Source organism: Aptenodytes patagonicus, chromosome 4 (assembly GCF_965638725.1).
Source record: "Aptenodytes patagonicus chromosome 4, bAptPat1.pri.cur, whole genome shotgun sequence".
Taxonomy (NCBI): Eukaryota; Metazoa; Chordata; class Aves; order Sphenisciformes; family Spheniscidae; genus Aptenodytes; species Aptenodytes patagonicus.
Window position 1 is genome coordinate 66,973,292 of NC_134952.1, and position 71,923 is coordinate 67,045,214.

At 42.6% G+C, this 71,923-nt stretch overlaps 1 protein-coding gene across 1 annotated transcript; it reads left to right on the top strand.

The window, feature by feature from the left end:
- Positions 1 to 9,507: 9,507 nt before the first annotated feature.
- LOC143159751 (glycerol-3-phosphate acyltransferase 3) lies at positions 9,508 to 33,322 on the top strand. Its single transcript, XM_076337068.1, has 12 exons — positions 9,508 to 9,683; positions 20,363 to 20,435; positions 25,711 to 25,981; positions 26,484 to 26,558; positions 27,057 to 27,146; positions 27,322 to 27,415; positions 27,815 to 27,930; positions 29,428 to 29,483; positions 29,963 to 30,048; positions 30,595 to 30,723; positions 31,206 to 31,285; positions 32,154 to 33,322. The coding sequence occupies exons 1-12, from the start codon at positions 9,540 to 9,542 to the stop codon at positions 32,278 to 32,280; spliced, it is 1,341 nt and encodes a 446-aa protein (XP_076193183.1). The 5' UTR covers positions 9,508 to 9,539; the 3' UTR covers positions 32,281 to 33,322.
- The last annotated feature ends 38,601 nt before the right edge of the window (positions 33,323 to 71,923 follow it).

Genomic DNA, 71,923 nt, shown 5'->3' on the forward strand with positions numbered 1-71,923 from the left:
CTTGCACCACCTTCTCAATGTTTCATTTAACGCAGTTGCCCTAAATTCCGGTAAATGAGCCTGTTATTTCTCCTACATTTCCAGGAGACCATGAAAACGTAGAAATAGCTCTGCATACCCCAAACACCAGATATTCGATTATCGGTCATGGTGTACTCCCAGCAAAGCTTGTGCTTGTTCCAAGTTTCAGCAGCCTGGGTTGTGTGGGGTTTCCCCAGGCTGTCTCTTCCCTGTGACAAACCAAAATCAGGAATACTTCTGTCCTTTAGTTGCTTCAAAATCAGGTATAGGTCTAACCTCTGAGCTTTTATTTGTGTTTTCAAATTCAGTAGAGGCGGCAAGCCTGGGATGTTCCTGAAGGCAGTACAACACTTGCATTTGCTGTGATGAGTTTCTTCAGTACCTTGATGCTGTTTGCTCCTGATCTGGGACCGGGGACACTTTCAGAAGCAAACATGTTTTCAGGATAATAAGGGAGATGTTCTGAACTTGTTTACTACCAGCACGTGTTTCCTTGAGCTGTAGTGAGAACAGCGAGCAGTCAGTGCCGAATTCAACGACCCAGCATTTTATTCAAACTCTTCCTTGTGCAGCCTGCCCTGAATGAAAGCGAGGAAAGCAGCCTGGGCAGCTCTTCACCTGGTGTTTGTTTTTAGCCTCAAGGCACTCTAAGGAACACATTTTGGTTATGTGTGCAGTTTGAGGCCTGATTTCAAGTAGGCCAATGGAGATAGGTCACAGATGCGTTACAGATGGGACCTCCGGGTTTTCTAGCCTCTCTGCGGGATTTGCTTTCGGAAATGTTTGTGCTGAGGTGACATACCTGTTGCTCAGGCTCTTTTGAGCATGTTTCCCAGGTGTGGTGCAGATTGTGGAGATGACCTGCAAGGGGTTCACAGGTTCATTTCATTTTGGAAAAGTAGGCTTAGAAGTTAGTGGACGTACAGTAGAGACAGAGGCCTTCCTGGCTCTTTGCTTTCTTATTGTTGTTGTACAGGCAGGAAGGACCTTAGCTTTGTAGCCATTTCTCCTCTCCCCTCCTCCTCCTCCTCCTCCTCTATTTATTATTCTGTTTAACAATGGCTCCTCAATTAGTGTACCAGACTCCTTTGTAAGCAGGGTTCATTGTGATCAATTGTCATCAAGGCTAGCATTTAGTACATCCAATCAATGATGTTTTATATAATGGCCGTGGTATTGACCGATTTCTAATTTTACAGTATGTTGAGCCCTGCTGAACTCTTTTAATATGATAATTGCTTTACTAATCAGTAGTCACGATTTGTGTGCAATTGTGGATTATTGACATCAGTTGATATCCCTTGGTATTTGTATTTGACTATATGAAAGATGCATGTGGTGAAAGACATTTAATATCTACATGGTGGATACTATATAGAGTAATATTGGGGGAAATACTATATCCTTGCATATCAGACTTCTAAGAAATAGGTTATTAGATAATTTAGAAAGGTATATTTCTTCTTTTTATATAGGATAGCTATTAAATACTACCTTTTCAGTTTATACAGACATCTATTAAACAGCTTATTTTGTAACTACGTCATAAGCATTCATTTGTTCATACATTAAATACTGTGCTTATCAATTACATAATAGATTTTTTTAAAAAATGCTCATCATATGGCTACAGGCAGTCTCCTTTACTCATATAATTTATAACTTTACATAAGATGTAAGTATGTACACATGTTCAATAAAATAAACTGTATGTTATACTTCAAATAACCGCTCTTTGTCTTATGTTTTATTAATATCATTTTATAAAATACACCTACAAGGGATTATAAGGAAAGTTAGCTATATAAAAAATACATTTATGTTAGATTTGAGCTGAGGCTGATTTCTATCCAGATGCTGTCTTACATATTTGGGCTTTTAAGTTATTCTTTGCATGTCGCACCCTCACCGTTTGCACTGTACGCGTGACACGGGAATCTGGTGGGTGCATCAAGCGCGTACATTACACTGCACAGTCTGCTTCATGTATCAAACGGGGACGGGTCGCTCTTGCTGTGGGACCAGGAGGTGGCAGCGCTGTATGCATTTCTAACACTGCCATGAGGACTAGAACCTTATTAATGCTCTTTTGGGAAGTACATGACTTACCATCACTTAAGGAAAAAAAAAAAGATGAAAAGGTAAGTCAATTTACTGGACATCAGCATGTTTTGCCCTTCCTTAAAATACTGGCATGAACAGAAAAGTACAGTATCATTTTAAGTGGTAATTTTCTTATATTGGAAGCTTAAGTCATTAAAGAGATCATGAAGTTCTGGAGTAATACATACATACTTTTATTCTTCACCGTTTCTCCTCTCCAAGTGCAGTAGAAAGCCAGGCTGTGAGGCCTCAGGTCATGGTGGACAGTAAAAGGAGGTGCCATCCTTGTGGTGTGCTCCTTGTGTTGATGCCGCAGATTCTTGCATGTCTGCTGGGTTGTCTGTTTGTAGCATTTTTGCTCTGAAGATGGTGTCTGCATCTCCTCCTGTGCTTGATCCATAGAACGGCTCAGATACTCACAAAAGCCCTTCCATGTTAACACAGTGGTGAAGGTTTCTAGGTGGTTTGGTCAGTTGAGCACAGGTGCTTTTAAGGTCATGAAGGGAAGACCATTGCTGAATTGCCTTCTGATGCTTCTCTACCGCTGCAGAACCAAGCTTTAAGTATGCACTTAAATATTTTGTTGTATAAAGGCCAGCATATTTAGCAACTTGCAGGAACAAGCACTGAGACGTCTCACTGAAAAACGTGCAAGTGTATTGCTTGCTAGAAAGGTCTCAAGGTCCTGTTTCCAAGACTAACGAGGAGTCTCAGCTGTTATGCTCCAAGTGATAAAATCCTGCTGTAGATGGGAGGCCAAATGACCACAAAGCCTTTGCTTAGGGTATCCAAATGAAAAGTGCTGGATGCTGAACACCTGGGAACACTTGCCCCTGGGAGTTATTCATATGACCACTGCATTAGAGAAGATCCCTCTATTCCTTCTTCCCCCTGCAGCATTAAAGAGTCAGTTTCTCACCGAGTCACCTCAGCATAGGCACCTCTGAGACACTCAAGGTTGTGTGGGACGTGCAGTTTCTGTGGCCTGCAGTTGTCTCCACTGCAGTGTTTCCTGTTAGCTGTTCTAGCTAGAATCCCCTCCATTTCTGCTTGCTTCTGTTAATGTCCTCTGCGTGTTCACATTTTCCCACTCGTAACGAGAAAGTAAGCTTGGGGCTTTTAATGGGGTTTTAATTGTAGCTGGATTGCTGAACTCCTAGAAACCTAAATTTCTAAATTATGGAAGTTAAATTTTTGGAGGTGGGGCACGTCTGAGTGCTGTGTTTATGAAGTGCACAGTGCTTATGAGCCCTCATCCTTGCTGGAGACAACACACAAGGCTGCAGCTCCGTCAATACACACTGCTAGGCTTAAAGGGTACGTAGAAGCCAGGCTACTTGTATTTATTTTCAGTGTAATAAGAATTGGAGGTCCATGACAGCAGAAGGTAAAATTCCACTTAGGTTCTCAGATACAAAGTGAAGCTGAAAACATCTGACTCCTTGTATAAAGGGTATCAATCTTTACAGTGAGTTATAGCAAATACAGTGGTGGAGAGAAAGCATGACCTGCTTGCAGCCAGAAGACAGACAAGAGAGTGCAGAATTCCCCCGAGTGGTTTGCTGGCTACCTGCCATTCCTCAACAGCAGAAGATAAAAAGGAGTACTAGGATAACTACCCTGACCCTATTTATTTTCAATAAAATACAGATATTTACATGAGATGAAACTGTTTGATATTCTGAAGCTGCCCGGCTCCAGTGACAGGAGACAAATGAAAAGCTACTTTTTATTAGATCTGACCTACCAGAAGCCAATAACGCGTGCAGTAACTTGGCAAAGGGAGAGTGTGACTGCGACTGCCACATGAGGTGACACCGTCCAGGCTCTCTTCCTGACTTGGTTCAACAAAATTTCCCTCATCCTGGAAATCAAGTTTGCAGCCGTGCTCCATGCCGCCAAAACTTGGTAGGCTCTGATAATTAAGCGGGATAAAATAAGTATAGCCAAAGGAACGTAAAAATAAATCGTTCAGAAAAGCAGTGCGGTAAGACTGATGAGAATTTTACAGATGCTTTTTCTCAGCCTTTGATTCAGTCCAACCCCCTGTTAAAATCATGCATTGTGTTACATAGCCGTGCATATTAAGGCAATAAATGTAAATGTATTCTTACTACAGACATAAAAATACATTATTACTAGTGTTTATAGAACAAAATTTAAGAATCTTGATAACTTCTCACAAAGTTAAAAAAAAAACCAAAACTTTTTAGATCCATTTGGAGCACCTGGTTTAGAAAAACTTGAAGCATATAATTTCAACTGAAGCTTTTTTTGTATGTGCTGTACTTTGTGAAATAAGTTGAAAAATAAGGATATATGAAAATGTTTTCTTCCAAGTTTATCAACGCTGATATATTCTCATGGGATGTTTTTCTCATGGTTTGCACTTTTTACTGGAAAACACTCCACTAGAAAGCATGATTACATGTAGCCTTTGTACATAAAATAGGCCTTCAAAAAATGAAAGCATGGAAAATTGTTAAAACTAGCACTCTTTCCGTGTCTTCAGTGGAATCATGCTGTCTTACCTGTGCTGAAAGTGTGGTCCTAGTGCTTGAAAGAAAAAAGTCCTCCTCTCTTAGGAAAACAGGCTCACTGGTAAAAGTGAGGCAGAGAAATTGTATGTTCTCACAGGCTACAGAGCAAACAAATAAAATGTAATGATGGAATTAATTTGAAACTAATTTATCAGTAGGTAGGTGATCAGTGGTTTATAACAGCTGTATCTTTTTAAAAGACAAAGGCCACTTGGCAAAGAGAGCAAGCTGTATGTTTGGGGTTTTTTTCTAAAAAAGTCAACAGTTTTTGCAGTTAACAGCCAGCTATCCTTTTGTGGGAGTGCAAGATAAGTGTAAAGGATGAACTTCAGCATATTCATGATAGGACTTTTCCAGCAGCTCTATCACTAGGAGGAGGCTGTCAGGTTAGCAGGCATGTTTCCTTCCTGCTTTCCCAGGCAGAGAAGGTGGTTCTTCAAGCAACTCAAGAACACAATTGATTTTTTTCCAACTTAACATTAATGTCATTGTGAATTATTCATGCAAACGTGGAGGGGAAACCTGGATGCAATAAAACAAGAGTTTCTGTTTACTTGTGAGTCTCGCCTCTGTCCTGCTTCTGTTCAGCTTATACGGAGTGGCTGTCTGTGCCTAAAACTGGTCCCATCAAAATACCTTTTTGCCAGTGTTTCTTCCCCACCAATGTGTAATGACAGCAGGGATCAAACTAGTCACCTTCCCCTGCTCTAAAACACAAATGTTGGTAGAGAATGCTCATTTCCTACTATTTGTTTATGGAGCCTGTGGACAGTGGCAGTAGGTCCAATAGCCAGGCTATTGCAGCAGAAAAGTGATGCCTTAATTTCACGTGAAGAATGTTACACGTAGAGGTCTCCAGAATTTTCTTTTGATGCTTCAGGGACACTGATGGATTTCAGCCCTCTGAGACTCAGAAATTTGCCATATGCCACCAAATTTGACATACACTGTGCTGAGTCAAGACTTCTTTGCATTTTACTAAAACAGAGGTTAACAAGCATGTGGACTAAGTCAAACAAATTCTTTATTTTCAGTTTTCAAGGTTTTGTTAAAAACAAAAAAAGCTTTGCCTTGCGCAGGATTATCTGTATTGCAATTCTTGCTTCAGATGGCAATTTAGATGTTACTATCTAAACGAAGATATTGAAATGTAATGGAGATGAAATCTGTATGACACGTTACTGTGAACGCTCTATTGTTTTCCTCAGGAGCTAGACAGTGTCCACTGTTGCTACCTGGGCTACATCTGTCCTTTGGATGGAGAATTCTGCTCCTTTGATGCCAGGTGAAAACAAATGAACAAAGCAAGCCTTTGGCCTCTGCCATTTGCACCCCAGATGAAAATTCACGAGCAAGTACTAAATGCCCGGTATCACTTTCTGCTTGTGAAGCAACAGGCAAAATACAAATTTAAAATGAGCTACCCACAGGTGTATGTGCTGTGAATATCACCCAGTTTGGAAAGTATTTATTTATGGCAAAACCAGCCTTCAGCAGGATTTGGACTATTTTCTTCCCTTTTTCAAAAAGTTCTCCTGCTGTGTTGCCCCACACAATGATGTCATCAATGTATTGCAGGTGTTCCGGAGCCTCACCCTGTTCCAGTGCAGTCTGGATCAGTCCATGGCAAATGGTGGGGCTGTGTTTCCACCCCTGGGGCAGTCGGTTCCAGGTGTACTGGACACCCCTCCAAGTGAAAGCAAACTGTGGCCTGCACTCTGCTGCCAAAGGGACTGAGAAAAACGCATTAGCAATATCAACTGTGGCATACCACTTGGCTGCCTTTGACTCCAGTTTGTACTGAAGTTCTAGCATGTCCGGCACGGCAGCACTCAGCGGTGGCGTGACTTCATTTAGGCCACGATAGTCTACTCTTAGTCTCCACTCTCCATTAGACTTCCGCACTGGCCATATGGGACTGTTAAAGGGTGAGTGAGTTGCTGATCACTCCTTGGCTCTCCAGTCAACGAATCAGCTTATGGATGGGAATCAGGGAGTCTCAGTTAGTGCGATATTGCTGCTGGTGCACCGTGGTGGTAGCGATTGGCACCAGTTGGTCTTCGACCTTCAGCAACCCCACAACAGAGGGGTCCTCCAAAAGACCAGGCAAGGTGGACAGCTGTTTAATTTTTTCCATTTCCAAGGCAGCTATGCCAAAAGCCCACCGGTACCCTTTTGGGTCCTTGAAATACCCTCTCCTGAGGTAGTCTATGCCAATGATGCACAGAGCATCTGGGCCAGTCACAATGGGGTGTTTTTGCTGCTCATTTCCAGTTAGACTTACTTCAGCTTCCAATAGAGTTAGCTGTTGGGATCCCCCTGTCACCCCAGAAATACAGATGGGTTCTGCCCCTCTATAGCTTGATGGCATTAGGGTACACTGCGCACCGGTGTCTACTAGAGCCTTATACTCCTGTGGGTCCGATGTGCCAGGCCACTGAATCCACACAGTCCAGTAAACCCGGTTGTCCCTTTCCTCCCCCTGGCTGGAGGCAGGGCCCCTCTAGTGCTCATCACAGTATTCGTTTCTCATTTCTTGTAAATACGAGTCAGAAGTTTCTTCATTAAGATCAGAAGTAAGATCAGCCCTTCTACTCTGTCTGGGGAACTGCCCGCTGGAAACTGGAGAAGCAATTTTCCTGGAAGAACCCCTTTCTGTGATTGTTTTCCCTTGCAACTCACGTACCTGTGCCCCTAGGGCTGAGGTAGGTTTTCCATCCCACTTCCTCATGTCCTCTCCATGGTCACGCAGGTAAAACCATAGGGTGCCCCATGTTGGGTGCCAAAAAGGACTGTTGTGGTTTGACCTCAGTCAGCAACTGAGCACCACACAGCCGCTCGCTCACTCTCCTCCCCCCTGTGGGATTGGGGAGAGCATTGGAAGAGCACAAGTGAGAAAAACTCATGGGTTGAGATAAAAAGTTTAATAATTGAAATAAAATAATAACAACAATAATAATAATGTAATAATAATAATACACAAAGCAAGTGATGCACAGTGCAATTGCTCACCACCCACCAACCGATGCCCAGCCAGTCCCCAAGCAGCAGCCCCCCCGGCCAGCTTTCCCCAGTTTATGTACTGAGCATGACGTCACGTGGTATGGAATGTCCCTTTGGCCAGTTTGGGTCAGCTGTCCTGGCTGTGCCCCCTCCCAGCTTCTTGTGCACCTCCAGCCTTCTCAGTCGGTAGAGCATGGGAAGCTGAAAAGTCCTTGACTAGTGTAAGCACTACTTAGCAACAACTATAGCCTCCGTGTGTTATCAACATTGTTCTCATCCTAAATCCAAAACACAGCACTGTACCAGCTACTAGGAAGGAAATTAACTCTATCCCTGCCAAAACCAGGACAATGTTTGATTTGTTTCTGTTCCAGACTTTGGGCACTCTTAATTGACTTGGATCCGCACACCCCTGTAAGGTTTGAAAACCACTTGTAGTACAGCTCTTTGGAGTAGGGACTCTTGCATTAATGTGTGCATGGCACCAACAGGCTACTGCCTTCAGTCTTAACTGGCCCTTTCGGGCATGATCACAACTAAACACTTAGAGGGATGAAAACACCGAAGTACTGGTTGACAATCTCAGATCCAGCTGAACAATTGTTTCTGTGGTTGTTGTGCCCAGAGGCTTCATCAGGGATCATCCTGTCTCTGCCTCAGAGAAATTATCTAACTAGATGAGGCAAAGAGTGGGAGGAGAGGTGAGACGCCGAAAGCAGAGAAGACTTGTCCAAGATGACGCAGTGCCAGAGCCAAAAATAGGAGCCAGAATCCAATGCCCTTGTCCACATGACTCTCCTGGAAATAGTTCTTAAGGCCTTGGAGTCTAATTCAGGTTTTTCCTTGGACCCTAAGCACTTGATTTTTAGATACATTTCTGATCTCTTGAGTATGGAGAGGGAAATCAAATGTCCCTTTTCTAGGAAAAACCTATGAAAGATGAATGCGGACATGAGGTTGAAGGCCTTTTTCCTGGAGGAAAATGTTCTTCCCTTCCCCCAGGATGCTTCGGCAAGGATGTCATCCCTCTTCTACTTCAGCCTCTTTCTGCTAACACCGCTTTCTTGGTATAGAACGTGTCATGCCAAGTGCTATATGACAACCGTGCACAGGCCCAGGCAGATAAACCCTCCTCTAGCTGTTTTCCCAAAGTTTTGTTTTTCTTGGTGTGTGCCTGGTTGGGTACCCTTGGAGACAGTCCCTCAGTGAATCCCTCTTCCCAGCTCAAGGCACGAGACACAACACAGATGGACCAGGCGTGCTGCCGCCTGAAGCGCAGACCTTGTCCCTTTTTGCTTTTTTAGCTTCTTTATCTACTTTACTGCTCATAGATCCAGGAGCTTTCCCCAATTTTCCTTTTCTCTTTTAATTCTCAAGCTGCTATTTTCGGGCTTCCTATGGCTTTCCTGCCATGCACCTGCCATGAAGCACAACGGTACACTGTGGCAGTACTGCCGCCCTCCCGTCCAGCTCCATAGGAGCTGTTTTTCCTACACACGGAGTTTTTAGTGTGGACATGGCCTGTTTTTAGCTGCTTTCTGTCCCCCAAGCATCACCTCCCAAAGCGAAGCCCCATCTCCCTAGCCCTGTGCTTCCAGAAGGATATGTTCCGTAAGAAGCACCCTCTGTTCCCCTTTGCAAGAAGACACTCGCTGTAGAAACATCTACTTAAATAAAATGCCTATAGCCCCTTTCAACCTCATGCAGCGGCGGGGCGCTGCTGCCACCCCCGCCGCTGCCCTTGCCCGGCCCCGGGCGGGCGGAGCCGGGCGGGCCGGAGGCGGGCCGGGGGCGGCCGCGGGGCTTTAGGGCGGCGGGTGGCAGCGCCCGCCCTCTCACTGCCGTCGGCGTTGTCGTCGGGCGCTGCCCGCGATGGAGGACGTGGGGTCGGTAGCGGTGCGGGTGGGCGCGGTGTGGCTAGCGCTGGTGCTCGCCCTCATCGTGGTGCCCTCGGCGCTGGGCGTCTCGCTGGGCATCTCCGAGGCCTACATGTGGGTCCTGGTGAAGACGCTGGAGGTAGGCGGGGGCCGCCGTCCCCTCAGCTCGGCGCCCTCCCTCACGCGCCGGGCCGCACCGCGCGGGGGGGTGGGGGCGGCCCGCGGGGCCTGTCCCGCCACCTCGGGGTACTCCAAAATGGCGCCCCCGGAGAGGTGTTACTCGGGGCCGGCGTAAGGCGGGGGGCACCCCGGGGGGGCCGGGCATGTCCCCCCTTCCCCCGGCCCGGACTGCTCCTCTCCGGCAGCGCCCTTTCTCCCAGTGGCGCCGGCGCGTTTGTGCCTCGTCCTGAGGAGGCCTGGCGGGCCCCACCGGCCGGACGCGGCTCCCACCGGCCGGAGGAAGCGTGACTGCTCCGCCGCCGCCTCCAGCCGTGCCCTGGGCGGTCGCGGGCCCCCGGCGCGGCCGGGAAGGCCCCGCGGGCGGGTGTGAGGATGGGGACGGCTTTTCCCGCCCCTGAGGCCCTGCCCAGGGCTGGGGAGCCTGGAGAAGCGTCTGTCACTCCGACCCGCCTTGGGGAGTGAGGGCAGTGGAGGAGAGGAGCTAGGTTATGTCCTGTCTGGCATTATCTGTGTCCATTTGTGGTTTTGGAGTTCAGGCCCTTAGGCAGAAACCTAAATCCGTATGAATTTAGTGGTTGTGCAGACTCTGGTATGTGCTCCTTGAACCTGCAGGAACGCGAAATAAACCTTGTTACCTAAGGCTGTACCATGTCCTGGGTGCGGTTGTCTCTGCTTGGTGTCAGCTGTTTCCCACCTGAAAGAAATGATGTGGGGTCATGCTCTTGGAGGAGGGTATAAATGTCTGGCAGCATGCCCAGCGTATGCGACGGCAAGTGCCAGGAGTGCTGATGCTCAGAGACACGGACTCCCATCTGAGTTGAGCATGTCCAGCACCTCAGTTGCCATCTTCCCCTAAATTCTCTGTGAAAGTGAGCTTCTTGCAAAGGAACTGCTTTCTGGACGGGACATAGTTCATATGTGTATGAAAACGCTCCCTCTGAGGCTCATAGTGGTGGTGAGGAAGAGTATTTTAAAATGGCTGATGGAAATGATCTGGTTTAAATCTTTATTATGCTTTTTCCAAGGAGGAGGGGAACGTAAACGAACAAAACAGTTGTAAGGAGGAAAAGTAAAATGATGCAATGCGCAGCCTGTGGCAATTCAGTATACATCAGTATGTGATTATGGGAAGTAGGTCTTGTCTAATTTTGTCTTGTTCTATGAGGTTTTCAGTCAAACCTTGCTCATGTACTTCAGTGCCTTCAAGATCCTTGGTACTTGGCTAATAAAAGTGGCATCTGTTAAATGCATCTTAAAATGTTTTAAGGCTTTTGGTGAGAATGAACTTGTTTGAAGTACTTTCTGGGGCTCTGAGTGGTATGAGGATAACTCTTAAGAGTAGAAGATGCAGTTGTTACTGGAAAAAAATTTTTGGATAGCAGAAGCTGAGGAGAGGTGAAGGTCACACTGGCCTGAGGGAGCAATCCAGATGGCCTAGTAAGATAGTCTTGTTTGGATGACTTGCCTTCACCTGTGATTAACCGCAATTTACATTCTTTATTCTGAGATCATTAATAATTATTTTTTAGTGTCATCAAATGTTGGGACAAGAAGTGACTCAAAATGTCTTGGGCAGAAGTATAGAGAAGCAGCTGACGGCACGTTGATGATGGTGACTTGTTAGGCTAAGACTAAGAGCTCTTCTGATGCCTAAGGGAGGAAATAATGACTTATTGTGAGAGTTGCCATTACTTTTGCATGAAATACTTTCTGGAGTTACATGCCATTCATTATATTAAAAATATATGATATTAATACATAATTATATGGTATATAAATATTAAATATACTTAAAAAAAAAGCCAATGACAAATTGGGAAGTCTTCTGAGAGGAGTCTGGTAAGTTGGACTTGCTGCAGGAGAGTGAAGAAGCTCAGTCCACCTAGGTAATCCACTTATCTCAACTTGGCCTTGCTTTGCCTGTGAATTCTTCATGCCCTCATCAGAATACCTGCATGGGGAGAATCCCTGAAAGTGTTTTGTTGTGAAATGTCTCCTGTTCCTTGGCTCACAAGTCTGTCTTGGTCAGCAGCCTGACAGAGACAGGCTGATAGTCTGCCAGCCAGTTCCAAGCAGCACCTGCAAGAGCCCCTGAAGATACATGTTGTCGCACCTGACTTCCCAGCCAAAAACCATGTTAACAATGGAGAGTGTTAAATATATAGCTGCTAGCTTTGTGCAGTTGCTCGGATGCCTGAAACTTCCTGGGCTGTTGAATTGGGTATGCAGGCTTTCTCCTGAGAAGCAGTGGTCTGTTTTGTCACTATGTGAGTCATAGGATGGTGCAGTCTCTGATAGCTGAGACCTTTTCCAGCACAGTGGTTAACTTAATGGCTTCCTTAAGCTTCCTCTTTGTCTTCCAGCCCTGGATCTCCCAGGCTGTCTCCCCTGTCACTTTGCAGGAGGATGGGCTCTTGGGCCTGCAGAGCGCTCAGTCAGGGTGACACTGCTGCTGATGCCTGTGTTACCTCTTGATGGGCTAGATCACAGGAACTGTCTCCAAAGTGGTGACTGTTTGTGCACCCCAGCTGAATACCAAGTTGCTCTCTGGCTTTGCCTGTTTATATCCCACAGGTTCGCGTAGGGGAGGACACTGTGACTATGTGGTTTGTTTCCTACACAGCATATATTGTCAGGTAATGTGCTTCATTAAAGCTAATCTGTTGTGAGTGCCCAAATTTGTTAACGTGGGCACCATAGTCCAGGACTAGGTAGATGGAGAGTCTACAGTTTGCTGTGGCACGTCTGCTGGTCCACTGTCATGTCAGATGAAACAAGGCATATAAAAATGAGTCTGGTGTTCAGTTGTCATCTAGGCTGTAGTATGGAGCGAGTTGAGGATGATACTGGACTTGTGCTTGAATTTTTTCCTGCCAGTAAAAACAAATGTGTTCCCACTTGTTTCAGGGGGGCAGAAGCTTGTTCCCAGTCCTGCAAGCATGGTCCAAGAAAAGGGAGGGGAAAAGCTCCTTTTAAGAACAAAGTGTTCTTGTACTTTGACTATCTGACATTACTGACAATGGAGATCAGTTCATGCACAATAGCTTTTTCTCTATGCTGGGCTGCCTCAGCAAGGCACATGCTTCTAACTGAAATGCAGTATGTACGGGTAGCAGTGTTGAGGATGTGCTTCTGCTGGGTTGTGTTGTGGGTTGCATTTGACCCTTAAGTACTGCACTAGGGACAACCAGCTTTATGTGGAGTATATATTATATAAGTATATTTTTTTTTTTCCTATGTGATAAGGGGAAAAAGAGCAGAAAAGCATGACCAGCTGTACTAATACCAGAGGAATGCAGTACAGCAGGCAGACTACTTGCTATTAGAAAACCTGCTTTCCCCATCACGTAGGTATTCCTTAAAATACATTAACTTGCTTCTGAATTGCCTTACCAAACTAAGCAAACTTTTAGGAAACTGCTCACTTTCTTCTGCCTGTGGCTTCCCTTTCAGTGTTAACAGAAGTATCTCTGGCACATTAGCATTTTTTAAAAAATGTTGGATTACTGCTACAAAGGCATCTCCAGCAGCTGTTTGCTCCTATGAGGAGCTAGCCTGGGCTAGTCACGCTTGTGAAATCGCTTGCCACGGAAATCTTTCCTATAGCTGAAATGCTGGGCACTGCCTCTTGTGATCATCACAGCGCGCAGTATTTCTCCCTTTTTGTTTTTAAACATTGTCAGATAGCTTCCAGTTTTAAATTTAGTGTGTCTTTACCTCTTGGTCTCATTTTTCATGTTAGTCCGTTGCCTCTTTTATAAGCTCTACTATGAGTTGGGGTTGATAAGGCACCTGCAAGCATACCATTTGAGCTCTCTTGCCAAGCAGTGGAGAAATCCAGCCTTTCAGAAAGTGATTTATCTTTCATTAAGGCACATAGAGCAGCCAGTACTACAGAGCAATCTGTTTCTATCAGTTTGTAGAAAATCTGGAGGACTAGTTTAGACTGTATGCCTATATATTTGGCAGTAGCGATGAGCCCCGTGAGTGATGATCTCTGCTTGACAGGGTGCAACTTACCTTGTTATGAACTAATTCCAATAGTCTGGGTTTTTTTTTTCCAGTCTGCTGTTTTCTTTAGGGTGCGCCTAGCTCCCTGAGACAGTGGGGTTGACTTGTGAGCAGCACTTGTACAGACTGCCCTGCTTGCTCTTTCTAATGGGAAAACATTTCTTGTATTTTTAAACTGTATGGTGTGTGTTACTTGTGAAATACTAAGAAACGAGCTAGCCTGAGGGAAGTGAAGTTATTAGGTCACACTTGTGTTAAGAAACAGCCCGGCTATAAACTAACATCATCTTATTGTGTATTTTGGGCTAATGGTTTGTTGATGGCTGCAAGCACTTCAATGCACCGCCTTCCCCCCCCCCCCCCCCCCCCGCCCCGATCTCTCGAGGCTCTTTGATTGTGGGGCTTGCAGTTAGCAGAGAAAGCATTTCTTGGGTGGTTGGTTTTGCCGGTTGTGCTGTAATGCACGACAGATGCTTGAAGTCTTAGGTGTTTTTCACGTCCTGATCCATCTGGGTTTAATAGCAGCCCCTTGTAACAGAAGCAATTTCTAATAGCTTATTATGCTGCCCTGCAGGGAATGTGCTTTTGCTAAAGAGTGTAACATTATTCAGTAGCTAGGAGGTGAAGCCAAAGGTACTTGCATTGCAGATGACCCTGGCAATGTGAATGGACCTAAACTTGAGAATAGTATACCTGTGGGGGGGAAAAAGGACCTTTCAGTGTCTGTGGTCAAACTGTAGGTTGTGGCTGTGCAGGGTAGGTGGGATGGGCTGTTATGTTCTGTCCCAAGTATGCCAGGCTGCAGTTTCTTCCCATGAACCACTATCAGGATTGCATGTGGTGCTGGGTATAAGGGTGGGGAAGGGAAAAGGAAAATGTGTAAGCTTTTAAATAGGTGAATCATTGTGGGTTTTTGCCTGTTTCCTCTTTAACTCACTGGTCTCTGAAGCAAGCTTTGCTGACTAATGTCGTTGCGCAGTGTCAATGAAGGCCTCTGTGTAATTGGTATCCTGCAAGGACTGCCGGGCAGAGGAGAAACAGAGCTCTGAAGTGAGAGAGTAACTCCGAAGGCTGCCAGCTCAGATGTTAACAAGAAGCATGTCTTGGAGATGTGCCTGATGTGAATGATGCACCCTTGTTTACAGGGCTTGGACTGGCTTTCGGAATAGTATTTTAGCAAATCTGCTGCATAATCTTGAAGTAAATCCCTGGGCTGTATTAACCTAGACCCCAGTCCTATGAAGGCCATTATGCATGTTTTCCACAGATTCAATAATGAAGGCTTCTTGCACATAGTAAGGCTGGCAGAGCTGTGTGTTACCCTCTGCTGGGGTTGCATCACTAATTAATGCAGCATCTTTCTGGTCAACAACTCTGATCTGAAACTGCTGTCAATTTCACAGCATGTTGAACACTGGGATTTCTGATACTGTTGATAAGCAAATGCTGTTAAAGTAACAGCAGTTGTATTCAGAGTTTACCTTACAGTAACAGTTTGAAGCTGGTGTAAAAGAAGCTGCTTGGTATTTCTGTTGCTGATGCCCTTGGTGTTTTCCTGTAAAGCTGGACCCTTTGTTCTTTGGATACCTGTCCACCAGGAAGGACTTGCTATGAAGGTGCTATGAAATCTTCGTTACTGAGGTTTGGAGAGCTTCCAAGGAGGAGCGTTCACCTAAACTAGCATATAAACTTTTGCTCTGAACATGACCTGGCAGTGCCTATAAATAGGGGTGTACCAGTGATCTAACTCCTTATGACTGCACACTTCAGTCATTGTCAGTAATTCTCCCTTCTGAATAATCATCAGGCATTGCTATTAAGCCAGAGGTGATACGAAGGTGATAAACGGGGTGAAAGGCAAGGCTCCGTCTGTTAGGGAAACAGTCCCTGAAGTGTTCCTAATGACTTGACTTGTGATTGATCCTAACGAAGTATCTCTAGATGTGCTTTCATGAAACAACACGTCAAGCTTGGCTTTGGAGATGAGATAGTTGCCTCTCTGGCAACTGTCTTATCTGGACATGAGTTTTTTTGACATCTCTTGTAAATAATGTGTGAGTCTTGCCTCTGAGGTCTAACTGGATCTTTCTCAAATACTGCATAGGTCCTGTATATGTGGGAATTGCTTAATGATGCATAAGTGAAATTGATCTTTTGGCCATTTTGTATAGGCTGTTGGCTTGCTGTATGTTTGGTTTTTTTAAGGTGCTGATAAGTTAGAAGCCTTTCCTATGAGGATGAGGAGGGAAACCTTCTCAGGGAAAGGTTGATAATGTTTTTCTTGCCTAATGAAGTGTGGTATCTTCAGACTGTGCCTTGTGTGATTAAAGCATCCAAGCTACTTTGTCCTGAACAGCTGGAATACCAAAATTTCAAAATCAGACCTGTGGTGGTGGTTGTGTAGTTTCTGTGGTCATGCTGCTTTCTAACTTCATGTGTTAGTTCAGTGGGTAGCCCCAGCTGCAGAACTACTTTTAATCTGTTCAGGAGCCTGGTGTTTTATACTTACTCCCCAAAATTGCTTCAGGAATCCCTGCTAAAGACTTAGGTCTGCACCAGGGTACTCAAGACTGCCTGCTCAGCACCAGCTTGCAAGCTGGGAGAAGGCACTTAGATTTGTGTCCAATGTTACTGGTAAGTGATAAATTCAAAAGACCTGCCAGTCTGCTTTTTGCTCATCTCCCAAGTAGAATGGAGGCTATGGCTTATAATTGTTTCATGCTTTTTGATCTCTAATACACAAACATTATTTTCCCCTCTGTGGGATGGATCAGCTTACATTGTGATGACTTTGTAGCATAAAGCTGTTCTTTAGCATAGGAACCAGCTGAAACAGTGATGGATGGTGCAAATCCCTAGCTAGTAGGAAGGAAGGGAAATTGCTCATATTGCTGCATGTGGTGTCTCTTCTGTTTTCCAAACTGCGTATAAGCAAACTTTTCACTTGATCAAAGTTCAAATTTTGGCTTTCATAGTGCCTTTATTTCAGGTGCCTGAGAATAGGTGGAAGGATTAGATTAAGTAAAGTTAAGTAAAAATGTCTTGCTGCTTGGTTGCTGGAACGTGCCTAGTTTTTGGTAATATGGATTGAAGGATGAAGAAAGCTGACATAGAGGACTTAAAACTAGTTTGCTGTAGCACCTGGTAGACATGGGCCCTTATGAATGCCCAAAGGCTCCTGGCCAAGAGGGGAGCAAGGGAGGGAGCTGGTCTCCTCCTTGCTAGTTTTATGAAGCATGCTTAAATCCCGTGGGAGATCTGGCATCAAAAGTAAAACTGCCTCAACTATTGACTTGTGGAGCACAAGTCAGCTGTCCCCTGGAGTGCTCTGTGCAACCTTTGTACAAGGTGCCATGCTGGTGTCAAAGCTTGTGGCGGTGCTCCCATCTCTTGCGAAGGCTTGGGTAGAGGGCAAAGGGAACTACCTTCTCCAGTCTTCCTCTTTGTCCCTGTCCCCACCATCTCCCAGGTGAGGTACTGTAGCTTTCTGGACTTAGATGAACCTGTGGACCAAAGGTCAGACTACTTTGGAAGCAGGAATGTACTTTTCTGAATAGGGTAGATAAATGCATCTAAGCAGTAGAAACTTACTTGGGTTATATGACCGTGAAATTTCTGTCTGCTTTGGGAAGGGTCCACTGCCTCCTTTGCATAGCAAAGTGTCAAAAGATACTGCAGTACAGTATGATGTTACAAGTTTTTGAGCGTTACAAAGGCATGTCTCAATAGCCTGTGTCCTCATGGCTTGTGCTGAGGCTCAAATGTTTTGACACTGTCTAGCATGAACTTGTAACTGCAGGATTTCTGTAGCAAGAGCATTGTGAAGGGACTGTTGCGTGCTCTTTCTGAGCACTAAACAGAAACTCTTCTCCCAGGTTTTGCAAAGCAAAAGGTGGCAGTGCTAGGTTTTGATTACCTGTTTGAGAGGATTTGGAAGATGAAAACTTATTTTCTCAGCTAGTGTGTATGGCTGAGACCATTAGCCAAGTATATTCTTACTCTATGTAATAAGTGACTTACTTGCTTACGGATATTTTAATTCGTTGAATACAGTGGTTCAAGTCTGGTCAGAGAATGATTGCGTCAATGTATTTGCTGGTCTGCCTATACCCCCAAATGCATTTAGTAGAAGAAGTGTAGAAATGGAGGTATTGTGAATAGTTTCTTCCTTGAACAATGTTTTGTTTTGGTATTTCCCAAAACTTCTATGGCCATGACACTGCCAAGGATGATGTGTAGCCGTAAAGTACTGAGTTACTCCTACAGGTAAAATTAGTTCCTGGAACAGCTATTGTCTTGACAGCAGTAGAACTGAGAAAACAAGTTAATATATTGGCAGGCTAGGTTGTGATTCAGTGAGACCTGATATAGTAAGCAGTCCTGGCTGTTCCTGGGAAGTTATGTGGTGGAGGTAATGTCATGAGTCAGGATACTGACCTGTCAAAAGGGAACTGCATCCCCAAATGCCCCAACAGCTCTGTTGGAGGGGAGAGGTGGGAACTGCATGGTTTAGCATTGGTCTGGGTCCTTTCTGTGCAGACCAGCGAGGACCATCTGTATGCTGTTAAAACAAAGTATGCCTTTGATACTGCTTAAGGACTGGAGAGTAAGTTGTTAAGGTTTGAACAGGATATTATCCTGATCTTTTGATATGAGCTCGTTTCTGCCAGGTCACCTGTCTGTCTTGGAAATGCCTATTATAACAGTATTCCTAGAAATAGGATTAAGTCTCGTGGGGAGGAATTAATAAGCATAACGGGGAGTCACAAAGTCAGTCCTCTTTGGCTGAGCTTTCCATTCCTTCACAAAGCTGCCACGTGGGGAAAGGAAGAATCCAAGCCAGAAGGGCTACTCTGTCATCATGGGCAGGCTTTGGGGTGGCAAAGGGGTTGTAATTGTTAACCCAGTAAAAATGAAGCCTGACGTCAGAGGTAGAAGGGCTATTTAAAAACACGGTGTGAAACTGAGTCAGCTGAAGGTCAAGAAAGCCTTTTTGCCCGAGAACAGGTTAAACTGGCTCCAGCCCTATTGATTCACGAATTTGTCCAAGTAGTATATTCTTTATTTGCAGCGCGCTGGATGCACGGGGGATCTCTCCACCTATCGTGCATGCCCACAACAAAAGTTACATCTCATTTATACAATTGAGTAATGAATATTCTAATAATGCCTATACATATTCATTATCTAACCATGCCTATCCTCGCTCCTCATGCTAATTAGTTGCTAATTAGTTGCGTCTGCGCAGATCTTCCAAATAATTCTGGGCCGGGGTCGTTCCGGTGAAGGCTGATAGTCTTCCTCGTCCCCTTTCACCTAGTTGGCGCCAGGTTTCGCTGATCTTTGAATATATTGCTGACAGCTTGAAGGTCCTTTACACTTATCAGACCGTCTCATTATCCACCTTACAACAAACTGTTTTTATAGTTCCTGTGTCTTCTATCTTCAGAAGGTCAGGGTTCTTTATCTTTAGAGGGTCAGGATTAATTGGTATGCACAAACATCTGCTCTTTATCAAACACATGACAGAATATAAATGTAACACAAATTATCTACATATACATGACAGAGTAATGATTTACGTAAACACCTGGTTCACAATAATTGTCTAATTATTTGTCTAAATATATTTCTCTTGTCCTCCATCACTATCAGGGCTGAAAATGAGAGGAAGTCTGACACCCATGTGGTTCTGCCATGGGGGTTTGCAGGGAGCAGAGCTGCTGGGAACCTTTGACACTAGTTGGGGAGCAGAACTTACTTTATCACCTATTTCAATCTCATTCTTCCAGCCCATCCACTAGAAAAGAGCAGGTTAACCCCAGTGAACTGGCAGCTCTTCCCAAGGACAGGGGAATAGGCTCTCTGCAGCTGTACACTAGAGCCGATGATTTGGCCTGTTTCTCTGCTGCTCAGAGCTCTAAAATGCCAAGAAATGAGCAGTTGCAGAGTCAAGGGAAATTTCAGTTTTTTTCAGCTTGGAAAAATCCTGTGTGCAGTTCTCTTTGGACTGAGACTGAACTTAAATGAGACTTCCCATGACTGTAAATGCTGTTTTGGTTTTTAGCAGAGTTAGCTGTGTGCAGGCCTCAGTTTGACTTAACCCAGTTAGGACTTTTTTTTGCTTCAGTATGGTGAAACTACTCTGAAAGAAGACAAGCGGAGTTCTGATGTGTGTATTGGCTCTGTGACCATGTGTTGTCTAGCTCAGGGGCTGTTGTCTAGCTCAGCTCCCCGAGCTTCCCATGCAGCCACGACTCGGTGGCTGGTGTGCAAGTAGCAAGGCTGATGGAGGCCTATCACGCTCTTGGCAGCTGTGTATCTGAACTGGAACTGAAACATCTGTGAAGCACCGAGTTGGCTCTCTGAAGACTGGCAAGCAGACTTGGGAAGTACTGACTAGCACGGAGTGGTTTTTTTGATTATTAAATACACTGAGGCAGTGTTTCTTCAGAGGAACTGTGTATGGATTTGTGGACATATCTGAGGAAGATGGGTGATGATTACCTGGTGATGATACTCTTTGAATATCACAACCTGTCTTTGATTAACTGTTGCTTTTTAGGTGACTTTTTTCTTAAGTGAATACTACATTTGTGAAATTAATGTTTTCTTTCTCTTCAACAGTGGGCCACTATACGGATAGAAAAAGGTGTCAAAAAGCCACAGCCACAGATGCTAAAGACTCCTACTGCTAATGGTGAGAGCTCGGGGTAAAGTCAAATTGATAAGACTAATGTTCTAAAGTAGAAGAACTGAGTCCTTTTCAAATGGAGAAGTTAGATGTGTGCATGAAAGAACTGGAGAAGAGGTGGGGTGGTTACAAGCTGTTACATCTAACTGTTTTGCAATGCTACTGGCACAAGAACTGTTTCTGCAGAATGAAATGCTTCTTTTACTGGCTTGTGCTGAATGGTTGAAAAATCAGGGGATGAGGAAATGAAGGGTATGAAATAACATTAAGTTTAACAAAACAAAGTTGAGCTTAAGATGGAGACTGTCCTCAGTTGAGGGAAACTTTCGAGTTACAATATGAGCTTGATTTTTGTCTTGAAATCTGTCTTTAGGTTACTGCTTGCAGGGCTGCTGGCCAACTATCTCAGTCCTAACTAAGCATCAGAGTACACTTAATAATCTCTGAGGAGATGTGAGTGTTTAGTGGACAGCACTTTTCTTTCCCAAGCTGAGTACTTTTTCTGTTGTAGGACTGCTGGATGGAAGTGTGTGGTGTTATACTTGTTCCCTTTTTTCAGTCTGCTGCTATTCACTTTTTGCCCCCTGGAGTTATCTCAGTGTTTGCCAGACAAACTTCTTACACTCGTTATCTGTAGAAAGACAGCTGAAGAGTTGCTTAATTTCTTCCTTTAGCCTAATTTTGAAATTAGTTCTTTTACTATATCTTAACCCATACTGCGCATGTGTCATGGTAGGCTGTACTAGGTCAGAGTTGGCTGTAAGACTTTGGAGCTGTAAGCACAGTGAGAGTAGTCTGAGTTTGTCCAGGAAATAGGAGAAGGCTGAACAAGGCATTGCAGCCAGTGCTTGGTTTTCTCCTGGTTCCTGACTGCCTTGGTATTGCTATTGATTTGCTTGTTTTTGACAGCGTTTGACAGCAGTGTCAGCATTTTCTGTGTGCTCCCTCATTAGGCAGCATAGCTGGAAACAAGACCAGCTTGCCAGTTAGTAGACCAAGTCAATTGTTACTTGATTCTATGAATTAGCTCATGCGAACATGATACAGTAAAGGGGACTGAACTGCTGAACTGGTTGTGTGCGTTTCCTCTCCAAAGGAGTATCATTATCAATACTGTAAACACTGGTATTGTACTATTTGCAGGCCAGGCATGAAACAGGCTCTGATGGTAGCAGATCCAATTGTCAGTTAGCACCTGTAATAATAAATTGGAGGTACTGCACAGCAGTTCTTAAAACAGGTTAAAATTTGTGATTTATTTTTATTTGTGATTTAATTGCTGACTTTAAAGTGGCTGAGAAAAAGTATGTCCTGTATCACTCACCAGTGTCCTGAAAGTTGTGGGGTTTTTTGGGGTGGGGAGAAGGCAAGGTGAGTGATCCTTCCAAATAATGACAGTGCCCTGCTATCTGTTTCACAGGTTGTATCAGCAAGACACTCTTTTTCTTCCTGTATGGGTGATAGTGTCCCATCATGTCGGGGTCAGTGAGAGGGCAAGAGATTCAGCTGTGCTGCTCTAGCCACACAGTAGGAGCTCTTGTCTTCCTAGACATCTGATCATTCTGGCATGTAGCTTTTTCTTCTCTAGAAAAGAAAGGTAAAGGAAGAGAGGACCCAGCTAGTAGATCATGTTCTATGAGCTATCTTTCCATAAAACTACAAGTACCTATTCCCTCTGTATGTGTGACTGAGGGATGTATAGTGCTAATACGTGCTGTAGTTCAGAACCTGGACTAATCTGAGTGCACTCCACTGTCTGGAGTATTAGTGATAGTAAAAATGGCCTGAGGTAATTCATATAGATGATTGCATGCAGGCTATGTTCAAGTAGTCTTATGGATGGGGATACATGATTGCAATGGTGGCCTGAAGCACACTTTTTAATGTCCTTTTTATATTTGAAATTAAAATTAAAACCTTTCCCCACTGTAGGCAGCTCTTACTGCAGTAAGCTGGAGTCTAACTATTCCCTACTTGAGAAGGTATGGGGAGCAGGGGAGATGTGGAGTCTGTAGTGCCAAGCTGTGCTCTGTATATTGCTCTTGGGAGCTTTTTAAGCATAGGACTAACAGACCTGTGATTAGGAGTCTGGGTTCCTGTATGTTGATGAAAGTACTTGAGGGCCAGGGCAGGTGTAGGTCTAACAGTGCAGTATATAAGTTGGCATCCCCTGAGGTGACAGAACATGAGCAGATGGAGAGGCCCAGTTGCATTACACAATATTTACTGAGGGAGGAGAAATTCCCGGTGATAATGCATTATGGAGTAGCTGATTAAAACAGGGTAAAGGTAAGCGTCTATGTGTGTGTACGCATGTGTGTTAAGTGCTGAAGGGGAATGTGTAACACCTTTTCCATCTTTCCTGACCATCCAGTCCACACTAGGAGGTGTGTCAGGATGGGAGGGAGCATTGCAGATGCATGTGCAAGGGCAAGTTTTCCTGTTCCCAGGCAGAGCAAAAATGGTCCCCCCCAAAGACCTTAAAATCCAGTGTCCCTCAATATGAAAGACAAGAGGGAGCATGACTGAGGTGACACCACCTTTCTCTGCAGTACCAAATCCAGTGTATTTCACATCTGTTGGCAGAAATGGCAGCCAGTGCCCCTGCGTTGGTGGTATGATAAGGAATAGTCCCAAGAAAAATGTTGGCTGGTGTAGTTGCTGTGTGGGGAATTACCTGGTGCTGTCACTTCAAGGTCCCTCTGTGTTAGAGGGCAGTGTGTTTATGTGCCGGGCCCAGTGGTAGCTCTTGGCTGAGCAGATACTTGGAGGTTAGTCTATCTCATTGCAGCTGAATAATCAGCTCTCAGCTGTTAGTGTGGGTGTTGGCTGTGTCGAAAGGCAGTCCTCTTCAAGTTGGTGGGTTTAAAAAACACAAAAATGCTGTTAATTCAGAGTTTTGGAAGTGACATCCACTAAAAGAAAAGCTTATGCAAATAATGTGACTGTAAGTAGTGTCAAATTTGAGCCTGATATAATTAGCTGACTATGTGAGCTTGAAGGCTTGGGGCTTGTGCTGTGACACTGAGTAAAGCAGCGGCTATGGCTTTTTTGGTTGAGAGGGGTGTTTGCTGTACTTGTGCACAATGCTGCCTTTTAGCTGTCTTTGGCAAACTCAGCTCTGCCCATGGCCAAGGGATTAAAGGCCATTAGATGTTACTTCTGATTAAAAGAAGGCTAAATACATCATCTGAGCAGCATGTGTTTAATTCTGTTCATAATATCTTCAGGTGCTGCTGAGAATCTTGGCTTGGGGTAGCTTGTCCCAAGGCTGCAAGACAGCTTGTGCATGGGGGTGTTGTGTGATGATGACAGCACAGGCTGTGCTATCTCAGCTGTGCCAGCAGTGTGTTAAACTTGAACCCTGGGCTGGTTTCAGCCAAGAAGTAGGAGCCAGGAGAGCCAACTGCTTGGCTGATGCTGAACTGGGGACTGGATAAGGAGGAAGCATTCCCAGTTCTCCTGGGAACTGGAGAGAAGTGGTACTTGTGTGACGGGTGCTGGAGAGTTCCCCTGGCCAGTTTCTTGGCTACGACTTGCCTCCCACCCCAACAGCAGCACGGAGCAGACAGATTGGGCTGACTCGCCTACAGTCCTGGATGTTTCACAGCTTAGAGGTTTAAGGGGGTGACTGAGAGAAAAAATGAACCACAAACTAGAGCTCTGGTTTGGATTTAAAATATAACACAAGTATAGTCCATCCTGCTAAATGTTTGATGTGTTGTATGTTTGTTTAATTTAGATCCTGAAGGGCATGTGGGTGTTTGGGTGTGCCATATTAACAATTCATATTTATAGGCTAGTGATAGGACAATGCACTGAGATCGTCCACTGGTGGAATTGCAAGTTGTGGCTGCTGAGTTCAGAGCTGAAGGTGCTAATAGGTTTTGTTGCAGTGTGGCATCTCTTGCACATTGTTCTTTAGTGTTTACCTCGGTGACCTGTGGGATTTGTATCCTGGAGCTTCTTGTTTTATCCCGTATGTATGCTACAGTGCAATACAAAGATTTTGCATGCCACTTGTAATTTAAATGTTGTGTGTGATTTGCACAGCAAATATATTCACAGAGTTTTTCTGCTGGCAAGACTTCCTTGGGATGCAGATTTCCACGTGGGATGCATATTTGTGGGAAAGTGCCTAGTAGCTTAAAACAGTTGGGTGCTTCCTCCTTTCCCATTTTTTATCTCAACATGGAAGCACAGAGATTATGCAATTTGTCAGAGGGTGTCTGACAGAGTGGCAACCTGAACTTGGACCTCTGTAATCCTAGTTGAGTGTCTCAGGGGATGGTTGTTCTGGTTAAATGTTACTCTTGATTTCTTCAGTCATCAATTTCTGGAGCCAGACTTGCTTACCAGAAGGCCAGCTACTTGATCTTTATATTTAGCTTACACAATTTGTCGTTGCCTTTGAAAGCTGTGGTGAGAAATTGGGTCTTATCAGACCATAAGTATAAAAAACAAAAAAGGGGGAGGTGTAGGAATACTTGCTATTTGTACTGCAATTCTGAACTCTCCAGGTTTCTTTTCTATTGCTGGGCATTATGTGGGCAGAGTTCAACTGAAACACAACTGTTAGTGCTGAACTAAATTATATCAAGGCACCTTTAGGCACAACTTTTTGACATTCGTTTTTTGGAGGGTTTTTCTTTGATTTAAACTAAAATAAGTGTTGTCCTCTCTGTGCTTATAGAAAAGACTTGTGCTGTGAAGGGAGGGAGGTGCATTTTGTTCAAAGCTGATCCGTGCACAGATGTCGGGTAGCTGTTGTGGTCTGGGGCTTTGGCAGATAGCAGTAGAGCACGTCTCAGCTGAATGTGGCTGTGGGATGCCAGAATGTCTGACAAGAGACAGGCCTAGGGAACAGGGAAGCCTCCATGGAGGAGGCTGAATGTGCTTAAATACACAGAGCACCAGGAGAAGGGAATGGAAAGGCCAAGGTCTCACTTGATTTCCTCTGGAAGCATAAGATGGTGTTGGATAAAGTTGCCGAGTTGAGGGCTTGTCAGATGGTGGGAAAGGGTTTGCCTTCTTGCTTTACCTTCAGTAGGCAACAGAACTTGATATATTTGCTGCTCAAGGTGTTTATGTGAGGAAGGAGAGCTAGAACTGGCCTACTGAAGAGTATGCTGTGTTCAACTACCCATCTGATCTTGCTATCGTAGGAGGGGCTCTGTCAGTAAATTTGTCTCCTTGAGTAATGCAGAGCGGCAAGTGATTTGGAGGATGACTGTTACTGTGTAGAATTATTTCCTCATACGGTTACCTTCTCCTTCCCAAGGTATCATTGAAAGAGATGAAACGCCTATGGAGAAAGAAATTGCACGTCTGCATCAAGTGGACTTCGAATTCTCTGACATATTCTACTTCTGCAGAAAAGGGTTTGAGGCCATTGTGGAAGATGAAGTTACCCAAAGGTTTTCTTCCGAAGAGCTGGTCTCCTGGAATCTCCTCACAAGGACTAATGTCAACTTCCACTACATCAGCCTGAGGCTGACTGTTGTGTGGGTCATTGGGGTTATAGTGCGATACTGCTTCCTGCTGCCCCTACGGTAAGCTCATGGGTGCTGAGGGATTTTGTCAGTCTGGGAACACGTAAATGTGTGTTTTCTTGGGAAACATCATCTCAGCTTTTTTAACCCAAAAGCAGCATTAGCAGATACAGAAGATGAACTGGCTTAAACTCTCCTTTGAATGGTTAAGAAGCCATTCAGAACATTTTTATGTTGCCATTTACTGTGGAGAGTAGATTAGGGCTAGTGGTCATCTTTTCTGTGAATGCTTCCCCTAAGTCGTGTATTTGCAACATAAGTGTAAGTTTGGGCGAGCTCTAAAACTCCCTGACAATACATGCATTGGGGTATCTGAATCTGCTGCCTTTGCCAGACCATGATTTTGAGCAATGTGTCAGGGAATTACTGAGTTAGAGAACTGGGTATGTCAAGTATCTGAGGAATAATTGAATTCCTGCAATCCCTTTCCATTTTAAAGGGGAAAGTGATATTAAAATGAGCAAAACTACTTATTTTGATTTAATGTCTATTTTGTCTGTAGCTTTACCCTTGCTGCCATTGGGATTACCTCAATGATTGTGGGGACAACCATAGTAGGACAGCTGCCAAACAGCAGGTAGGTACTGTGTTTGAGGGACGAACTTGCCAAGTTGCATCAGTGCAAACAGCTCAAGATTAGGACTGGAGAGATTTTACATGTGATAGACTACTGATAGTCCATTCCACCCACAAACTTGTGGCCTTGCTTTTAGTGGCATTTTGAACTTGGGCTGAGGTTGGCTTCTTGGCACGCTTGGCACTGAGGTTGGTGGTTTCTGATGGGCTCCTCTTGCTGTCATGAGAGACTCAAAGGGAGTGTTGTAGGGAAGATAACGGTGCTGGGATAAAAAATACGCAGTGAGGAGATAACAGCATTGCCTAGGTAAGTGAGACCAAGAGTATGACGTGTCTTGGCTGAGCTGCTGTAGCAAGTGCGTGGTAGAGCTAGGAATATCCCTCTGCTCCAGAGTACCAGGAAAATTTCAGCCCTGAGTTGTGTTGAGTAGGCTGGAGAATATTGCATGTGTGTCTAGCTGCTTTCCAGAATCCTCCATATGCCTGTGATTTCTTTCAGTGTGAAAAACTATCTGAGTGAAGTGGTCCACCTCACGTGCTCCCGCATCCTTGTCAGAGCTCTGTCTGGTACTATCCATTACCATAACAAGTGAGTGAGCTGATGTTATGATAGCAAAAGTGTGTGTATACTTCTGTGTGTGTGAGTATCCCATTTGAAATGGGGCAGCTCTTTCCTGACTCACCTGGCAGCTTTATGGAACTGTTGTGTATGTAATGTGGTGCTTAGTGCACTAGTAGTCTAACAAAAAATTATGTAATTACAGGGAAAACAAACCTCAGAAAGGAGGAATTTGTGTTGCCAACCACACATCACCGATAGATGCGGTCATTTTGACAAATGATGGATGCTATGCAATGGTATGAGGAGATCCATGATGACCACAGCAGAGGGAGAGAGGCCAGGAAAGGGGAAGATTGCGGGGTATTGGTTGTGGAGTTCAGTACTTAACTTTCACAGTAGATATGTTAACTTGAGCACTAGTCAGTGGGGAAAAGTATAAATTGTGTTGAAGTTGGTCTACAAGTTAGCTGTCCTGGCAGTGTCAATGGCTCTTCATCTGGTGAAATACTTGAGGTACACTTCCATGCATGCGTCTAGATCCTTTCAAGTGAATGCATTTTAATAGTTTTTGTGGGCACTGCCCAATCCTGGTTTGCAGTCTCCAGTGTGTTTGGGTTTTTTTGAGGGGGTATGCAGAAGAGGAAGTTTTGCTTTTCAGGTGTCTCGTATGCTGATGTGCCTTATTGGGCTTGCAGGTTGGCCAGGTTCATGGTGGACTGATGGGAGTTATTCAGAGAGCCACAGTCAAGGCCTGTCCTCACGTCTGGTTTGAACGCTCGGAAATCAAAGACCGCCATCTAGTGACAAAAAGGTGAGGTGTGGGTTGGAGCGGGGAATTGCAGTGCTAGTGTAACTCCAGTACCTACTAGTGCCTGAGAGGCCATGCCCCGGTATGTAATCCCCGATGAGTCATTGAACAATCAAAGACCCAGATGAGGAATTAAAGCTTTGGAAAGACAGAAGCCCAAGAAGCTGATGAGGTTGCAATGGGAAACAGGGAGCTTAGAACCTTGGGATCTTGAGAGGGCAAAAGGCCGACTTGTGAAAGCATCATCTTTTAGCAGGAGCCGTATCTAGTTGTCTTATTCCAAATGATGACTGCTGCTTATAAATGCTAATCACAGGGATATGAGTTATCTGTAATTCCACGTTACTGTAGGCTGGAATAATGTGGGGTATTGCAAATAGGTAGATGTAGGTAGGAGTTGGAAGCAATCAGTATAGTAGTGGCTCAACAGCAGTTCTTGGTGTGAGTCGGAGGGGTGGTATGCAGCAAACTGGATCATTCAGAATGACCCAAATGTGCTTGCTTGTGTGGGCTTTGGTACAGTAGACTGATCAAAATGTCTGGTTCCCAGGTCACCAAGGAAGGCTTGAAAAGTTTATACAGGGTGAAACGGTTCAGACAGAAGGTTCTGGTAAGGTCTGGATTGCAGCAGACTGTCACAAAACATTTCATTTGGGTAGCCATCATCATAATAACTAATGGCTGATGAATTCAGATACACATTTTGAAAGGATGTGAAGATACTTCAAATTCTGGGATTTTCTGCTAAAGAGAAATACTGATGAAAAAATGAGTTTTCTGTGACACGAACTGTCTTGACTTCATTCGAAATTGTGAGCCACTAGAAATAACAAGCTTTGCTTGTTTGGGTGAGGGGCAAAAATGTGTCTAGTTAAAAAACTGAGCTGCTTACAAAGGCAGTTTTCTGCAGAATGTCACCAAAGGCATACCCATGAACACTGTTACAGTGATAAAATTTAGAAAGAATTTCTAAAGAACTTTTAGGTTAATTTTGACAGGTTAACTTCTTCACCACCTCATTGGCCTCTGTGCAGTGGGACAGCTTTGTCAAGTCATCCAAGCGCTGTTCAAGTAGTGTGAGCTGTAGGCGTTTAGGAGTCCTCTTTTTAAGAAATCTGCTGTTAAGTAAGCAGAGCCTGGATGGGCCACGGCACAAGACTTTTTTTTCTTATGTAGGCAATTTCTTGCAGGTTGAGTTGATGAGAGTTAATTGGACTGACTTAATGCATACATTTATTGGCTTCCTTGACAGTCATTAATAAAATAATATGAAGGAAAGAAAACAGGACGTTGCCTCAGTGTAATGCACCAGGGGCCTAAGGGATGGCTTGCACAAAGCTTCAGATTTGTCAGAAACAGAAAGGCAAGTACAAATTAGTGTCCATAAAAGGCTTTGGTTTCAAACAAATGTGTTATATGTAACGATATTTTTAATGCACCTGCCTGGGGAATGAAGAGTGGAAAGGAGCTATTTTGTAAGCTTTCCTTCTGCTTCCACAGACTCAGGGAACATGTGGTGGATAAGAGCAAGCTCCCGATCTTAATTTTTCCAGAAGGTAAGAAGCTGAACTGCTCCTTATCTCCATTCAGTGTAGATGTCATCCCTGTTCTCTTTTCATGGCTTCTGGTGCTCAAATGTGTCTTAACCTCTGGCTTAGATTTAATTAGGGCATTCCTATTTTTCATCTTTAATATTAGATTACACGAAGACAACACAATACTGTCCCTGGCTGTTGGGTCTCCTGGCAGAAGCTGTAGGCAGAAGAATGGGAAGATTTTCTTGTGCCCTGTGAATATCAATTCACTGTCCTACAGATCTAACCTCAGCCTTGTGCTTTGTCTCGCACATACCCTGGCTTCATTCAGGGAGTCAGTCACAAGACAAAGAGTGAAAGCAATCGGGGAGAGATGCTTAAATTACCCATAAAGGGCCTGCATTTGCTCCTCAGTGAGTGTAAGATCTGTATGTTGATGTGTTGCTGCTGAAATGTGGTAGGCTGTGTGAAGTAATGACTTCAGTTTCTCTTCTGGACAGGCACCTGCATAAACAATACATCTGTGATGATGTTCAAGAAGGGGAGCTTTGAAATAGGAGGGACAATCTATCCTGTTGCAATCAAAGTAAGTGGAAATAGCTGGCTGCTGAATTTCAAAGTTTGGGATCTGTTTTTGTCAGGGTGGTAGAAAGCTGTCTCAGTACAGCTCCTAATGAAAGCACAGTAGCTCTGGCAATTCGCTACGTGCTGTAGATGACTCCTGGAGTGTAAGCGGCTGAAATGAGAAAGTGAAGTCCTTCAGCCTATGGAGCCTGGCTGGTAGGACCTGGTGGGGTCAGCTTCTTCCTCTGGAAAGCTGGAAGGAAGGGAGGTCCAGCTAGTCCTTCCCAGTGCTGAAGGGAAGAGAAGCATGCAGCTTGCAGCAGACTTAGCTCTTTTGGCTGTTTAGGCAAATGGGTGACATCTGCTGCTGGTTCTGTCATGTAATCACAAGCAGCACTAATAAGCACAGGCTAATTTTTCTAAAGCCTCATTCTAAGCAAACATGTCAGTTGTGAATTTTCTCTGAACTCTGGCATATGACTGAAAGCATCCACCTCAGATCTGAGACAGGCTGTGATCATCTGTGGGGAAGGGGTTTTATTATTTGTTTTTTGTGATCCCTTTACAGTATGATCCTCAGTTTGGAGATGCGTTCTGGAACAGCAGCAAATACAACATTGTGAGCTATCTGCTGCGAATAATGACCAGCTGGGCCATTGTTTGTGATGTGTGGTACATGCCACCAATGGTTAGAAAGGTAATCTAGCATCTGGTTGACTGATAACTATTTAAGAACCTGGCTGTGTCTGCAAGTGCCTCTTTTTACTCTTTTTCCCCCAAACCCCTACCCACCCCGTGTCTCCAAATCAGAGTTTTATACTGAACTTCTGTTAATGTTGACCGATGTATGATTGGACTTAGCTTTTCCTAATGCAGCTTGGTACCATCAGCAGTGCATCAAATATGCAAAGGATAGCGGTAAATATACTGCTATTCACAGTAGCAATGCTGTTAATGTTCCATCCTGTTGGAGCAAAATTTTCCTCTAATTTCAACACTTCAGGGGAAAAATGAGTTAAATTATTATCACATTGGAACATCAGATTGTGTTGGCATGATAAGGGATGGATTGTTTGGCAGTGAACTAATTTGATGAGGCAGCAGATGAAAAGTGTTGTGGAAGTCTGTTTCAATTTGCTTCTCTCTGCTTTGATTATGTTGAATTTATGACCCTTGAAGGAAGGCGAAGATGCTGTTCAGTTTGCCAACAGAGTGAGGTCAGTCATTGCTCTCCAAGGAGGACTGACTGAACTTCCCTGGTGAGTGATGCCATCCTTGTTAGACTTCACGGACTATCTGTTGTTAGTTTGATTGAGAGGTGCTTCCTCCCTTAGCTTTGTGACAAATAACATTCAACATAACTTTATTCTACTCGGGAGAAAATGAGGGAGTAACTTCACATGCACATACGTGTATGTGAAACTAAAAATAAAAAAGATGCATGAAGTCTTTGGAGCATGTAGCTCTCATGCAGTGAGTTTCACCTAACGGCTTGATGCTTTTGAAGAGGGCCCCTTCACAGTTGTTTTCATGTTGAGACTCATGCTGAGATTAAGGAGCAGAAATGAAGTTACTTGGCAAAACTGATGAACAACAAAAAATAAAACATGGGGTTTGAGGCTTTCTGCTCCAACTTTCTCGTGTCCCACCTCAGTAAGTAGCAGCATAATGCCTAGATTTCATAGGACTGTATGAAACAAACTGGAGAGCAAGATTCTGATGAAGAGAACGGGCAAACGGATTCAACTATGAGGCCCAGCTGGCCCTCTGAATGATATAAGGCAAGAGACAACTATGGTGTTGCACAAGATTGCCTCTACAGTCTAGGGAAATAGCATCCCAGGTTGGCAAAGACTTCTATGGTAGGTGCAACCTGTTAGCAACATGACTAGCCTGCTTTAACAGGCTAAACTCAAAATTTGGACTGCATAAGCGTTATGGCCTAAGGTAAAGGTTTTAATAAACATGCTTAAACTTGGATGTTCTAGAAGTTCTGAAGAAAGCCTTCTTAATAATCTTTTAGGTTAAGACTCTAGACTTGACTAAGATCACTAACATAATACATAGTTTGATAACAATAGTGGTAACAATCATGATGGGTTACTTTCCTCTCTTGCTTTGTTCCAGGGATGGAGGTCTGAAAAGAGCGAAAGTCAAAGATACTTTCAAAGAAGAACAGCAGAAAAACTACAGCAAGATGCTAGTGAGAAATGGATCAATAGGAAGTCTGTCTACAGGAACAGAGTCAGACTGAATGGTTGTTCTTGAAAACTAATTTTGCACAACCAGCCTTAGCAGGAATGTTTTTAATTTGTGGTGGTGTTTTTTTGGGGTTTTTGGTGGTTTTTTTTTTTTTTAAAACTGGAGCAACAAAATCCCTCATCACGTGTATGCATATTCTCTGTATGGCTGGTGCAGAGCCTGCCAAGGGCAGTGTCTCTATCTCTCCCTTTTCACTCTTCCCACTCCCCTGCCCCTCCCAATCTTCATGTGATGATGCACTGCAGCTCCTGGTATTCTTTAGCTGAATGTGTGGAGAGTTAAGAGACAAAAGGAAAAAAGCACCACATTTTTTCCTGAGTTTGTAAGGTTGAAGGGAAGTACACTGAACAGATGTTGTCAGGACACTGGTGTGAAGATACCTCTTGTTCGTGGTACTTTGAAGCTTTAAACATAACAAAATTTTGTCTTTTTTCCTGTTGCTCACAGACTTTTAGTTGTAGATGACTTAAATAACATGTTTTAGGATGTTGTCAGAACTGTAAGATTGACTCTTTCGGTTAGCTTGCACCTGGATGTGCAAGGGGGGAAGGGAAGCAAGAGCTGCAGACCCTAAAGAATGGGAAAGGAGCTGCCCTGCCAAAGTCACAGTTCACGGACCACGAGGAATTTGGTGGCCTTATAACATGGTATTGCCTTTATTGAGAACTGCTACCTGAGGGAAGATAAGGGGCAAGTCCGCAATCTCCCTGTCCACTGCTACTGTCAAAATTGCATTCTTGAGATCTGGAGCTATAAAGGTAAGATACAGTAAGCAGCTGGATAACATAGGCTATGACAGATGAATTTTTATGAAGTGGGTTTTAAAGACTACCCTTTTGCAAAAATTGCTGCTTAAAGATCTCAAGAGAGCCACTCCAGAAACACATTTTGTGTTGAACTGGGCTAGCAATAGCTATCACAACTATAAACATAGGATCCATAAGTCACCTATGATACAATATGTGTCATGTTCAAATCTGCAATATATTGCTGTCTGAATGTAAAGAGAAATAAATTCTATATTTTTAATGGGTCTTGTGTGGCATTTATACTCTTCTCTAAATGTGCGTAAATAAAACAGTTAGTTATACTTCCCAAAAACTTAAAATTAGGGTCATGGAAATTTCAGTCACTGTGACGTAAAGGACCAATTGCAGTTGAGCTCTTACCTGATTTCTAACCTTTTTTCCTTCCCCCTGCCCCCCTCCCTGGACTCTAAGGAACATATATGGCTTAGTGTTTATCCTTTCTAGAGTAGGAGTGACTCATCATGCAGACTGAACTTGAAATTACAACATGAAGTCACATCAGGGAGACTCAACTCGTGAATCTATAATTAGCTGGAAAACAACTATGAGCTGCTAAATTTGTGACAAAGTGTGAGTTCATTTCTAAGTAGCCTTTTCCTGTAGCAAAGAGATTTTCAGTTTAATGCTGAAAAAAAAAATTACTGTTCCACAGCTGATAATCAAGTTTAAAAATCTGTTAGAACGTAGTCTCCCAAAAAAGGGTTCCTGGTCTGTTTTCCATTATCCCTCAGTCCATGTACTTACACAGGGAAAAATATATTTATTCACTGAATATTATATAGGCATGCAGGATATTGTACTCTGTCTTGGAAATCTGGTTGTGAAGCGTGTTGGAGGTGTGTCACCTTGGAAGAAAACATTGGGAAGGGGCTCTTAGAGAAATGCTTTCAGGTTTAGCACGGCAGGCCTTTAAGAACAAAACTGTTTATATTAAAAGGGAGGGTTAGAGTGGTAAGACAAGTGAGACACAGCAAAGGTGTTTTGTTTGATGTGAACCTAGTTCTACTTTGAACCAAGTTATATTATTACTATTAAGATTAACTGGTCGTGCAAGCTTTGGGCTAATGAATGTGTTTGTCATAGTTTATGGATATTAGCTGTGAGCTTGAGCTTTCCTGGATTGCACTCGTGGTAGGAAGCTTTGTAAGGACAACTTACCTTTTTAAAAACATGCCTGCATGTGTGCACATGCATACATACGTAAAACAAAATACAATTTAGGTAGCACATTTAAAAAGCTATTATGTATAAATATTGGTGTGTGTATATAATATTTCTTCTAAGGTATAGATTGCTACGTATTCCTCTGTAGATGGAACAAGAATGTTTTGGTGAAGGCTTAAATACATGATTCCTAAGAGAATCTTCACAGTCAGTTTATGGGCTGATGTCCCTCTGCTTGCTTTCTCCCTTTTGGAGTTGATCATCAGTAATTGAACTGCAGTTCTTCTCAAAATCTTAACTGCGCTCACTGGGATGCCCTGTTAGGTGCACATGTTTACAGCAACAGGATTGTGAGCTTTGGGAAAAGTGCCAAAGACTGCAGTTTGCTTCTTACTTAGGGCAAAACTGGATTTTAAGTCAAAAAGCCCTGTTAAGTCAAAGGATTATGACAATAAGGTAATACAATGACATTGTAATGAAGTGTTGTCTGGCAAGCCAAATGGAGTTTTGTGACTTTGTTGAAGTCACAGATTCTAAAAAAAGATTTACAAATAGCCTATACTGAGCTCATTGTTAAACAAAATCTGCCTTATTTTGGAGAGAATTTATCAAGAAAACGTGCAGATTAGCTGTATGAGTGGCACTAAAGACTGCATGAGTAAAGTATATCTGGCCATGAGAAGAGGCATCACTCAGTTCTTAATTGCTGCATGAGTGGAGAAGATGTAGGCAAATGAAAAAGCTGATGAGGTTTCTTGAACCTGCACTTGCTCATACATCTTTACTTAGGAAAATGTACTCTTTCTTGTTCTTTGACTCCATTCCTGGCAAGACTTGATAGGTTTTTGGTGTTGTATCCCTAGACTTCTCGTATATCTCTGTAAATGTGTTCAGGGAGGCTGTGTGAGCAAGTCGTGACTATTAATAGATGGTTCTGGACCATATCCCAGATTTGTTACAGACATGAGATCCATGTTCTTTGATTTTGGAAATACATGTTCTTTGGTTTGGAAATGAGTTTATTAATTTTGGAGAAGTATTTTTATAGGGCAGCAATGTATACCACAATGGCTAATAGCAGAAGGACAGTGAATAGAAGTAGACCACTTGGCTCAATGCCTGTTAAGCTACTCTTCTTTCTACTGCCTTTGGAAAGCTTTTTGTACATTTTTTTCCTCTTCCCCTGACAAATCTGGGAAACGTTGCAGCTGAATTGGGTTGGATCAGTAGAGACAGCTCAAGAAGTCCATGCAGCAGTTGAACTTTGAGGTCTTAGTTCCTAGTGCTGGGCACACAGAGCATTGATTCTTATTTAAGGACCTAAATACATACTATTTTTTGTTTAGATTGAGAGGAAGACCTTTGAGTTTAGAGAAGAGGTGGTGCCTTTCAAGCTCTGACAAAACTTGTATGTTCCTCACTGGCTTTGGGGAAAAAAAAACAGGTAGTTGGTTTTAAAGATGGTGATGGAATCCAATTCAAATGTCACTAATTCTTTTCCCATTGCTGAAATCTACATGCTATTTCTACCTCGAGCACAGTGGGTATAGCCAAGGGATCTGTCTGTATCCTGTTAAGTTACTCTGCCTCTAATACATTAAACATGCAGGCTGTTATTATAGAAAACTCATGCTTGAAATGGAGATTAATGGAAATACTCAAATCGAGAGTCCTTGGAAACTTGTTACTAAAAACTCAATATTGGCTCTGGAAGTTCCTGGGCCAAAATCCAAATTATGTTTTACCCTGAGATTTAAGGTACTTAAAAATGTCCTTGTCCTCTCCACTACTGAACAGATTGATAGAGGTTTCTAGTTAAGATTTAGGTGTTGTTCCTCCCCCCCCCCCCCCACCAACATTTATCTGATATAACTTGTAGAAGACTTAAGCACCAGGCTGGCAAATGTGATATTTCCCTGCTCTTCTTTGTTTTGACTAGTACTTCTCAAGAATTGGACAGTGCAGATATTACCCAATCTGCAAATTCTTGCTTGAGGAATGGAAAGGATTTTAAGCAGTATTGAGGTATTTAAGGAAAGAGCCAAAGAATGCCCTAAAGACACATAACTAAGATGAAAGCAGACTTCAGCTATGAAACCTTGTCCAAGGTACTAGCACTAATGCCCTAGAAGGAGGTTCCTAGTTACTGATTTTTTTGTGGATATTGGACATTAAGTAGCTAAAAATTCATCAGTACTAGCACTAAGGAAGCCTGATTTTATATGCAATTGTGCCTCAACTTAGACTGCAAGCTCTAATTGAAGTTGTGTTATAATACGTTGTTTTCATAGAATCATAGAATGGTTTAGGTTGGAAGGGACCTCTGAAGGTCATCTAGTCCAACCCCCCTGCAATGAGCAGGGACATCTTCAACTAGATCAGGTTGCTCAGAGCCCCGTCCAACCTGACCTTGAATGTTTCCAGGGATGGGGCATCCACCACCTCTCTGGGCAACTTGTTCTGGTGCTTCACCACCCTCATTGTAAAACATTTCTTCCTTATATGTAGCCTGAATCTACCTTTTAGTTTAAAACCATTCCCCCTTGTCCTATTGCTACAGGCCCTACTAAAAAGTCTGTCCCCATTCTTCTTGTAAGCCCCCTTTAAGTATTGAAAGGCTGCAACAAGGTCTCCTCAGAGTCTTTTCTTCAGGCTGAACAACCCCAAGTATCTCAGCCTGTCCTCAGAGGGATGGAACACCTCTCCTCTGATCATTTTTGTGGCCCTCCTCTGGACCCGCTCCTCTCCACCTGCTCCAGAGCTGGGTGCAGTACTCAAGGTGGGGTCTCACCAGGGCAGAGTAAGGGGCAGAATCACCTCCCTCGACCTGCTGGTCACAATTCTTTTGATGCAGCCCAGGATACGATTGGCCTTCTGGGCCCTGAGTGCACACTGTCAGCTCAGGTCCAGCTTTTCATCCACCAGTACCCCCAAGTCCTTCTCGGCAGGGCTGCTCTCAATCCCTTCATCCCCCAGCCTGTATTGATACTGGGGGTTGCCCCAATCCAGGTGCAGGACCTTGCACTTGGCCTTGTTGAACCTCATGAGGTTCATATGGGCCCACTTCTTGAGCTTGTCCAGGTCCCTCTGGATGGCATCCCATCCTTCAGGCATGTCAGCTGCACCACTCAACTTCATGTCGTCCACAAACTTGCTGAGGGTGCACTTGATCCCACTGCCTATGTCATCGATGAAGATATTAAACAGTACTGGTCGCAATCTGGACCCCTGAGGGCCACCATAGATGCAGGCCAGTATGTGTTGCAAAACATGGATCTTGACTCAGCCATGCGTGAGCATATGCAGTTGTACTAGGAAGCTGCTAAAAAGTCTTGGGCATTTTTAATATTGATTTAGATGACAAACTAGCTGTTCAAGCCTAACAGGGTGAACTCTTGGTTTTGTCACAGCTGTGCTTTTTGGCACTGCTGCTCCTGAAGCATGTGTCCATGCCATTACCAGCTCTGATTTGTTCCCATCCAGAATGTTTTTGTTTTTTTTTTTTGTTTCCCTGAAATGAACATAAAGTCAAGATACAGACTCCAATGATTGGTCACTGTCTCCATCTTTTTATTAGATTTTCTGAAGTTGTTTTTTCCCCTGATTTGCTGGATAAAATCCATACAAATGAAATACAAGCACAGTCAGTAAATAATAATGAAAAGGTAAATTCATTTTACAGAGAAGCCAGTGCATGTAAGACATCATCTGGAATGATGCTGGTGTTTTGTTTTTTTTTTTTTTTTTGCACAGATCACAAAGCTATTACAGTCTTTCAAAATTAATATCTGGCTTTTAGGCTCTATAACGGTTTGTGTGACCTCTTCTTACCCTTTGGCTAATAAGAAAAATGATATTGTTTTTAAATACAAGACAGACACAAGATATGATAGTTCCAAGGATAAACCCGATAATTCTGTTAAATAGCATGGGGTGGGCAAGTGCTTGGCTCAGTGTTCCAAATTGCAGGCTGGTGATGGGACCACCTTTGGGGCAGGGGGGTGTCGAGTTGCCCTGCAACATGGTGAGGAGGCACAGAGAAATCTCCCTGCCAGCTTCCTACCTCTCCTCTGTTGGCCAGGTATGGCATGGCACAGGGGTGGAAACTCAACTAGAGGTAGCCAGGTTGCAGTTTCTGTACCTCTGTGGTGGGAAGGGCCACCTGGCCCCACCACATTCCAGGATGTTTCCAGCACTCCCATCAGCGGCAGTGGCTCTGTCATGTCCTTATGCCATGGTAGCGTACAACTCACAGGCTGGACTGTATCCAACTTCTCACACACCAGATGATGTTCTTGTGTGCACAGCAGGTCTTGGAGACCTAACTTTACAGGGATTTTAATTTCAGAGAGAGCGTGAGGATTAATAACCATTAACTTCTATGAATTGCTCTGCCATGTGATGTCTTGACACTATTCCACCAGTGCAACTTGGTTCATTTTACTAGAGTCATGTCTCTAACATGATCCAAAACAAGCATGGATCTCAGGAGTGAGGTGTTTAGCTATACCTTGAATACGTGTCCTCTCTTAGTACTTAAGCTTTTAAGTCCTGATAATTCCAGAATTGTCTCATGTAAAAGCAAGTTGCACAGAAATCTAAAGGAAATTTGCTTTGGAACCTTGAGGCCATCGCCTTAATCCAGCCACATACTGAATATGTTGCAGGAAAGAGACTTCCTTGCAAAGCAGTCCCATCTTTCAGCTGATGACTGCATGAAGGTGTATTGGGTTTTGTGGTTTATTTTTTTTCCCCAAGTTACATCCTTGTGCAATGAATTGGCTGGGGGGTAACTTATAACCTTATCTTTCTACAAAACAGTGGAAATGTTCTTGCTTTGGGTAGTGAAGAGGGCTTTTGGGATGAACTGGCACTGAGCTAGGATGGGAGTGGGGGACTCACACCTTTTACAAGTAAGTCTTCCTTGCTGCTCTAGGAGTTTTCAAGTAAAGGGGATTCTTACCAGAGCACTGCCACCTACAGTTTGGGGCCCTGTGTCGGTGTTAGGCTAGACATACCAAGACTTTCCATTCCCATACAATAGCAGGTCACTGTTTCCTGAAATTAGTGACATAGAAGAATGATGAGATTGGCCCTGTGTTCTCCTTATTTCATCCTAGGATAATGGATTAGTCCATATGTTTGACAGCATTGCATAAAGTGGGCGTGATGGAGTGCAAACCCATGTGGGGACAGCTCTAGCACAAAACAACCCTTGCATGGCGTACTCTAATTTCCTTCCTCATGCTTCATCTCATGCAACTGTTCCACTTAATTATTGCACTGTGGAAGTTGGCTGCCTGGGCAGGGATTAGTCCTTTCCAACAATTGCAGTCAAACTTCCACTCGTGCACTCGACTCCTAATGCTGGGTTCGTGCTTAGGGGAAGGGATGGGAATTCAGAAGCATGGTCTCTTGTCAGCAGCAGAAATTTCTTCCTTGTCTCGCTCAACAATAATAATGACCATACCTGTTGGGGAGAGAGAGCAAGAACCTTGTTTAGGAGGTAGTCAGTTCCCAAGTTAGCCATATGAAGAAACCAGTGATCAACTGAAGTCCTAAACCCACCTGTTTATTTAGCTGGGCTGGCTTAGAGTAAAAGTTAAACGTTTTGTCTGGGGGTTTGGGGAGGGGTTGGAGAGTGAGGGAGGGTACTTAGGCCTCTAGGGTTGTTAAGTGCCTGGTGGGTATTAGATGCTGTCTTGGGTTGTCTTGATTTTCAGGTGCCAAAAGATCTTTGGAAATTGTCCGACACCTTGATAAAGGTAGTGCCCAAATGTAAGTCTTCAATCTTAATAAGTTCAGAAGTAGCACAGGCTTGGACTAGTTCTGTGAAACTACAGATAACACGTGAATTAAAAAGAAGACATGACTGGGGAGGGAATGCACTTACGGCTTTTGAAATAACCTGCTGCTCAGAAAATGTAGTGTTCAAGCTAGACTGCATCCTTAGTTTGTACTCATCTCGGTATCTTTTGAAGCTGTGCTGGGCAGTCTAACGACCACCTCTTCATGCACCAAAAGGGGCAAACCCATTGCTTGCGTTTGAGCTTGAGTTGTTGCCCTCACAGTTTTGCATGTGTTTTGGTCAGGATTCACCTGTGCTCCCACTTCAGTCAGTACAGGATTTACTGTGTTTCAAAGGAGCTCAAAATGAAGCTTGAGGGTGGCAGCAGTGTTTGTCTTGCACCCCGCTCCTCCCTTGAAATCACACGCACTCATTTATCTCTTTAAGAAAACTCATGGACAGTTGATAATCAGTGCTATCTCAGGGCTAGGATTTCCAGTTTCCATAGACATGTTGATTTCTGGTTCTTAAGTTATTTGAACAGGGTGTTTACTGCTGTATTTGCAGAGGTTTTCAAAGCATGCTGAGAGGGCTGGAGTGGTTTGGCAAAAGGGCTAAGGTTTGCACTAAGGGCTAAGACTGAGAGTTAACTTCTACCCAGAGTGACATCACTGTCATGTTACTATATAGTGTAGAGAAAAGATTAAGGTTAGATGCATGTGTGTGCTCACTAGCAAGTACTAGCTAGCCTGTCTTATTTAATTGCCACTACAGGTGCCATCTCCAATTGCCAAAATTAAGGCATGCTGTTAATTTCTTTAAATACTGTTACCATTTTTATACAATAATCAGCCTCTGGCATAACTACATTTCTGTCAAATGAATTTCACATCCTTTTAAACCGCATATACTCCTCATTTTAAGTTCTATTCAGATACTGCATGTTCTAGCAGGACATTGGCAGTGAGTGTCTGACTGTTGGTTTTTTTTTTTTAGATAGATAGATGTATGTTTCAAGTTCTACTTACTGATCTCTATTTCACACAGCCTAGAGTGGTTCTGAACCCAAAATACTGCCAGAATCCATTGGCAAAATCTCAGACCATGAACTGTGTAGATAAATTTTACTGCTTTGAATTCTCCATGTTTCATGAAAAATGAATATGCCTTTGACATAACTACAGTCATGTGCATGGTGTAAAAAATGACCAGGCTTCATTTTCACATCTTGCCTGATTGCTTGGCAAAAAGCTCCTGGAAATCTGCGTTACCTGATGTTCTGATAGCACTCCTAGATAAAGAAAATTCCCAAGTCATTGGGACCATTGAGGTTCATTAGCAACTCTTCCAGCTCTTTAGATAGATAAGTTCTGGGGACACGATTAATTGTAAATTTTCTTGAAAAAGAATAAAACAATTGCATGTAATTTGGTAAAAACAGATTCTTTTCCTGTAGGCTTAAAAAAAGAGAGAGAGAGAGAGATCAGTAAATAGATAAAGAATAAGGTTGCTTGTATATGTCATTGTGGTTCTTTTAAGAAGATGGACTCTGTAGGGAGTAAAACTCTCGGCCATTAAGAAAATTGCTATTTGAATTGGTTGTGACCCAGAGAGAAAGCAGAAGAAATACATCCCAGGATGCGACAGGAGAAGTGCCATCTCGAGAATGCCCTTGATAGCCCTGAAATTTTTTTCATGGGCATGTGATGACAATTCCAGCAGACCTCATTACAGCTTACAGAATTCCCTTACTGCAGCGTCTCAGACAGCCTTCTAATTGTGTGCATTTGTGTGTGTGTGTCCTGAAATGAGAGTGGTTATTTTGCACTATTCTCTTAGCAGAAAGGTAAAATAAACTCTTAAGGATACTGTTTCAAGGAGGCTGTTATGCTGTTGAGCATCATGTTACTTTGCACAAGGGTTTGCTCATTGTTTTCAAAACTGTCTGAAGAGGATGCTTTTTATTGCATATAGCTGCTTATGAAGTAATGAACAATTTTTTTTTCTCCACTTTTTTGCTTTAAAGTTTTCAGTTCTAATGCTTTCAGTTCTTGAAGTTAGAGATGTGCAGTATTTAAATAGGAAGAATTTTTTTTAATGGCAAAAATGCTACTGTCTGGATTTAGCTTAGAAATCAGAGTTACCTGCAAATATGCAAAGGGAGTGAGGGTCAACTCTGGAGCAGTTGAACCCCCGGGTTTGGCTTCTCACATCTCTTAGGTATGTGTGTCAAGATACAGTGTTAAGAGCAGTAATGGTTTGTCTTCCATGCTTCAAATACAACACAATTATGTTCCTTTTCAAAGTGTTTTTAAAAAAACCAAACCCTAGCTATAATATGACTAACAAAAATAATAATAGGAGAAAAAAAACCCAAGCGCACACAACCCAAAAGCCTGGGCTATGCTGTGACGTCAGAGTTTCAACACCACTAACAAAATTGGAGGCACCCTGATCTTGCAAAAGTCACATACCTCATTTTAAATCCTTCTGTAGCTGCTGTTATGTAGTTTACTGCAAGTCCTGGCAACACTGATAAATGTGTCAGTAAAGTAAGTATTACATCATAATTTTTAGGTAGCCAATGGAAAGATGAAGCTGTCTATCAAAGTTGTGTATAAAGCCAAGGGTAGGATCCCACTACATGGGCAGAAAGCCACTGTGCAGGAGGCTTTTGGCCAAAAATGTACTTAGGCTGTAGCAACAGAATTGGGAAACTCAGTCCCTGCAGGTGATTCCTTGAAAGGAATAATCCTGCCCGTTGTGAGCAAACTATGGGAAAATCGGTCAGGATGAACAGGACCCAGGAAGGCCAGATTTTTGCGGGTGTATGAAATTGGATCCCAGGGTCTGGCGGGTGCATGCCCACTGCATGCATGCTGCAAGGATGTGCGTGCAGTCACCATCCGCTATGTCAATGCTCCCGTGTGGCTGGGGTATGCAGAGCTGTGGAGCGTTGGCAGGGAAAAAAATGTTCAACTCAGAACAGTTCATTCTGCAGTAGCCTTGTGTCTCCAGACAGCTGTGGAGCATACATTGCACGCATGAAAATTCTGGCAAACTTTTCCTTCACACTTCGAATTTTCACAGGGAAGAGGACAAACCTTCCTGAAACGCTACAGTTTTGGTTTGGTGGGGGGAAAAGCAGGCTCAGGTTAGCGTGGTGGCAGGGTGGATGTACATTGCTATATCTATGTTGGTAGCCAGAAATCTGTTCTAGAGACTTGGAGCTCTCGGTTGTCATTTGAGAGGGCAAGATGTTTAATTGATGTAGGTAGCAGTTGGATGAAATCCTTTCCTTGCAATATAATTACGTGCTTCTTAAAGTGCCTTTTCTTCTTGATGTAAGATGATGAAAGGAAGGTAGGCTCGCTCCTTTTTCTGTAGCTTTGCATGCACCGTTTCTTGTAACTAACCTTGAATCTGCTTTCTGCGACACATTGGTGGGCTTTCTGCACCTGAAATTACTGAGTAGGAAGCTGATGAAGAACTGCTATTGGGCACATTTGGTCTCTGCTACTTTTGCATCCCCTTCAAATAAATTGGAAAGGAGCTCGTGTTTTACAGCACACGCAGCTAGGGGCCAGCACCAGCTCACGTTTTCATTTGCCTGACAAGCGTCTTCCTCTGCAGTGCCCCAAGCAATAGCAGCTCGTCTGTATGGTGCACTATTTGCATACTCTAACGAGATGGGCTATAATTGGCCTTCATTGATTTTGTTTTCATTGAGCTAAAATAGAGTCAGAGCTTCTTAGGCAAGAAGAGCTGATTGATTTGTGGTAGGATTCAGGACTATTCAGTTGAAGAAATAATTAATTGTGTTCTTATTTAGTAATTGTCAGGGTCTAAGTTTGCTCTTACCTTTCAAGTAGACACTGCTGAATTTTTCCTCTAGACTGTGTCTCTCCTTTTAAAAGCTGAGATAAATTGCAAATATACGGAAGACAGTTCACAGGAAACGCTCAACTCATTTCCTTCTCTATCCCTTCGTTACCACTTCTTTTTCTCCCTGCACTTCCTCCCTACTTATCCATATGCATGCCATTCTTCTTTCCTGGTGTTAATTGATCAGCTCCATTCCCTGGCGATTTTATTTCACACAATTCCAAGAAAACACCTTTTTAACCAAAAGTTGGAAAACAAAAGAAAAAGTAATTGCTTACTTAAGAAAATGTCAATGGTAACATGCTGTTAAGATCTTTATAATTTTATTTTTTTTTTAAAAGTCAAGCTCTTGCCCAAATGAAATGCTTTCTTGTGTTGAGTATGGGTATTGAACAAATACACCTGTGTAGCTCAGGAGCTGGGGTGTGTTGACTGTGTGCTGTTATACACTCATAAACTTGAAACAGTTGGATATGTTTGTGTGTGAGTGAGTGAGTTATGGTCTTGTTGAAACTGGAAGGGTACTTGTCCTTCCTTGTGCTTTTCTTATGAAATATCCATTTAATTAAACGTTAGCACTGTGTGGGCAGACAGTGCTGTATGGCAAAGGCAGATTTTATGAGCTGTTTCAGTAAAGTTGAAAGCAAGGTTATAATGGCCACATACAGCAAAGTTAGCATCGGCAGATATTTAACAAAGATGATGTTTAGTACGTTTTCTCCTCTTCTTATCTTGTGCTTGCAGCATAGTATGGTGGCAATGTTTGCGAGTGCTTTTTAAGTGGTGGATCTTATTACTAATATAATGTTAAATGCTAATGAATTGAGTCCAAGTGGTTTCTGTGCTGATGTCAGGAATGTGGAGCTCAGTAAATACTTTGCACCAAGCAAGCAAATGACAAAGGAACTCCCTGGACAAACAACAGCCAAATGCAAGAGATTGTTCTTTGTAACAAATTTGTTCTTAAATAGAAGGGTCTTCCACCAGCTTCACCAGATGAAGCTTCCTGAGTCAATGAGTGTGCTCAAGTGGACACAATTGGAAATAATAAGTAGGACAGAACCCCTGAGTGGCCTCAAGTCCTTCGCTGTATGTGAGTTGTAGGGGTGGAAAAACCAGAAGAGAAAATTACTGAAAAAAAAAATAGGGGGTGAGGTTGTTTTGGCCACTGGCTCCGAGTAAAGGGCCAAGTCTAGCTCTGAAGGGAACCATCCAGCAGCTCTAGTCTCTGCTGGGCAGGTGAAGTCAGTGTGTAGGCTAACTCCTGCCCACTCGCTGATCGCTGTACTGGAAGAGAAGCAGCACTGCTGCAACAATTGTGTCTCGAGCACACATGGGCAGTAGTGTTGTTCAGATGGAGAAGGTGCCTTAGACCCTTAGCTGGGATATGTTCAGAGGGATGCAGTTTGCTCTGGGAATGCTACCTCTTTGCATGAGAGCTGGTGGAAGTCTTATGGAAACTGCCATGGAAAAACTGAAAAGTTCCTTTTCTTATGTGCTTCCCAGGAAAGAGAGAATTGAATTTGGAAGGATCTTAGCAAAAATACTGTGTTAGAACCCAACTGTGTTAAAGTTTCTCTTTTCTTCCCCTTTCATTTCCAAGGAAAAGCAGGAGGAGAAACACTTTGATACACAGAAAAATCTTCTTCCCACTCATCAGTTTCCTTCAAAAAAAATTATGAAAAGATAGAAAGAAAGTAGATTCTGAGGTTTTGTTGTTATTTTTTCATTTTGGAAGAAGAAAGGTGTTTTTTTGCATGGGAGATGTCTTATTTAGAAAAGTTGGACCAGATTTCTTTAGCAGTTTTGGGAATATCATTCCTACTCATTTACGTTTCCCAGATGTGAGCAAACTTCTTTAGTCCTACTGTATGGAAGGAACTCCCACAGAGAGAGGGAAAGGACTGGAGGCAAGGTTCTTTAAACTGATGTCTGAGTGGACTTTGAATGCCATCCTACATCTGAAAAGTTTCCAAAACTGTGGCAAAGTCACAGCTAGGTAATAGCTGCATTGGATCCAGGGCACTTAGTTGGCTGTGTAAACTCTCCTGTATACGGCTGGGGTGAGTAGCCATCTCTGGATAGTGTGTACAACCCCTTCCTCAAGCCCTACTGTCCCCGCCGATCTGTGAGCTGTCTATGCTCCCCAGCACTGAAAATACTCGTTTCCTTGCTTGTTGCCTCACTTTTTGGTTAAATCATCTTTTACTACAGGTGGTGCTTATAGACTACACATACATACACACCCCCCCGGCCCCCAATGCCTGCCTTGCCCTGGCATGAAGGGTCCCAGACCCTCTGGCTGTTTGGTGGCCTGTGCAGCAACTTCCATGTTAGGAACTGTGCTTTGGCTGGGATACGAGGTTATGTGGGAGGCCTTGGAGGCTGGAGTCTGAGAGAAAGAAGGTTTTGGTGGCAAAAGGAAGTAGGAAGAGACAGCTGTGTGATCTTATGGTGGTAAATCAAAGTCTGTGCTGACCAGCATGTTCCTTTGAATTGGACACTCCCATTACGTCATCTAAGTTGTTCTCTTTTTGGCAGTGATTTTTATCTAAATAATGCTCTATATTACTCTGGATGGTCCTGTTTTGAGAGCTTAAGGTCAGAGGCTTCGCCATTTCCATAGAGTTGTTTTTTCTCTTCTCTCTGTTACTGACATATTTTAAGGAGCAGAGATGCATTGCATTACCTTTTTTCCTGCAGAATCTTCCTCTGTAAGGTCGAGATGGTTCATTGTAAAGTACCTTTTTGTTAAAAAAGTGAATGGGTGCATGATACCACAAGAAAATTAGCATCACTTTGTGTCTGAATGTTTTCTAGTAGGGAATTAACTTACATGTGTACCTCCTGGGATTTCTGTGATTTGTGCTGCCATCTTGCTATTTGTTCTGCATCAGAGGTCGCAGGTCATTTCAGAGCAAGGAAGCCAGGAGGTGGGATATTTTGCACGTGTGCTTTCTAGCTTTCATACACCAGAAAACTGAAGGCACTTCCTGCCTACATTCAGTTTACCAAAGGCAGCTTTCTTCACTGCATATGCATCTCTCGGATTGGATTCTTATATGTTTCTGCCTTGGGACAGAGGTAGCGCTTAGGGCAGACCAGTGCATTTGTAAACGTTACCTGGTTTTGTCAGTATTGTGAAATGAAACAATTCCAAGTGCTTGGTAAGAGTTTTCCCTTTGCTTTCAGTGAAAGCACGATGAGGCCTTAAACCTGTTTAAGATTAAACATATGTTTACAGGCCTCTTAAACTTCATGTGTTTAAGGTGGACCACAGCTTCAAAGACTTGTCATTTCTACTAGACTGATTGTCTTGAAAGATGAAGAATTTTCTACGCTGATATGCTCTGGATAATGAACGATCAGCTTACGAGATGAGCTCCTTGGGGGTTGTAAGGATTATTGGACTGCCTACCCTGGAGCTTCAGCTATTGCATTGTAAAGATAATGAATGATTAATTGATCTCATACTGCATACTTAACTTAATTGGTAGCAGTGCTTTGGCCGCACTGGCTGCTGTAGCAACTTAGCCTTAGAGGATATACTCATTCTGAGTCAAAAAAAAAAAAAAAGGGGGCACAGGACACGGAGCAGAAAGTGCCACCTCACTGGCCCCTGTAATTGTTGTGGGTAAAATGGGAGTACGGGGAAGAGCCAGGAAAGGGGACTACGGCTGGGAAGATGTGGGAACTCCCCCTGTGTGGAGAGAAGAGCTTGCATTGCATCCTTCTCCCTTACCAGCTGAGACCTCAATTTTTCTCTTTTCAGAAGGTGGCAGAACTATGTTAAATGTCTGAAGTTTCTCCCTCACATAATATCGCTGTACCAGCCTCTAGAAAGAGGCTGACCCAGGTACCTCTCCTGGGTATCTGCTCCTTCACAAATGAATTTATTGCAGCGAGGTCCAGCTACAAGGGCTTGTTACCGCTGTTGTGTTATTTCCTCTTCCTGGCATTACTGCTTAGGTGTTCTGTGTCCTTGGTGGATTATAAAGCCCTGTACTCCTGTGTTTCAAGGGGTGAGTTACAGAAATAAGTGGCTGTTAAAAGAGGCAATTGGCCACAGTAAGTCCATGTTAGACATGAAGTTAGTTCCTGTTAGTGTTGCCTTTGTCTTTGTAACCAGTAAACCCCTATTTTCCACTGCTGTTTGTGTGGTATGTAAAACAACTTGCCAGGTCTAAAGGGAGCACTGGCAGCTGTGTAGGTCTAATCTTGTGTGCAACAAGGGAGAGTCACAATCACATTTTGTCTAACAGTCTGCCAGAAACCATCACACATTCATTTCACAAAGTGGAAGGAAAAAGCTCTGCAACTCCTCAATGTAAACCAGGGAACAAGCTGTAGAACTACACTGTCTTTTCTCCTTCCTGATGAAAGGAGAAAGGATCCTATAATGACTCTCATCAGAATAAGATGCTGCAACAGATGCTTTCTGAGTTGTTCACCCGTCACATTGCCAGGTGAACCTTCATCTCAATGGAGGTGGTGGTAGTAGCATATAATGGTTAGAATTGTTCCTCTTGCCGAAATTTCTCACTAGTTTGGAAAAAAAGCTGAAGTACAGCTGGTAAAACTGCACTTGAAAATGAAAATGTGGACATTACATTGTGGATAAATGGTTGGATGGGTGGAGTATGAACTTGCCAATACTTCTGCAGCAATCTTTATGACCAGTGTACTGACTGCTCCAGTGTACTGGAGCAAAGTAGTACAGCTTTCAACCAGATTTTGAAAAGGACAAACATCTGTCATTAGTGCCCCAGAGATGTGAAATCTTGTTGGTGGGAAAATAAGTCAATTTTCTAATGTGCTGTTTCTGCTTTTGCAACTTAGAAATAATTGCCAATATGAGAGTGGAAACAGATACAAATGAGTACGCTATGGTAGTAGCGTACTCATACTTTGAGTAGATGAGGCACTTAGGGACATGGCTTAGTGGGTGGTGGTGTTGGGTCGACGGTTGGACTCGATGATCTTAGAGGTCTTTTCCAACCTCTATGATTCTATGGTGTTAGCAAATGGAGGTTATGTTAATCTTGGTATGAAGAGTCCATGTATGTTAATAATGATCAAGTAAAATTGCTCATTAATAATCATCATAAGTAATATTGATCTCCACAGCACTTTCCACCCAGATGCTCCAAAACGTTTTATGAACCTTTGAAAATCACAGCAAGACAAGGTGAGCGAGTTTGTCTAGCATAGGCAGTGGTGGGGGGAAATGAAATCTGGGGTCATAATGACTTGAAAACTTTCAGTGAACACAGCTGAGTTGTCCTGAGAAGAACTGAGATTTCTTGTCTTGGTCTGATGCATGAAGACACATGTCACTGATGTTGCTAGAAAGTGGTTTTCTTCTAGGTTAACTGCAGTTGGAGAACTGCAACAAAACTTAGTAGTTCTGTACACCGCTTCTGCTGCTAAGGAGCAACTTCTTCTTTACACCGTCTTTGGCATGCAAGATGCCCTCAGAAGATAGCGAGTGTTGTATATTTCATAGCAATAATGTGTGAAAAATCTTTTAGGTTGGTTTTCTAATTTGTTTCTACTTCAATTAACTTTTTTAACTGCATGTCTTGTCTCATAAAATGATGAACGCTTTCCAATTTATTGAAACAGTGGTTCTATAAAAGAACAATATGCTTGAGCAACTCTTTGCATTGATACATCATCATCAACCTTAGAAATGAGTGGAAGAGAGATAGGGCTGGTTTTGGCTCCATTGAAAACATTTGTAGATTTTATCTGGAACAGATTTTATTAAAATTGCAACAAACTTTATAAAGCCCAATATACGCTTCATTAAGGGAACATTACCTTACAATTATGATTAATTAGATTAAACTTATGAAAGTGTGTTATTTGTTCAAATCAAAAGGGTGGCAGGGAAGAATGATGGATGATGAAAGAGTGTGATAAATGAAGAAAGCAGCTGAACTAAATTGAATGTGTATTCATCCGTTTTCACTTCATAACTAATGATAAATTGAGCATGTCACATTTAACAATACATGTCTGAGCTTAAGCACAGTCCCAGCTCCTGTAGCCTAATGTCTTTTGTCAGGTAGCTGCATTCAGGGGACTGATATTTTGTTTGGAGAAACCTACGCAGTTCATTATCTATCTGTCCCTGCAGCTAAAATGACAAATGAAAGCTCTTGCTCTCTCTTGAAATAAAATCACGGAAGTCTCAATTAGGATAGAGTTGTCTAGGAAGCAGAATCTGACTGTGAAGTGTTAATTTGACTTGAAAAGAAAGTGATGTATTGAAAATTGTGTGTTGTTGACAAGAATACATTTTGGGATAATTGCGAACTTGAACAAGCCTGTGAGGGTCAGAGTCTAACTCATGGGCTCACAGTCACTTGTTGTGCAGCCACTTGAGAATGATGCTATTCAGCACCAGCTGAAATGTCTGAATTTGGCCTGAAAGACTCAGGGACTTTGTGCAGGCAATGCCTGGCTGCCTTGGGATGGTTTTGCAGGCTTCTGAACTTGTACCGCGTTTTCTTCTGGGTTAACTGATTTTTCCTTCTGCCGGTCAACCTAGAAAACAGTCTTTCCAATGGTAATCAGCAGTTCTGCTTCTATTCTTGGTGGTAATAGATGTGAAGCAGGATGACAGCAATGAGTGAGTACTGGGAAGAGTATCTTAATTTTGTTATGATCAAAACCAAAAAGGAAAACACTTTGTTCTGGGATCACTAAAAGCTTTGGTCTACATTTCATACCAGAAATGTTGTTTTAGCTGACTTTGTTCTTCCATTCCTGTTCCAAAACTATTTGAACGTGTTAGGCCAAATTTAGTGATGATGGATTGAACTGCTGAACTACACCACAGATGAATTTTGGGCATAAGATATTTAGCATTTCCAGGAACAGTTCAGCTGTGATCCCGCAAATCCTTGTGTGCTGTAGACCAAAGAGTGAGAAAAGGTTGTTGTATAGGTTTAAGGAATGTAAAGGAATATGTGACAGGAAGCAACTGCAAACGAGCTGAATGCATGAAAGAATAGCTATGGTCCTCCAAAACTGAAATGGAAGAAAGTCCTGCATCTCTTAAGAGCACTGGGCATAAAGGGATGTGCTGTAAACAGATAACGAATGAAACTGGGGAGCTCAGCATGGGCATAGATGTTGCGTATACCAGTAGCCAAAGAGTGTAGGGAAAGGGCAGTCTCTTGTCTTTCTTGGGTAATTAGGAGGGGGTTCCTTGTTGCTTTAGTGCAGGATCAGAGCCCCCTTTTGCTCCCTGTGCTGTTCCTAAAATGTTATGTGTCCCATGCTTGCAGTCAAGTCTCTCAACATGGGAATTGCACTCTGTGCCCCATCCTTGTCCCTTGCTAGGAGCACCCTGTGGAATTTGAATGACAGTTATATTTTTGAGCCTCTAAGTCAGGAGTGGACCAAACCTCATTCCTATACGGTGCTGCCTGTAAGACTGGATATTAAACAGGTTCTAGACAATTAAAGTAATTTAAGAAAATTAGTGAGATTTAACTTTGCCAGCCTCTCTAAATTTAATGATGGGAGGAAAGGAGTTTGTGTGCGTCAAAGCTAAGAAAAATCTAAAGACTACCAAATAAAGGGAAACAAACTGTCATGTTAAACTTTTCAACCCATTTTAGTAATGACATCGTTCCCCCCTAGACTAACACCAGTGTTTTAAGTGGCTGTAGTATTGTTCAGCCCTGGCCTCAGGTGGCTGGGCACTTTGTGGTTATGTGCCAGACATCACACCTGGATGGGATGGATGTGAGGGAACTTCTATAAAGTTGTCTCTGCTTTTCCTTTATCTGTTTCCCAGGCATGCTGTAAAATGTTTTAGTCTATTTGACTGAGGAGTGCAATAGAGAATTTCTTGGTGTGTAAAGAAGTAATTTATTTACACCTGTAACCACCACCCATAAAACCAGAACCTGACTGCGTCGAACTATTAAAGTCTTACCCTTTGGGAAGCCTGTGATAACACATGGCATGGAATTTGCTCTAGCAGTCAGGTTAATAGGAGTAGGATTCTGTTTAAATGATGAGCTTTGTAGTGAAATGAATTCTGCAGTTCAATTGTGTAGTTACTGGCAACAAAAGTTTAAGGAATGGTACAGAAATCCTGTGCAAATTAGCAGTTTTATTTATCCCTCATTCCATGAATGCGGCTGGGTGGTTTTTTTATGTAGCGTACACGTGAAAAGCTACCTTTGTGCTTATCCCTGGCTGTTATTAGTAATGCTTCTCAAACAATAGTTTATGGTTGCCACAGAGAGATTTCTGACTGTGACCTGATTGATTGAGGTGGATTTTTTGAGAAATGGTCTATGCTGTGAAGATATTTAAGACCCTAGGAGGTGGAGGTAAGTGGACCATGTGGACTGTTTTAGCCATCTGAAGGTTCAGTATCTCAATACCTGATTTTTACAGTGAGGCTAGATTTGGGTGAGAAGGGAGGGTGTGAGGTGCCGGGCTTCTTTTTGGAATATTCCCACAGGCTCTTTGGGTTGCGTGTCTTTAATGCAATGCACTTGCATCTCTGTATTGCCATCTCTATAAGCCCCTTCCCTGTGAGCTCTGCTCTGCTTAAGCTGCTGCATTCTCTTCTAGAAAATAGTGAGTTGACTGAGCAAGATGAGAAGGTGAGTCTTCTGGAGGAAATGCTGCAGACTGTTTGGCCCCCTTGAGGAGATCACTCCTTTGGTGTGCCACCACTTTGGGGGGCCCAGTTGGAGACTCCTTGAAAGGAGATGGCTCTGAGTACTTTCTGGACTTCAGATTTCTCTAAGGCTTTGCAGTGTGAGCTCCTATAAAATAGAGGTACTGGAAGTGACTCCTTTCTTAAAAGGTAGCCTTTCATCTTTAAAAAGCTATGTAGGCCACCCTTCCCCCATGGTTGTGTAGAAGGAGAAGGCGCAGAGGAGACACGGGTGTAGGAATCATTAAAGTGAAATGTGAGTCATGTTCATTAAAGGCAAGCTAGCAGAATGTCTTATATTAGTGGCTGCGTAATGATTAGAGCTTCCTGTAATAATGATGATGGTGATTCTACTATATGAATTGAACATTCATTCTAAGTTAATTCACATCCTTTTAACTGATAAGTTATTTAAGGGAACAAAAAAAAGAAGCCCTTTTTAGCTCATAATTTGAATAGACTGGTCAGAAGAATACTGAAATAACAATCCTCCTTCTGTGCTGGGGAGATTCAAATACTAATCTGTATCTAAATTCTGTAGTGAAGGCATACTTATATTTATTTGTTCATAATTCATTGCATCTCTGCTAAATACTAGACCTTCCTCCCATTGGAGATTATATGTGTGTTCACTAGCAATATGTTCCTAGTCGAGATGATGATAAAGAGCTTTATTTTGGTGTGAAATTATTTAAAGAGAACTTCACTTTGATTTTTGTTATTCTGAGACATGGCAGGGAGATGAATGATTTACTGTTTGCCTTACAAACATACCCATTTTGAGCAAGAAGTCATGGTCTACAAATATTTTTCATCAGGAAAAAAGTTTAAAAAAGGGAAAGAATTATTTATTGTATATAGGACATAAAAATTTAGAATAGCAAGATGAAAAGGAGGGCAAAATGTTTAGTTTAAATATTGAAGGAAAACTCTGGTGGTGGCAGCTGTGGCTTTGCAGTAGTCTCTCGGCAGGGAGGAAAACCTGTGGTTAAAGCTGTTTAAAGATAGCCTGGGGGGTAAAAAAAGTATATAAACTGCCCCACTGGACTGGAAGATGGATACAATAAGTTAATTGGTCTTTTGCGCTTGCAGCTTGGGTCATTCTGGAGATCTGGACCCACTAGCAAGTTGAGGACTTTAGAAGTTGTGTTCCATTAATGTCAACTTCTGCATGTGTGCAAATTCACCTGAACAATTCAAGGTCTTTGAGTTAATAAGGTGGGTTTTCTCATAATTTTATTCAATATCTTTGCCTTGCAGTCAGAATAGGTATGTCAAAGACAAGTTTTGACATAGTTAGGTATAAACACTGTACAGAACGCCTCAGTGTTTGTGTTGTGAGTGCTGCTTAGAAGTAACAACTGAATTATCTCTATGATTTCCCTTCTGATTAAAGGATTACATTTCTGAAAATATTTCTTGCATTGCCATACATTTCAAGATTAAACTAGTCAAAACCTTGGCTCTGAACACTATAAAAACTTGGAGGAATTCCAAATTGTGTGAACTGAGAGGTTCAAAGTGAAATTCAGATTAATATAATTTGGTATGAGCCTGGACGATACATTCTGATGCCTTTGTACATTCAGGTTTGTTCAGCTGAGTTCTAGCATATAATAGCCTTTACATATTAGCTTGTGCAGAACTGCAAACATGTAGGAATTGTGAATAACTTGTCATAATTTACTTTTTAGGTTGTGCTCTTGTTTCTGACATGCAGTCTAATCTGCAAAGCCCTCAGAGTCAGTATCTTCTATTTGAGTCATCGCAGGTATCTGCTCCCTTGTATATTAATCACTTGATAATGAACATATGGTTATTTGAGATGTAACTCAAATTAGTTTGGAGAATGTTTCCCTTTGGATGCTGTAAGAGATTCTGGAGGAGAACAGCCGCGGAAGGAAGGCTGGCTGCTGACGGCTCTGTCTTGGAGGGCCCGGCAGGCTGAGGGAGCTGTCCAGCATTGTTTTCTATATGAATTTTGCAATGGTGATTCTTACAATATTTTTTTTCTTTCCTTAAGATGAGAACTTTCCCCTTCAGAACTACAAGCAAATCCTTACTGCAGTCAAAGATGCTCTTGACCAGCAGTACTGGAATCCACCCCAGATCAGGCTTGGATAATCTTTTAATAAAATAACAAGTACTAACTACCTTAGTTAAAATAGGCTGAAACACTAGCACCTTACTATGTTATGATGCTGCAGATGACATTCCCACTTCAGGGTATAACTAACTTGAAATAATCTTTACAATATGTCCCTTTCCTCATCCATAGCCCTGAGAAAAAAGTCACTTGAAATTTCTCATAGGTAGTAAGCAAATAAATGTTGTTTTCTTTAGGGTTTGGGAATACACTGCTAGTCACTGGCGGGTGATTTGGAGACAGAGGCCTTTGAAAGAGAAATATTTTTTTCCATCTTAAAATAGTTTTTGTTCAGCTGCTTCTTAAAACTGAGTTGTCCTCAGACTCTGTCTCTATTTGGTTCTTCCTGCATAGCATCTAACATAGGGGACTATTTCTGGTAAGGTACTAACTTAAGTAGTTTCTGAATGCCTCTGATAATCTTAGTGGTTTGCATATGTTTGGACATGGGTCTGGAAGACATGATATATTGCACCAAAGGTTCAGCATAGTTAATAATCTTGACCTGAAATCTGGCAGACTTTTATGAATCTATTGGTGAATGGTGGAGTCTAAATACTGCTGGGTAAAATACAGAGATTTGGCAGCATGCTCTGCAGTTTTGAACTTCTTGGTAGGCTTAACTGTTCTGATTTTAAGCCATATTGCCTCCCTCAGAAGTGTTTATGTGCTTTCATCGTCTTCACTGATGACAATATCCAAACAGAGTTATCATGTACTGTGATATAAATACCGAAGAATGCTGGCTTTTCTAACCCAAAACATATATGAAGTAGAATACGTGGCAAGGCCTAGTATATCCTATCTAGTGCTCGCATGTTGCAGTGGAAGATAGCGGGATGTTAGGAAATGAATCGATAGTCAAGATGATAATGAACAAAAAGAATGTTCATGGACCATAATTAGTGATCTTTTGGCTTTATTTTTTTGCCAACAAATATAATGTTCTGATGAAGTTGTAGTTTAATTAACCTTATCTTAACAGTATCCAGAAACCTATTTTTTGCAGGAATCAGTCATGTCCTGTCATCTGTCTACAGTGATGTTACCATCGGTCTTGTTTGCTGTAATCTTCCCACATAGTAAAGCATCTGGCTTTACTATGAAATTCATGAAGAGCTCTGCTTTTGAGCAACTGTCAGAAGAGCTTTTTATCTGTCCAACCTGAACATTCATGTATTTACAATTAGCTCTGCGGGGAACCACTTGGAAAAAAGGGATTTTCTCCTCCTTCTCCTCCTACTTTCCTCTTCCACTGCCTTTCCCAATGCTCTCCTTTACTTCCACCTCCCTTTCATAACCTCATCTGGATACCTATTAGCTCTCTCTTTCAATAACACTGCTCTGGCTTCCATGAAAGTGCTTTTTAATGTAGGAGATGTACTTCAGCCATAACACCAGGGTCACTTTCTGAGTAACGTTTTATGGGATTGATTAAACTTTAACACCATAACTGTTGACTTTATAGGCCAAGGAAGAGACACTGAGTGCTAAGCTCCGGATAATTTGTGCTTCACAATTTTTTAAAATCATATAGAGATAGAGTTTAATGTGTTTGATAAAGCAACCCTCTATTTTTTCCCAGCGTCTCCTATTTTAAGAGACCTGCAACATTTAACATGAAATAATGTCTTTAACACTAATGAAGTAAAGTCATAGTAAATAACCATATTAAAAAAAAAAAAAAAAGGTGTTTAGCTCTATGGGAAGAATATGAGAAAAGATTTAATTTGCTCTCTCCTTGGCTCCAAATGTGAACACCTCATATTTTTTGTTATTGCTAGAAAGTGAATGAATGGGTGCTGTTGGCTGAGAGTTGACATTGCAGAAACATGTCGTTCCTTCTCACTGCAGATTCTCTCCTTGCGGTGACTTTGGTAGGATAGAAAAAATGGCGGTTTGCTAAATTAACAGAAGACCCTCAGCTCTCCTTAAATTGCTTCTTTCAGTGCGCACGGGTGTTGCTGCTGAGAAATTGCTGGATGGTAGTGCATCTTGCCATGTACCAAGAAGAAAGATGAGTATGAAGGAGTGCTTGATGGATGAGTGTGACTGAAGATCTGAGGACAGTTCCCAGGTTGGTTGCAGTCTCACATGACTTTAAGTAGATCATCTGTAATCTCCTCATCACCTCACCTGTCAAGTGCCTAGCAGAGTACTTATCTGCCAGGGTTTCCCTATTCTTTTTTGCCTGTGGGTAACTCCTCTGGCTGAAGCTGACACGCTGTTCCTAATTACACTGGAACATTTGCCCAGCAAAAGGGAAATACAGTTGTACTTTTTTGTGGAGCCTGGTGAGTTAAATCCAATGCATGATTGACCTCGGATGGAAGGACACAGAGGTTCAGTTTCATCCTGCCTGAGCGACTCAGATGCAGGTTACCTGGAGACCCTGGGGACATACCCAGGCTGCTAGGATGTGCTGCAGCTTATGAGACTGGTGCTTCCCTGTACATTTTTACTCTGTTAGAGCGAGTTAGCGTGGGGATGTTGGATAACGCTGTGCAGATCTGTATTATGAGCATGAGCTTCCATTGGGGTTTCTGGGCCTCGGATAATAAATGGTAGTTAAAAGCTCTTCACAAATCCCTCGAATTATTCAGCCTGTGTCATGGTGAAACCCAGGCATCTTCAAGGTGAGAGAGACCTTTCCAGTTGGAAAAGATGGCTTGGTGTGGTCAGTGAGTGCTGTTATGGCCCAGCATCAGCAGATTTCCTGATGAAGTAACAGTAAGATTGCTATTTTAGAAAATCAATAACATGGTTAATTGTCTTGTCCTAACATTTCTTGGGAAGGGTAATTGTACAGCGTAAAAAAGAGCCAAATTTTAAAAGCCTTGTGGCTTACCATTTGAGTTGAAACATTTTTAAATTGAAAGCCAAATCATGTTTGTATTGCTAACTTCCAGAAAAGGGTTCACCTACTTGAACACCTCAGCCAATTTCCCCTTTTGAAACTCAAAGGAGTCACGTGGAGGATTTCTGTCTTTCCTCTGAATGCACAAGACACCTGGCCTCCTAGGAAGGCAAATACCCTGAGAGCTGCTGGGAAAAGCTGGAGAGCTCAAGGTGGGTTATTGGCAGGGAAGGCCAACCTCTCCATGAGCCCTTCACATGATGCTCTTCTGCCTGGGCCATTGCCAGTAGCACTGACCAACGTCTATCTTAATGCCCTTCTCCAGAGATGGGTGGTAGTGCGAAGGGTTAGCATTGAGTTAAGGGCAGCTCTCTAGAGCTGCTCGAAACTGTTCATCAAAAGCACAATTACACTGTTGAGGAGGATTGGATATTACAAGTGATGTGGAAGAGGCAGCCTCTGGCTCAGGAGATCCCTGAAACATTCATTGCTGGAAACTGGGAATAACACCCAGGAGAAAAAATGCTCCATCTTGATCTTTTGCAGTTTCCTGGGGAATCTGCTACTTGTAGCTGTGAGAGATAGGTGCAGTACTGAATGGATCTTGAGTCCATTCTTAGTGCTTATGAAACCCAATTCTTACCTTATAACTAGAATAGTTTGGTATAAGCCTCCAGGCAGCTCCATAGCACACAAAATAAAGGTTGCTTTATTTTCATTCCCAGAGTTAAGCATATGAAATTTAGCAGACTTTCTTGTTTGTTCAAGTTTCTGGGTTGTTTTATCCTGGCCTCTCTGACTGAAAAAATTAAAAGAGGAAGAGTTTGCATTTTTTTCTGGTTTTGTTCATGTTTTTTTTTAAAGCTAGTTATCCACAGTCTGTGGACTTTTTCTATTCATAAAGAGCTGCATATTCATAAGCCAAACCCCATATTTTTTAAGATTAAGAAATGCAGTCCAAGATCAGATGAAAGTAAAATCTCTATGAAAAAGCAGTGTGTACTTTCTCTGGATTACTGTGCTTTCTCAGCTGCAGCAGGACCCAAAGTTTGCTATTTCTGCACACAGGCTGAATCCAGGAAAGTTCAGATTGCTTGTGGAAACCGGGAGGGATTTTGATCAGTGTTCCCTAGATGGAATTTCATGAGTTGGGTGTAAGGTTGCAGACAGTGGAGCCTTGACTGCTGGAAATTCACTGTATCAGGTGCCTGCTTTCTTTGCTACTTTATCTTTGTCGTTCTCCTTCACATGATTTTTTCCCCTAATTTTATACTTTGCCTTCCTAACTTTCCCAGAGCTTTTCCCTCTGCTTTCATTCTCTGGTTCTTCTCATAGGGGTTTCCTTTTCCTCCTTAAACTTCATCTTTCTCACTCAACAAAGGAGCCTAGTAAACATCAGATGTCTTTTGCTTTCCACACCGATGAGTCGATCTGTGTTTTCTCCTTAAGTCAAATTTATTTCTTAGATAATTTCTCGCTAGCTGTTACCTTCTCTCTCTGAATCCATACAGGATTTGTTACTTGCAATTCCCCTTCAGTATTTTCTTTGCTCTTGAGTCTCGTGTCCTTCAGCGTGCCACTTAAGCTGATCGCTGAAGTCTCAAGAGGGCCTGGCAGGCACTGTTGCTGTTTTCTGATCTTGCCAACAGTAATATTTCTTCCAGGCAAGGCCCCTCATAATTCAAGTGAGGTCAGTCAGGACCCAAGAGCTGAACCTGTCCTTTCCAATGAATCAGCAGTGGGATTGAAAGAATTTATGCAAACCATCGAGATGATTTTGTTTGTTCCCGTGTTGGGGATAGGTCTCACAGCATCGCAAGTTTTTTCTTATTCGCAGCAAACAGTAAAAAATGTAGGATCAGCTCAAGTCTCCTTCATCCTAGATGTGGGCCTTGAGTCAGTCCTCGTACTGCATAGGAAACAGTAGAATGAAGCTAAACCCAAACATTTTAGGTAACAATTTATGACAAGCCTGCTTGTTCCTCATTGGAGTCGCTCACCACCACTCAGCTCCTGAGAGCCCTGCCTCTCACTTAAGGGAATGTAGTTTTTCTTATAGACCACAATTAATTACCTTCTCAGATAAAGGCACTAGATTGGGAATTTGTCTCTTACTGTACATTTGGCATTTTTTAGAGATTCTCAGAAGAGAGAAGGAGGTATTTTTCTTAGAGCAAGCTGTACTTTCAGAATTAGGTAGTGTAATAAAAGTCCATCTACCTGCTATGGTTTTTTTATTGAAATTAGAGCTGATCCAGACTCAGCAACATATATTTTGGTATCACTTAACTTTCTGAAGGCTTTGAGATCTGACTCCTGGTCCAAGCCTGAATTTCTGTTTTAGGTACTCATGTCGTAATGAGGTGGAAAGAGAGAGAAACACAAAACACAGGATTTGAACCCTCAAGGAAAGCTTGTCTCCACAGAAATGCTATGGAATAAAAAACCTGAGTGGGTAAAGGTACGACTCTAAAACTGATCAGTAAAATCAGTCTGTGGACACCCCGAGGTAAACCTAGTAGGTAAAGACAAAACTTGCTCCACACATGCTCCAGGCTGCCTGGAGCCAAGTCTGCTGTCGTGGGGAAGCTCGTCCTTTGGTGCTGTGTTTCATCTGGTATCTCACTGCCAATGTGCCTTTGTAAATAGTCTATCCTTAAAGGTTAAGATAAGATACCTTCTAATTTTCATCCTAAAAGACTTTGCATGTACAGATTGCTACCACTGCTGAACTAACACACTTTAGAAATTAAGTCTGCTCAATGTTCCTGAAAATTTGAATGTAGACATATTTAGATTCAGCTCTTGGAGATTTTGAAACCTTTTGTGTATATAATATCCTACTCTAAACACTGCTTCTTTCACCCTAAAATAAATCGGGAGCATTAGTAGTAGCTTGGAAGTGAGAATTGGACCCACCGCAGGTCTCCACGGCCTTTGGGAGGCTGTGGAGCCTGTACAGTCCAGGTCCAGTTCCAAAAGGTACACATGTGGTCCGTTCTTTCTTTCAGTCACTTCTTTACCAAGGAAAAATGTCTTTTATCCATGTAAGTATCCAAATAGTCTTAAATCCAGGGTGTGTTATCTTTGCTCACATGAATGGCACCTCAGTTCCTAAGCAGTCCTTGACTTGTTGGTGGTTGCCAGAGCAAGGTGCTACCTGAACAGCCTGATGGTTGCAATCTACTCATGACACGAGCAACACAGAGCACTTTAAACTCACACAGTAAGTTTTTGCACACTTCTCTCCCTCGAGCATGCTGCCAAAGCAGACATTAATCAGCTTTACTCTAGGAGTTAGAATAGAAACTCACTTGTAAATTACGACCATTACATTTCCGGCTTAAATTTCCCTACTCCTTTAAGCTAATGTTTTAGAAGACTAACCCTACCACTCTGGCAAGAGCCACGTCTTACCTTTATATCCATTTGGCACTCTCTCTGTCTCTCTTTTTTTTTTTTTTTTTTTTTTAAGTTGAAGAATTACATTATCTCTGTGAAATAACTTTCCTTCTTTAGTTGTTCAATTTGATTCAAGGATTTTTGATTAAGCGTTCAGGGGTTATGAATAAATAAGAACCAGCAGCCCAGTAATTGGTATATCATTACTCCCTAGTAGCACATTTAATCCTCAGCTTCGCTGCACCACATAACCTTTTCCTTCAGTCCTCCTCCTCCTCAATATTGCTTACAAAAAAAGAGGGGGGGGGGGAAAGCAATGTCACTGCAAGCTTTGCAAGTTACCATTAAAATGAATACTTTTTAATTTCTCTGGATGAGATGGGCCCTGTGCTCTGGGACAATGCTGATGGATGACATTTTAATGCAGCTGAAATGTTATTTTTACTGAACCAGGGAAAACTATAAATTTTGCTTCATTGCCACTGATGGCTCTATGCATAAAACTATGGTGGCGCCCATTGCCCATGAATAATCACCTCAGCATGGCAGATGTTACTTCGCGGGGAAAGCAATTCTTATGCCGAAGAATTGTGGAAAGATTAATTGTCTACAGCTGTTTCATGGCCCACAGCAATCTTGATACATTTATGATAAGTTTAAGAGCTCACTAGAGGCAGCTCCTATTCCCTGTTGGGGGGGGGGAGCTGAATGGCTTTATTTTGACACCTGGATTCATAGAATCTGTCAGCTCCATTACAGCCTTCATAGAAAGCCGGCTGTTGGCAGGTTTGGGATGATTGTGAGCAGGCTAAGATGCAGGAATTATCTAGACATAGATAAAGAAAAGGAGACTGAGAAGAATTATTCAAATTTGTGCAAATGAATTGCTTCCATTTTTCCTCCCTCTGCCAAGTGGAAATTGAACGTAACCCGCTCTGACCTTTCTCTATTAAGTGCTGCAAATTGCAGTAAATGCATAGTTCTGAGTGCCCTAATGAGACAAAGCTCTAGCAATGCCTCATTAATAAGGAAAGTTTGACCTTGCTGGTCAGCCCTTCATTCGATATTGAAAAGAAATAGGAAAAAAGAAGAGATGACCTGCTGTAAATTTTGAACAATACCTTTGATTTAGTTTGTATATACTCCCAAGCAGACACTTCACAACCTTTTTTTTTTCTTCTTCCATTTTTACTATACAAGTGAAGAAGAGGTATTTACTTACCAGGTTCCTCTGTAAATTCATGAGGACAGTGGTGATTTGTGGCAGGAATGCACACAGGCAGTCTGATGAAGCTTTTTTAAATGTGTTTTTAGTGCCCTTGTATTGATGAAAGAATATCGATACCCTCCATCCTATACAGGTTTGTTTTCCTTTTTTCCTCAGCCCATATCCATTATCACTGTATCTGAGTGTCAGCGTGTATTCGTGCGTTACTTGAAAAGAGTACCGCAGGGAAATCGTATTCTATCCTTAAATATACAGTTGTTGGAGCAGGGAGTGCCTCTGAGAAGGTGATGGGAGATGTTTGCTCCCCACCCTGACAGACAAGCAGGTCACTATACTGTCCCAGCTGAGATATAATTTAAAGGGTACAATACTTTATTCACTGATATATGCCAATAAGCCAGCCTAAACAGCTGTACTAGAAAATCCCAAACTGGTGAATGCATGCATATAAAGGAGAAAAAGTATTGAACAAGGGTAAAAATTAAGAGTGAAACTTGAAAGTTGATAAATAGATTTACATAGGTTAAATGGTTATAAACTGTGGTGTTCTATGGTCAGTGTTGCTCTTAGAAATCATAATGGGTCAAATATTGCAAATGTTGCAGAAGCACATTCCCCTTTTGAATGACTTGTTCATGATGCACCTCCTTTTTTTGATATTTATAAGGTCTAGCTTGATTTCTATGTTCTTTGTTTTTTATGGTCTCTTTTTGTATTTGTATATATATGTGTGTTATTTATTATATATTGATATTATTTTAGTCATATAAACAATATTTTAATATTTATTTTAGGTATATAAACAATATTTTATTTAATAATATATTTATCCATATTTATGTTTTGTACTTGTTTCTTATGTTCTTTATTTGTGTTCATTATTTCACGTTTTAAGTCACACATTCAAGAAATTTAAATAAGCAGTGAGGCTTAGATGTTTTCTCTGCTTGCTAAAACTTGCTTGTGTTAGCTATGTTAGATGGCTACAAAGAGTAAATGAAGTTGAAGTCTGCTCAGAAATGGTTAATGAACCAAAATAATGTCACTGAATTTGCTGGGTAACTTACAAAGAATAAGTTGACCAGCTCTGTTAGACATTCATAGTTCCTCCAGAAGTTGCATCCCCTGGGATTTGTGGGTGGCAGGGGATGTGCAGGGTGATGCCTTTAGGGATACTGTAACAAAAGGGAGCTGGATGGAGGCTCTGTGGGTCCCGCACAGACCACCTGCAGTGGTATCCTTAGATCAGTTTTTGGAAATTTAGCAAAGCATTGAAAACTGTGATCAATTTTGTAAGTGGAGCAGCGGCCCTCTTGAGGTGAAATATACTGCCACACAGAAAAGAATATGAGTACGTGCTTTACAAGATCAAAACATCAAATATTGAAATGTTGACCAAGGAATCCAGTTTTGTCCACCCAGTTTTGAAAATGTTAGGTTTAGGGGCTGAGGGATGTCAGGTCTTTGATAGTAGTACTGTTTTCTGGAGAAAAGCATAACAACTATGCTTGCCATGTCCCTGTTTGGGACATCCTGCTGATGTCCAGGCGGCTCGTGAAGCAGTGTTAATCTTGCAGAGGACAATGCGGATGCTAGGGTGTGTTTTCCTGCTTGATGGGCTAATTATTACTATTGTCTACAGACACAGATATTTTTCAGTTTCACATTCCAGTGCACTATAACTGTCATGGATGCTAATGTTGCAGGTTCCAAATCAGAAACAGAGTTCACAAGGATTTGAAAATGTTGGGACTCCAAGGGAAGGATTGAGTTACCCCAGAGTGGCAGCGTTGCAGAATGGCAGCCAGAAACATTATAGTCAAATCTGATGGGGAAAAACTGAAGTCTGAAATTCCACTTTATTTAAGAATCTGCTGATGACAAAAGATCCCCCCAAAAGATTTCAGGAAATAAAATAGATGTGTTATAGTGGTTTTATATATACAGTGCTGTAATCAGGAGCAGAGTTGTGCCTCTTAATGTGGATGTCCTCAAATGCTTTGCAGCAATACCATTAATTCCATAGATGTCTCTCATATACAGTTGGTGGACCCTATGTAAACATGCACAGCTGGAAGTTGAGTCTCAAAGCCCTGGTTCCCAAATGGTAGTCTGCAGTCCGTGAGGTCATGTTAAGTGGTCTGTGACAGGTCTGCAGACCTGTAACCTGGAATAACATTTATGTAATCACAGATTTCTAAGCAGCCGTGCTGGCGGTGGAGAAAATATGGGGGGTGACAGCAATCATCAGTCTAAAACGTCTGGGAATCTTTGTAGTAAAGAGACATCAGATGTCTGGTGAAGTCCTGTAAAGGGATTTCTATAAAGGAATCTAGGCGGGTGCTGTATACAGTAAGATTCTGTGTAATGGAAGATATGAGCATATGGAATAAGGGCATTTTTAATGGGTGGAATAGTTTTAGATCTTTTTTTGACGTTTTATATTTCTAACTTTGCCATCAGTCTGATATTTTACTATTAGACCTAGAGTAAAAGGTCAGTAGCAAAATGAACACACATATATGAGAAAAGAATCCTAAACAACAAGTACTAAAACTATCAGCTTAATAGTTTCCTTGCGTCAGCATATGTAATGTAAAGAGTGCAAGTGCCATGTACATAGCAGCATTCATCCCCAGCTTGCTAAGATTAATATTTTTTGTTTCTTTTAATAAGTTATACCTGGGAATAGATAGGATTTTCTCAATATATTCATAATTCAAAATAATTCACTAAAATTCTGCAAACATGTCTTAAATTCAATATTATTTGTAAGTGGGCTCTGACAGATATAATTTTAAATATACCTAAGTCAAGACAAGCAGGATAGCTTTCCTTGGATGTGTGAGCCTCACACCTCTGATTGGATGAGTGTAAAGCTTTGAATCAAATTCCCACAGTGAATATTTATACTTAAGACTTAAAATGTTCATTTTATATCAATATTTTCCAACATGAACTTAAAATGTACTGTTTCTGCAATCATTCCTCCAGAAGGAGTCATTTGTTTGAACATGGTGAAAGCGTCTCAAAAAAGGTTGCCCACACAGCTGGAATAATTTTGAATAAAAATTCTGATGTATTTACCTACAGGTTGTATAATACTCACTTTCCCCTCATAAAGGGTGCTATTTGAGCCTGATGAATAAGATTAATAATCTGTTGCCAAATTCTCCATTCTTCAGGATCAGGTTTTTAAGCGTAGCTCAAAAATTGCAAATATTTAGTAAAAGATGAATTATGTAAGAAACAATTTTGCTGTCCAAAGTGCCTTGTAAATAGTAAAGACAAGTCTTCTGTTTTACTTGGGTGGGAAAATACAATAGTATTTATTCAGAGAAGCAGAAAAAATACAAAAGCAGCTAAAATGATCTTTTGTGGGAGCTGTCACTAAACTAAAATATGACGTGATTTCAACTAGATTTTTTTTTCCTGTTATAATTAACTTTGTCTTTTGACAACTCCTTCTGAGGCATATATTAATTAAATATGGGATAATGAATAGAGACAACTAGATCACCAGGGTATAAATCAATTGAGGGGTTCTGATGATACTATAAACCACAAGAATGGAGTATGTGCAGTTAATAATAACATCAAAAGACTGTGATTGATTTGGAACTTAGCGATCCTTCCACATTCATTATTATTTTATATAAAGCATAAAAACGAGTGGTGTTTTATGCAAAGAGAAGACGATTTTTCTCCCCCGGGTTCTTTGATAATGGAGAAATTGTCATTGTTCACAGTTAAAGAAAAAGGCCGTGCTTATTACGTGGAAAGGGATGGCGGAAGATCCTTGTGTGGTCACAGAGAAGGCCTGGGACTAAGAACAGTTTTACTGTAATTATTTATATACCTTCTACGGAGAATCTGGGGCCAAGTTTTCTGGTGGTTTAAAATACTGCTGCTGCTTGCAATCCACTGAAATTTTACTGATTGATTATTTTTTTAAACACCCCCCCCCCCCCCTCAGGTTGAGCCCATTTGCCAGATTCTGTTCCATGGAGTCTAAGACCTTTTCCCTGTAAGTGACCTCAGATTTTATTTTTTCCAGAGAAATAAAACCATATACTTAAGTATGTTTTAAGTCTATAAATGCTAATAACCTTTATTTATCAATGGTAACATTAAGGTCAAACTAGTGGATTTTCCCTGCAGTTGTGCCTCTTGCACAGTTAATCTGGACCAAGGTGTGCTCCCTATGGTATCACAATAGTTGTTTTAGAAAATTTCATGGGAATAAATATGTTTGTGTGTGTGTATACACACACACACATGCACACACACACATATATATATAAATTAACTTTTGTAAAATAGCATATGATGAGCACAGCGTGCCTCTGGGTTACACTACGCACACTCCTTACGTACTCAGTGTTTTCCATTTTAAATTTATTGGGCGTGGGAAGATCAGGTGAGGGAACGTGGGATGTTTTGATTCCTAATTCAGAATATTCAATGGGAGAAGTCTTCGGGCAGAAAGATGAGCTCATGCTCCTTTTAGCTATGCTGTGATGCTGTCAGAAGTGCATATGGAAAGGTTTTTAGCAGATAAATGGGGCATTGGTCAAAGTCTCATTACTATTTCTTAATAAACCTTTCAAATGTGGTCAGGTATCTCTGGGCTATGCAACACTTTGTAAAACAAAGAACTAGAAGAACTAGAAGAAGGCTCTGTAATTGCATACCAGGCATAATGGTGGAATGTGATTTTGGTTATTTGATCAGATACGGTGTTTAAGAATGAAGAGTCAGGTTTGAATTTGTCAGTTAACCCAGCTATCATCATCAACCATAAATAAATGCATTAACTTAAAGTCCCTGTCCCCTGCTGCCCAGCTGCTTTCCCCAGGCTAGTCTGCAGCTCTAGCATTCATTCTTTGCTAGTAACTTTTGAAGTTATAGATACTGAAAAGAAAGACCCGGAGGGGATGTGAGCCCTGGAAATTGTTGGCTTTGCAGTTTGGCACTTGCTGCTCCTCTAAACATCGCTCATTTTGACACTGATGCCAGCACCTGAGAATCTGCCGTGTTTTATGTGCATGAGGTTAGAGCCAGGATGTTGAGGAGAGGCTTTGGATACTGGAAGGAGAACCAGAGCAGCACAGGTATGAGATAGCATACCAGCTCCAACCCCTTGTGGAAAGCCAGGCTGGGCTCAGAGGCCAGGAGACAGCCACTGCATTCTCTAGCACAGCCTCGTCTGCACAGAAAACAGCAGGCTGCTTGAGGAGGTAAATCCCAACACACGTAATAAGCTCTGAGAAAGGTGTTTCCAAAGCTGGAAATGCATGGGGAGTAGAGAAGGACTGTCAAATATGCAGCACTGTTTATCCAGCAATATAAAAGGAGGATCAAAGACTCCAGGGGCGTTTTGGTTTATCTTGGCTGCCTCGCACTCTAGGTACATTTTAAAACCAAGTTCATTTATATTTACCTTGCAGTTATAATTGCGTGCACACGTAATCCAACGTAACTGGTTGCTTCGGGAGCTTCTTTTCCATGTAATCTGCTCTGAGTCCTAAAGAGGAACCTGCAGATGGCTTGGGCTCAAAATCCTTTTATATCAGCTTAAGTTGGCTTCCAAAAACTTGGGCAAACACAACCATCAGTGATTTTTAGAAATGTCTATCTGTCCCTCTAAAACGTAAATTTGCTGCTAAGGGCACTGCGTATAAATAAATCACATTTTAAACATCAAATCCATTTTATTTGCTGAGGCTTTGGGCACATTTTAATTCTGCAATGCTAGCATTTTAAGTGTATTTTTGTGAGGCCTCTAGAGCGCTGTTGCAGATAGGCACCGTATAAATAACATTTATTGTTATTATCATTGTATGTCGTATTCACTCTGTTTTGCTACCATTAATAAACCATTCAGGCAATGTTGTTGTAATGTATAATATTAGCAGCAGCCTCCTTTGGGAGACATATAACCGGGTACTTAATATTCTAGCTGTTTCCTGGGCCATCTCTCCACAGGCGGAGAAGCTACAGTGTGTTCAAAGTTCAATATAAAAAAATGGGCTGGCTGTGCAAAGATCACAGCATATTACAACACGGCTCACAGTAACTCACACTGTGGTCATTGCTGTCAAAATTCTGCTACACTAGATAATAGTAAATTAGTGAAATTGCTGGTAATTTTGGGAATGCTATTTTGCTCCTTTTAAATTCGTCACTGCTCAAAAAAAAATGCATTCACTAAATTCATCCCCCTCCTCCTCAGCCTTACAGATAAGGCTGTTGCCCTGCAGCCCTCTTGTGGGGCTGCCTAAATTACAGAAAAGACTGGTGCTAAGGAAAAGCAAACTGTGAAGCCCAGGGTTGTTTGAGGGCTGTATTAATTTGTGCTGAGGATCTGAGCCTTATGAATATCTTCCTTAATGGCTTGCAAAGCAAAATAGCTGTGACCTTTTCTCTTAATAAACAGTATACAAAACCCAACCATGCTTAAAATTGCACTCTTAAAAAACAAACAACATTTTTGGATAATGATGATGTTGCGAATATGGAAGAAAGAGAAAAGTATGTACGTGTGAAATCACTGTTGGATTAGCGGGTGGCTTTGCCAGCCAGGGAGGAAAGATGGGGGAAGCATCCCTGCTGCAGGGCTTCCACACCACATAGCCACCCAAATGCTTCATCGGCTCACAAGGCAAAACATACCAGCTGGCAGATGCCCCTGAAGGGCACTGCTGGCCAGGCGGGCCTAGGGCAGGCAAGGGAGGCTGCTGTCAGTGCTTGGCCCCGTAAGACCAGTCCTGCCTGGCCAGTCTCCATGGGCTTTCTTCCTCTAGTGTTGTACACCTTTTTTGTATTGCTGTTTTTCTTCTTGGATCCTGTCTTTTAACAGTCCTGCCTCTGTTTGTGATGTATTCACCTTTCTTATTGCTCTGCGGATTTTCTCACAGCTCTTCCTAGGCACCCTGAGTCATGGCAATGTGGCTGGGACATATCGGAGCTGGCCCGTGGGCCTCGGCACACTGGCAGCCTACCTCGGGAGGAGAGGAGGGAGCTCACGCCGGGCAGCCTCAGCATCAACAGGCATCCAGTAAGGACACAAGCCTGTGGCTCCATCACCCTTTAGCTCTAGACACACTTTTCTTTCCTTGTTGCCTGTCCTGCTTTTACATTTTTCCTCTCTGGGAAATAAAACCTTGCTGACATCAGTCACCAATAACACGCAAAAAGCCAGCACGAGCTGTTGGTTTGGAGGGCCCCTGTGCTGCGACTCCCACCCTGCCCGTCAGCCTGTGGAAGTCTCACAGGGGCCCTGCTGCCTGTACGGCCAGCTCATGGCATGGGATGTAGCTGGTGTCCTGCAACTGAAACACCTTTCTGAAGGTAAGAGTGCACTACTGCCTCCTTCCCAATGCCATTGGCAGAGCCCTGTGGTCTTTCCAGCAACTGATGCTCTTTTCCAGTCTTTCCTTCCTCACTCATCCCACATAAAGCTTTAGATGTAATTTGCACACTCATGCATTACTTGTTTAATGGCCTCTCTGGGGCTGATTTTTCCATCTCTTTGAAGGTAAACTGTTAACTTTTCTGTCTAATGATGTGATCGTCGTCTTAGTCCATATTAGACCATGTAAAAGTCCTCCCAGCCCTGCATAGCCCAGGAGAAATGTTTCCTTGCCTGTTATTGGTGGGACACTGCATTTCAGGGCAGGATGACTAGCGGGTTTTCAACCTGCACACAACATGGGAGGGCAGGCGGGTAGCATATCCTCCTCAAGATCTAGTCCAGTGCCTCCATAGACTGCTGTCTGTGGAGGAATCAGAGTAATGGGCACGTAGTAAAACAGCCATCTGAGACTGAAAGGATTAAACGTGGTAAAATGATGTTATAAATGTGCTTCATGTTTTTCTTACATTCATTTCACTGCGTGACTGCTATTGGTAGGCACCTGCCTCTTGAAAACATGAATAACCAGCAGTCCAACCCATGGCAATCCACCATTTCCTGCCATAGGTTCAGCTGAGTGCAGTTGTGTCACCTCATGAAATGTTCGCAGCCAGACAATGATGCTGTTTTGACCAGTGGTCAGAAGTGCAGTGAAAGTCATTGGGGTTAATGCTGTGTATGTTCCCAAATGTTCCTGCACATTTGCAGGGCAGCTAGTGCTAAAAAAACCCCAGATAAATTGATTTTAGAAAGAAGAGACTTAAATAAATTAAAATAGAGAACAATAACTGAACTATATATAAGATATAATTAAGTTCCAAAAGCAGTCCTGGATTTCTTCTTAAAGATTATGTGAGAGAGGAATGCAGAATTTTAGGCTCATGGACATCACTGTGTCAGCTCCCTCACAGAAACTGGCAAACATTTAATAGACACCATGTCCAGAAAGGCCCAAAAGGACTGTATAGAATCATAGAATCATTGAGGTTGGAAAAGACCTCTAAGATCATTGAGTCCAACCGTCGACCCAACACCACCATGCCCACTAAACCATGTCCCTAAGCGCCTCATCTACACATCTTTTAAATACCTCCAGGGATGGTGACTCAACCACTTCCCTGGGCAGCCTGTTCCAATGTTTAACCACTCTTTCAGTAAAGAAATTTTTCCTCATGTCCAATCTAAACCTCCCCTGGTGCAACTTGAGGCCATTTCCTCTTGTCCTATCGCTTGTTACTTGGGAGAAGAGACCGACACCCACCTCACTACAACCTCCTTTCAGGTAGTTGTAGAGAGCGATGAGGTCTCCCCTCAGCCTCCTCTTCTCCAGGCTAAACAACCCCAGTTCCCTCAGCCGCTCCTCATCAGACTTGTTCTCCAGACCCCTCACCAGCCTCGTTGCCCTTCTCTGGACACGCTCCAGCACCTCAATGTCCTTCTTGTAGTGGGAGCCCAAAACTGAACACAGTATTCGAGGTGCGGCCTCACCAGTGCCGAGTACAGGGGCACGATCACTTCCCTACTCCTGCTGGCCACACTATTTCTGATACAGGCCAGGATGCCATTGGCCTTCTTGGCCGCCTGGGCACACTGCCGGCTCATGTTCAGCCGGCTGTCAACCAGCACCCCCAGGTCCTTTTCCGCCAGGCAGCTTTCCAGCCACTCTTCCCCAAGCCTGTAGCGCTGCCTGGGGTTGTTGTGGCCGAAGTGCAGGACCCGGCACTTGGCCTTGTTGAACCTCATACAGTTGGCCTCGGCCCATCGATCCAGCCTGTCCAGGTCCCTCTGCAAGAGGGACCAGAGACTGTAGTCTCTGATTGCCTAATGTGTTTCCTAGGTACTAAGCCAAATTGTATCTCATGATGACAGAGTTCTTTTAAATAGTGTCCTGCTAAAGACTTGGTCCTGAACAAGGCTGGAGGACTAGTACCAGTGTGTCTCACTTGGATTTCTGCAGTTCGGTCACTCACTGGATACAGCCTGTTGTTCTTCCTTGGTAGCATGGACCTTTTCTGTGTGATCAGTTGATGGGAGCCTGAGGGTATTAAAGAGGAAGAGAATATGGCAAAGCATGAGGAAAGGTGATGGGGCCTGAATTGATCTGTAACTTAGATATTTCTGTACGTACATAATAAACATACTTCAGTACACAGGTCAGATGGGCTGTGCACATCTTGTTCTTCAGCAGAGCTTCACCAGTTCAGTCATGTATTTTATTGTGAGAGTAACACTGCCCCCATTCATGAC

Coding starts and splice junctions, on each gene's coding strand:
- LOC143159751 (XM_076337068.1), top strand. CDS start 9,540: ATGGAGGACGTGGGGTCGGTAGCGGTGCGGGTGGGCGCGGTGTGGCTA. Junction 27,416..27,814: donor ATGATGGATGCTATGCAATG/GTATGAGGAGAT, acceptor TTGGGCTTGCAG/GTTGGCCAGGTTCATGGTGG. Junction 27,931..29,427: donor CGCCATCTAGTGACAAAAAG/GTGAGGTGTGGG, acceptor CTGCTTCCACAG/ACTCAGGGAACATGTGGTGG.